General features: G+C 53.0%; 2 protein-coding genes and 1 pseudogene across 2 annotated transcripts; 1 reads left to right on the forward strand and 2 right to left on the reverse strand.

Annotated features, from left to right (window-relative positions):
* Positions 1 to 3,315: 3,315 nt before the first annotated feature.
* On the reverse strand, positions 3,316 to 7,810 carry LOC115639388 (SLAM family member 9-like). The gene is made up of 4 exons (XM_030542077.1): positions 7,591 to 7,810; positions 6,113 to 6,478; positions 4,597 to 4,863; positions 3,316 to 4,241 (listed from the first exon to the last, which is right to left on the reverse strand). Exons 1-4 carry the CDS (start codon positions 7,646 to 7,648, stop codon positions 4,105 to 4,107), a joined length of 828 nt encoding a protein of 275 aa, XP_030397937.1. The 5' UTR covers positions 7,649 to 7,810; the 3' UTR covers positions 3,316 to 4,104.
* A 17,885-nt stretch (positions 7,811 to 25,695) lies between these two features.
* Positions 25,696 to 43,384, forward strand: S100A10 (S100 calcium binding protein A10). Its single transcript, XM_030542318.1, has 3 exons — positions 25,696 to 25,803; positions 37,212 to 37,357; positions 42,929 to 43,384. Exons 2-3 carry the CDS (start codon positions 37,226 to 37,228, stop codon positions 43,088 to 43,090), a joined length of 294 nt encoding a protein of 97 aa, XP_030398178.1. The 5' UTR covers positions 25,696 to 25,803; positions 37,212 to 37,225; the 3' UTR covers positions 43,091 to 43,384.
* A 3,264-nt stretch (positions 43,385 to 46,648) lies between these two features.
* LOC115639622 lies at positions 46,649 to 70,010 on the reverse strand (annotated as a pseudogene).
* Positions 70,011 to 70,249: the final 239 nt, after the last annotated feature.

A 70,249-nucleotide genomic window follows, 5' to 3' on the forward strand; every position in this document is an offset into this window, starting at 1 on the left:
AACACGAGGTGTCATTGAGAAACGTAGAGTCAGCCAAAGAGCCTTCAGTTATTTAGTGGTTTGAGCACTGGCCTGCTAAACCCAGGGTTGTTAGTTCAATCCTTGAGGGGGCCATTTAGGGATCTGGGGCAAAAATCTGTCTGGGGATTGGCCCTGCTTTGAGCAGGGGGGTTGAACTAGATACCTCCTGAGGTCCCTTCTTACCCTGATATTCTGTTTCTAAGTGTATAACAGGGGAAGGCTGGTCATCACCATCCTGGCCTGAGTGTGCAGAGCTCACCAGTTTGTTCATGGGTTCGGTAAACTCCGAAGTCCGCACGGTGGCGGCCCTAGGTTTATAGACCCTGTTTCTGGATGTGTTAGAAGAGGCCAAACCCCTGATTTCTGTTGGGTACAGGCCAGCCGGTATATTCAGATTTCAGCTCCTTGAGTTTCTCTGCTGCTTCCATCGGTATCCAGTAGATGGCATAGGTGTCAGACAAACTTCTTTTTCCTCATAGGGTTTAATACAGGGGTCGGCAACCTTTCAGAAGTGGTGTGCCAAGTCTTTATTTATTCATTCTAATTTAAGGTTTAATACATTTTAACGTTTTTAGAAGGCCTCTTTCTGTAAGCCTATAATCTATAACTAAACTATTGTTGTATGTAAAGTAAATAAAGTTTTTAAAATGTTTACGAAGATGCATTTACAATTAAATTAAAATGCAGAGCCCCCTGGACCGGTGGCCAGGACCCGGGCAGTGTGAATGCCACTGAAAATCAGCTCCCATGCCGCCTTCGGCATGCGTACCCTGGTTTAATATTTGATTCATTTCACGGACAGTATGTCAGTATTAGCCCTGGCTGTTAATGGGAATCTCCCCGTTCTAAGCAATTTCTCTCAATATTCCAAAGTTATACTCTGACTAGGTGTTTAATCTTTGATGGCCCAGGAAAATCTTGGTGGATTTTGTTTAGCCTTTTTAAATGTTCGTATTTTTGTTCAGAAGATTTGGGTAAATGATCCCTTCTTGGAGATATTTGTCGGCCTTTACAACACACAGGCCCCTTGTCGCTGCTGGATTTGGCTGCGCCGCTGATCTAAACCATCACAGACTTATCATGGCTCTGGCCAGTGACCCCATTGGAGAATTTCTTCCTTCTTCAAGTGTCTTTGATCAGGGCAGGGGGGGGTCACTCACAGGGTTGCCTGGTCCACTGAGAGTACACAGGCGGCTGAGAGGCTAAATACATCACTGACTGGGCAGCGCTCGATTACTGTGGGAATGGGAGCCAGGTAAAGACCACAGCCAGTCAGGCCAGGGCCCAGCCCAGGCATAAAGAGGAACCGGCTTCTCTTTTATCTTCACTTTTCCCCTCTGATGCCAGCCCGGAAAGCAATGGGCCCACAGAGCCCAAGGCTCCTCGCCACCCCTGGTTATTGGTGATATCAGAGAACAGTGCATCCTGGGACAGCTGCAGTGTGAACCAGAGAGGCCCCAGGGGACTTCGGAGGGGAACAAAGGAATGATATTAAAAAAAATGAGTTAAGGTTTAAAACGGTCCCCATGCGAACCTGGCACACAAACCTGCACTCTCCTCTTTCTTTGGTGTTTATCTGGACCCCATTAGAGTATTATCTGAGCACCTCACAGCTCTTCTGTGGGGGAGGACAATGCTGTTATCCCCATTGTATGGATACAGAACAGAAGCACAGAGAGGCTAAGTGGCTTGCCCAGAGGAAGTCAGTAGCAGAGCAGAGATTTGACTGAGAGCCTGAAGAGGCCTAGGCCAACACCGGCTTCTCCTTCCTTCTTGACTAATTTCACTCCAATTTTACAGATGGGGAAGCTGAGGCACAAAGCTCTGCCAGAGGCCACTGAGCACTAGCAGAGTCAAGGCTAAAAGCCAGGTTTGCTGAGCACAGGCTGGCCCATGCAGCCTCCGTACTCAACGCTCACCTCTGCTTTGCACGTTGTATTTAACAAGCAGATTGTGCACCCTGCTTCCCTGGGTCTGCGGTGCCAAGTGTCTGCAGCAATTAACCACACGTGCCGAGAAAGCCGGCTCGGCAGCAAGACGGTCAGTCATTAATTCTGGTTCCCAGAAGCTCTTTAATGAGAAAACCTTGAGCAGCAAATCCAGACAAGACCGTCTGAAAGAGCTAGTTCAGCATTGTGCCGAACAAGCAGGCAGCAGGCCCCCCACTGCAAACACTCCCTGAGGCTGGATTTAAAAGCCCAGTCCCTGTACAGCATGTGCAGGCAGTGAAAGCTGAATAAAGAATTCATTAATGCTTACAAAGGCTGGGTCCAAGCAGCATAAAAATCTGACTTGCCCTCCAGTTTCACTTTGCTTTGCAGGTCACTGTGGGCCAGATTCACACAGGCCTTTAAAAGTCCGGTCACTCCCTACCTGCCCGGCTCTGCGTGGCTCCCGGGAAGCTGCCAGCATTTCCCTCTGGCTCCTAGGCGTAGCAGCAGCCATGCTGCTTGTGCGCAGACCACCAGTTCTGCAGCTCCCATTGGCCAGGAACCGTGCCCAATGGGAGTTGCGGGAGTGGCACCCGCTGACAGGGGCAGCACGTGGAGCCACCTGGAAGTGCCTCTGCCTAGGAGCCGGCGAGAGATGCTGGCAGCTTCCTGGGAGCTGCCTGAGGCAAACACTGCCTGGAGCCTGCACCCTGAACCCCCCTCCCAAACCCCAATCCCCTTTCTTAGCTCAGAACACACACCCCAAACACCCTCCCAGAGTCTCCACCCCCTCCCACACCCCTGCCCCAGCTCTGAGCCCCTTCCCACAGCCACACTCCTTCCCTGAGCTCACACCCTGCCCTCCTTCCCATGCCCCAACCCCCTACCCCAACCCAGAGCCCCCTCCCACACTCTCAATCCCTCGGATTCAGCTGGAGCCTCCTCCTGCATCCAAAGTCCTCATCCCCAGCCCAGCCCCAGAGCTCGAATCCCCAGCCAGAGTGCTCACCTCCTCCGGCACCCCAACCCCATACCCCAGCCAGGGCCCCTCTCCTCACATTGAGTCCCTCATTTCTGGCTCCATTATGTAGCCTGCACTCCCCAGCCCAGTGCCTCCCACACACCCCAACCCCGTGCCCCAGCCTGGAGCCCCCTCCCACACTCTGGACCCTTCGGCCCCAACCTCCAGCCCAGAAGCCCCTCCTCCACCGCAAATCCCTCATCTCCAGCCCCATCCCAGAGCCCACACGCCCAACCAGAGCCCTCACCCCCTCTCACACCCCAACTCCCTGTCCCAGCCTGGTGAAAATGAGTGGGTGAGCGAGGGTGGGGGACAGCGAGCGACAGAGGGAAGGGGGATGGAGTGAGTGTGGGCGGGGCCTCAGGAAAGGGGCAGGGCAAGGGTGTTTGATTTTCTGCAAATAGAAATTTGGCAGCCGTACGCACGGGCAGAGCTAGGTGCCCAAGGAAGGGCTTTTCAGAGCAGACCAGGAGTGAAATGCGGAGGAAAGGGGTGGGTTTCAGGGCCCAGTTTCACAGCTCCTATTGCTCTGGGCCTTCCACCCCGCAGGGACGGCTGGCACTAGGTGTCTTTCTCCAGCTGGGACCCTCAGCCATGACCCCTCGCCTGGAGATGGGGACCTGAGCCAGCTCAGCCACTTCTCAGATAAAACCACAGTGATAGCACGAGTCCCTGGTCCCCATTGCCTAGAGGTCAGGGCACTCAGCTGGGATGTGGAAGACGTGGGGTCAAATCCCTGTGCTGCCTGATTCAGAGGAGGACTTGAACCCAGATCTCCCCTGTCCCCACGGAAGGCCCTGAGCACCAGGCTGTTTGGGGGGGTGTCTCTCAGTCACTCCCATCAGAGCTGTTCCACTTTCTATACATAACTCCATGGTCACTGGGCCAGAGAGAGACTCTGATCTTGGAGACGCCCCACTGGCCCTATGCCCCAGAACAGCCGGGCGGAGGATCAGGGATTGCTACACATTTGGCCCAGTCTAGTGCAGTAGAGTCGCTGCTGCTTCTGTTTCCTGAGGGGGAGGGAAATTGAGGCTTTTGCAGATGGCGATGGAGCAGTCTTGTTCGTTAGCCGGCCCGCGTGGGAAACTCCAGGGTGTATTAACAGCCCCAGTGGAAGCTCCTCTCCTCTCAGGGCCGTGTCTGCTCCCTCGCGGCGAGGACGTGCACCGTGAGGATCCCGGCCAGCAGGGTTCCCAGCACCCCCAGCACAAGGATCCCCTTGGCGTGGCAGTAGGACAGCGCTGGGGTCTGGGGCGGGGTGGGACCTGAAGGAATAAATCAATGTTTAGGGGGTTCACACCATCTGGAAACCAAAATCCGCACCAGGTGCCAGGAGCTCCAACTCTGAAGACCCCAATGAGCTGGGATGCAAACACCCAGCTGTTCCCATTGGGCCAGAACCTCGGTGCCCCCCAGCCCCCCCAGTGCCAGACCTTCCTGCCCAGTGCCAGAGTGGGGTGTAGAAATTGGGGAGTAGACCCTTAAAAAGCCTGCGAGCCCACTGATGGTGCTCACTGTGCCCTAGAACTTAGCCCGAACAGCAGGGAGCGTAAAAGCCAGGCCCGCACGGGCTGTTCCCTGCCGCGTGCGCTCGAGGGAGAGGGATGGAGCGACCGTCACCTTCACAGGCCACCTTGGGGGAAGCGCTGGCTGAGCTGTTGCTGACGGGGTTTGTGGCCGTGCAGGTGATGGGTGAGTCCTCGTCCCCCAGTCTGTGCTGGACCAGCAGGGATTCCTCGGTGGAGAGAACGGCGCCTCCTGCTGGGCGTGTCCAGGTGTACGTGAGGTGCCTGGCCCTCTCCCCGGCGCTGCAGGTAAAGGTCACGTTGCAGGTGCTGTTCCCAGCCATCACAGGGTGGACCCTGATCTCCGGCTCTGACAGTCGCTCTGGGGCCCGGATGGGGGCGGGAAATAGAAAATAACATTGTACAGAGGCTGCCATGGTGAGAACCCACTGCACTCCATAGGCACCTACTTCCCCTCTGCCCACTAGGTGCTCGACCCTGCCCCCGGCTCAGCCCTGCCCCTGCCCTGCCCTCTAGGGCCAGCTCCAGCTTTTCTGCAGCCCCAAGGGGCAAAAAAAAAGAAAGAAAAAAAAAAAGACAACTAGCGGTGCTTCTTCGGCGGCAATTCAGCAGCAGCTCAAATAGGAAGAGAGAGACCAAGGGACCCGCCACCGAATTGCTGCCGAAGACCCGGACATGCCACCCCGATACCGGACGTGCCACCCCTTTGAACTGGCCACCCCAAACACCTGCTTCCTACGCTGATGCCTGGAGCCAGCCCTGTCGCTCTCACTCCACCCCCATTTCACTCCTTCCCCAAAGTCCCCATCCCACCCTGCCTTTTCCCACCTCAGCCCTGCCCCCTTCTCCCTCATTCCACCCCCTTCCCCCAAGTCCACACCCCTGCCCTACCTCTTCTCCACCTCCTCCTCTGAGCACGCTATGTCCCTCTTGGAGAGTCCTAAGCACCGCCAAACAGCTGTTAGGTGGCGGGGGGCAGGAAGTGCTGGGAGGGAGGGGGGAAGAGGAGGAAGTGGGAGCTTCGCTGCCGAGGGCGGGGCGCAGAGCCAGTGCCTATGCTGCAGGCTCCCCCCGCTGATGGCCTGAGACGACGGGATTGCTACATGTTTGGCCGGGTCTAGTGCAATAGAGTCACTGCTGCTCTTGTTTCCTGAGGGAAAGGGAAACTGAGGCTTTTGCAGTTGGCGATGGAGCATTCTCGTTTGTTAGCCAGCCCATGTGGGAAACTCCAGCAGGGGGGAGTGGGATTAACAGCCACAGTGGAAGCTCCCTTGCCACGAGACTTGGGCTATCAACTGTCCATCCCAATACACATCTAACCTATCTATCCATCCATCCCCACACCCACCCACCCACTCATCCATCCATCCCCCAACACACCCATCCATCCATCCTTCTCTTTTGTTTGGTTAGAGAATTCCAAGTACCGTAATACCTTGGTGCCAGTGGGAAGCCCCGGCCCACACTGAGCCCCCCGCTCCTGACACCGAATGGTCTGGTTGCATCATTAAAAGCTTCCTGTGAAGCGCTAGCAACTCATTTGAAGTCTACATTATCGCCTCCCCCTTCCTGCGCCTGCCCCCCCCACATGCACACACGCAGACACTCACTGTAGATGGACAGCGGATAACCACAGCTGTATTTATTGTGTCCGATTAGATTTTTCTCTGCTTCGTATTTGCCCTCATCTGTCATCGTCAGGTTGCTGATCTCCAGCGAATAGGTCCGGCCATAGAGTCTCACTCGCCCTCTGTATCGCTCATCCTCCACAACGAGACGGGGCAGGCCTCCGAGCCCTCCCGGCGTGACGACAGCAAGAGGCACCGTTGTGCCTGAGGCTGCGTCCTGACGAGGGCTGGGTGCAGACCAGGTGATGCTCTTGAACATCATCCCGGAATCAAGCGGAAGGACGACTGATTCTCCCAGAATCCCATTCACCCGTTTGGGAGAACAAAATGAGGTAGCAGGACTTGTGTCTGACAACACAGAATAAAAGGGTCCAGGAAACAGACCGAGCCCAGCCACCCCTGCCCCTGCACTGCAACTCCCTCCAGTCACGGAGTGTGAATTACAAAAGCCCTTTGCTAGCACCAAACTGGCTTGAGCCCCTGGGCCTCTTATGCCCATCCGTGAATTCTCGGGCCTGTCTTAGACAGGAGGTCAGACTAGATGATCCCAAGGGTCTCTTCTGGCCTTGGAATCCCTGACTCAAGCCACATGGCATGCTGTAGGTAGGAGAGAAATACAGTCCTGTCCCTTTAAAATTTCTCCTCTCCTGGGGGTGGGTGGGGAAATTTCCTTTCACACTGGAACTCACTGTGACCCAATGGCATTCATCATGCAGGACTGGAGGAATTTTTAAAGGGTCGGTGATAAATTAGCTCCAAGTGGGGAAACTGAGGCACAGGGTGGTGCAGTAACCTGCACAGGGTCACTGGCAGAGTCGGGAACAGGAGGGGAGGGTTCTGGGGCCATGAAGGCAGACTGCAGATTTCATCCCCTGACCATCTGTTCCTTGCTGTCCCTGCTGCTTCTGCTGGGGTGGGGGTGGGGGGGTTGTAAAGGGAGAGAACCCAGCTCTCCTGTTGGCCAGTTCTGGGCTCTCACTGCTGGGCCCTTCTGCCGCTCCCTGGAGGTTGTTGTCTTGTTTAACAATGTGGCTGTGACCCCCCAAACCTCAGTTCTTTTCATGGAGGCAGCAGCCCCAGTGAGTACCCCAGGGTGGCTGAGGGTCACTGCCTGGCAAACCACCCTCCTGGGAACAAACATCCCACAGGGCGAAGGAGAGAACCTCCAGCGGGGACGGCACGGGGGGGAGCGGCGAAGAGGCCAGCCAGGAATGGAGGCCAAGAGTTGGCACCACGTCTCTCCGACATTCCCTCTGCCTGGGCAACACGTGGGTCAGGGATGCAGGATCAGGCCCTCACGTTGGCTGGGCTCAGACTGCACTGGATCCCTGGGGGCAGAGAGACCCCCCAGCCCGCCCCAGCTCCTGGGCCTGGCCCTTCGGCTGCTCTCATCCCCTCCGAAGATTCACTCTTTCATTTCCAGCCCCCCGCTGGGGTGGATAAAGCCCCGCGTAACTTACCCCTGGGCTGGGAAAGCAGCAGGAGGAAAAGGAGGAAGGCCTGGGGAGCTCCTGCCATCCTGGCGGGCTGCAGAACAAGGAGCAGTCAGTGCCCGTGGAGTGATTGGTCAGAGACTGGGACGGTCGGGGCTGCCGGGTCTGTGTGCCAGGGAGATTCTGGGGTCACCCCACTGAACAGCAAGGGCTCTGTGAGGCTAAACCCAGCGTCAGCAGCTTTGAAGCTTCCTTTTCACCAGCCGATCTACCCTGCGGCAGGCACAGGATGAGATAACCCCCCCATCTCCATCTCCCCTGCCCTTCCCCCTCCCGGTCGCTCACACAAAGGCTCAGCCCAACTCTGACACCCCCAAGCCATGGGGCACCCTTGGAGACAGTGACAGGGAAGCAGGATGCCTCTGGGGAGATGCAGTCTAAGTCATCCTTTCCTAACCCCTTCCCAGGTACACCTTGCTGGGATGATCCAGGGCTTCCTGCAGGGAGGCAAGTGGGGCAATTTGCCCTAGGCCTCAAGCCCTGCAGGGGCCCCCATGAGAGTTTTTCGGGGCCCCTGGAGCAGGGTCCTTCACTCGCTCCGGGGGCCCTGGAAAACTCTCGCGGGGCCTAGGCCCCTGGAGCGTCTTCCGCTCCGGGTCTTTGGTGGCAATTCGGTGGCAGGGAGGTCCTTTTGCCTCGGGACCTGCGGCCGAAGTGCCAGGTCCTGGAGCAGAAGGACCCTCCGCCACCGAATTATCGCCGAAGTGGGGGCCTCCCGCTGCCGAAGACCCCAGGCCCCCTGAATTCTCTGGGCAGCCCTGGGATGATCGATCATGTGCATTGCAGCAGTGCCCGGGAGCCCGAATCACTGAGCAGGGCCTCGCTGTGCTGGGGGCTGTCCAAATTCCTCTCCCTGGCTGGTGTTTACACTCCAGATCGGCAGGCAGTTCTTGTGCTTCCTCTTGAATGAGAGCCTGATGCTGCTGGGGGTTGGGGAGTGAGACCTGGGGACCCCTCACACCAGGAGACCAACCTACATGTGTGAGAGCAACTCCCAACCTCACCCAGTGATGTGGATGGCACAGGGCAGGGGTCATGCTGCCAGCCAGGGACCTGATCCCACCCAGGGGAGGGGTTTAGCTGCCCCCCACTCTCTCCACAGGGCAGATCCAGATTCTGCAGAAGCTGCATTTCCACCTATCCTGTTTAAGGCTGTGAGGCGGGTTGAGTTCTTTCCCGCCTGGAACTGGACCTTCTGTAATTGCATTGGCTACTCTGCAGGGTTTGCCCGGCTCTCTCTGCTACAGTTCTCCACCCTTCCCACTACTCTTTACGGAGCAAGCTCCAGTTAGTCAATATCACCTGGGTGGAAGGTGGGGTCCAGGATTAAGGGACAGTCCCAGGCTGGGGCCTGCTCTACACCCCTTTTCTGTCCTGGTTTAAAGATGTCAGCTAGAGGGGTGATTTTTTCAAACAGATCTCGTTACACCGGTACAACCCCTAGCGTGGACACAGTTAGACCGAGATGAAGGGGCTTTATTCCCACATGGCTCATTCCCCTTCCCATATGGGAATAGCTATAGCAGGATAACCACTGTCATACCCATATGCCTCCACTCTAGGGGATTTGCACGGCTTGGCCTTCCCCGGGAGAGTGACAGCGGCCAGGTCTGGCTCACAGCTGCGCTCACGTGGGGCAGCTAGGTTCTGGCACTGATAAGTCATCTCAGCCCAGGAACTGACACAGCAAGATACAGGAAAGGAGATAAGTGACTCTAGATAGACAGCACCTGATGCTGTATCCCCTCTGCAGCCTGGGGTGTAGCAGTGGCAAAAGGAATTGATCCCCTGCAGATTCTCCAGCAATTGACACACACCGGCCAGGGTCCTCACCGGCTGGGGCCTTTCCAATTGCTCCATCCACACTCAGTTTGGTGGGTGGCTCCGGCTTTTAATTCTGATCTTGGTGTTCTCCCCAGCGCTGCAGTTTCATGTGGTGTTTGGGTCACAGCGTGACTAGATAATCTCTGGCTCTGACAGCTGCTCAGAGTGTGGGGGATGCAACACACAGATACAGAGACATGGATGTAAAAGGAAATGTCCACAGATTCTCACATCCTGAGACTGTCCGGGTGTCTGAGATGGGATATTAATCTAGACACAAAACTTTGTTCAGGAGGACTCACAGCTCACCCGCTGTGAAACCCTGTAGTTAGTGAAAACCCCCAAGGAGCCATTATAGAGACAGAGACAATTTAGAGTTCTGGTGAAACTTACAAAAAACTCCAAAGCTTGAAAGTCTGGAAATTCCCAGTTAAGCCCCAAATGCCCTTAACTCTGCCCTTCTCACCCTTCCATCTTCCCTTCCTTGCAGGTAGAGTATCAGAAATGTGCTCCAGAGCCCATATAGTTGTTCACACAGCTATGAGTTGCTCTGCCCCCACACTGACCCCTGCTGTTTCCATAGAATCATGTGATGACTTGGTCTGGGCCTGGTAAGTTTGTACAAGGAGATTTTCATAGATTCAGATTGTAAGGCCAGAAGGGACCGTTAGCTCATCTAATGTGACCTCCTGTATAACACAGGCCATGAAAGTGATGTGCCAACTCCGGATCTAATGGTCCTTGGAGAACTAGCTGGCACATGGGACTATGAGGCCTGCCAAATGCAGAGAATTGTGAAAGACATCAGCCCAATTAAGGAAAACTGAGCTAAACCCAAATTCTCTTAGGGCTAGTCTACACTACAGAGGTTTTGCTGCTATAGCTGTACAGGTAAAGTCTCCTAGTGGACACGTACTATCTACCTGCTAAAGGCGTTAATTTGGCAGTACAGTTAAATGACGTAAGCTGTATCAGCACGGGCGTAAGCTGTGTCTACACTGGCAGAGCATTTCAGTGTGATTTTTTTCATTTTCCAAACCACCCTAGTTATGTCGGAAAAATTTTGTAGCCTAGACCTGGCCTTAACCCTGCCATAGGAAATAGAGCCACACCACCCTATCAAAAGCCTTTTCAGCATCTGAGTCTGTTGACAGGTGACCTGAGAGCTCATTAGTCTAACAGGATGGCTTGCTGGAGTAAAAGTATGTATGTGTGTTAGGATGACCAGACAGCAAGTGTGAAAAATCAGGACAGGGGATGAGGGGGTAATAGGAGCCTATATAAGAAAAAGACCCCAAAATTGGGACTGTCCCTATAAAATTGGGACATCTGGTCATCCTAACGTGTGCCACTATCTTCAGGATCAGGGCCATAGAATGGTTTTAGACCAGTGTAACTCTATAGGCTTCCACAGAGTCACTCCTGATTTACACCAGTATGAGGGAGAGGAGACTTAAATAGACCCTGTCATAAATATACAGCTAAGGGTAGCATAAAATCCCTCCTTACCTGTAAAGGGTTAAAAAGCTCAAATAACCGGTTGGCATCTGACCAGAAGAACCAATGGGAAAAGAAGATACTTTCAAATCGAGGGGTGTGGAGGTTGTTTTGTGCTGTCTGTGTGTTCTCCCCAAAGACAGAGGAAAAGACCAAGCAAGTAATCCAGCTCCCACTAAAATAATACATCTAATATTACAAAAATAGTAAGTATAGCAAGGAAATGCGTTAGAGTATCTTTTGTTTTAGCCTGTGAATTTTCCCTGTGCTAAGAGGGAGGTTTATCCCTGTTTTTGTAACTTTCAAATTTTGGTGGAGGGGAACTCCTCTGTGTTTTGAATCTTTTTGTTACCCTGTAAAGTTATCTTCCATCCTGATTTTACAGAGGTGATTCTTTTTTCTTTTTTTTAAATACATTCTTCTTTTAAGAACCTGATTAATTTTTCATTGTTCTTAAGATCCAAGGGTTTGGGTCTGTGTTCACCTGTACCAACTGGTGAGGATATTATTCTCAAGCCTTCGCCAGGAAAGAGGGTGTAGGGTTTGGAGGAATATGGTCCTTTCCCTAATTCTTTGTTTAAATTACTTGGTGGTGGCAGCGTACTGTTCAAGGACAAGGTAAAATTTGTGCTTTGGGAAAGTTTTCACCCTAAGCTGGTAAAAATAAGCTTAGGGGTTCTTTCATGTGGGTCCCCACATGTGTACCCCGGAGTTCAGAGTGGGAAAGGAATCCTGACAGACCCCTGTAAGGTGCGTGAGTCATTTACATTTTTCCCTCCAATGTGCCTTACTTTGCATGTGTTGATGCTGAATTTCCTTTGCCCTTGTGTTGCCTGTTCAGACCTGCTGGACCGTATGCTGCAGGCCCTGCACTGCTAGTGGGGATTCTACAACTGCAGTGTTAGGGTGGGGCTGTGCTTTGGAGCTGGAAGATCTGGGCTCTAGCCCTGCCATCTGTGGGTGGAGAGAGCCAGGAAGGCCTGGATGGTTCCAGCTTGTTGCTGGGCTATTATCCCACAGCGGATTTACCAGGACGGAGCCCATGAATCCCACCACACAGAACCCGGGCAATTTCCAGAGAACTCAGCACCTGGAGAGATGAGGACGTGCAGGAGAGAAGCTTTTTCCAGCATGCTGGCTAGAGAGGGTTTAAAGAGAACAGGAGGAAAGGGGAGGGCTGTTCCCTGGAGGAACAGCTCCGCTTCCTGAGACACAGCAGAGAGATGGGGCGTTTAAGACACAGGGCCTGATGCTAACTGCAATGAGGGTACAAAAACCCAGGACATCTGGGACGATGCTGAGCCCACAAAACTGGCCAGCTGGCCATGTCTACTGAGCACCTGGGCAGATACCTCAGAAAAGGGATGACCCTGGGAGAGCCCAGACAGGGGGCCTCCCTATCGCAGGCGCTGGTGTCAATCCAGAGCCACCCTCTGGGTTTAGTGGAGTGACTCCAGATTGAAACCAGTGTTTCTGTGAGCAGCAGCTCAGCTATTGTCCTTCACACATGATGTTCAATCCTCCTGACCATAGTACTCCCAGCTCTGGACTGTCCCCAAACTCTGCTGACCTCTCTCAATCTGTTGGATTAAAGTAATAATTAATACATTTATGTTCTGGGAAAATGGGAGAACGAATGGCCCAGAACAGACCCCTGATTTTGGCCTGACCATCAGAAAGAAATACACCCCTCAGCCTGCTGAGTTTGTGCTAACTGAAATATACCTGTCAGTGGACAAGGTCTGTGTTAATTGTAGAACCACACCCCGAGACAAAGTCCGTTCTAAAGTGACAAGATTACTGTAACAGGGCAGGACTCACCCCTGCAGCGCCTCCTGCTTGGTCCTAGGAATTAGCTGTTTCCAGCTCTGGAGCACCCTCTGCAGGCCAATGTCCCACTTGCCCCTGTGTCCCTCCCGGACCTGGTGCCCTTTTACCTGGGGTGCTGCCTCTCCAGGCAATACCCCACAGATCTAGGTCTCCCCTCCCCGGGGAACCCCCACCCTCTATCCCCACCTTGCCTCAGCCTATGGGCTACTGCCAGTCACCATCCAGCTCCCTTTCACTGGGGCCGACTGCCATCTGTATGAGCTAGTCATCATAGGCAAAGGAGGTTTGTACCTGCTGCCTTTCCCTGCAACCCAGTAGCTCCAGGGGCCTTGTACAAGGCCCTGCAGCCTGGGGAGTTGCTGGCCTGGAGCTCCCCAGCTCCTCTGGCCTTTCCCCAGTCCCACTTCAGTCGAGTACCCTCTAGATCCATCTTGCTCCTCAGCTAGAGGGAGCCTGCCTGCTCCTGGCCCACTGCCCTCTTATAAGGCCCTTCCCAATCAGCCCAGCTTTCAGAGCTGCAGCCCTCCCCAGGGCTGCTTGTACCTTTCCAGGGCCGGAGCGGGGTGAACACCCTGCTACAATTACCATTAAAGTAAAGACAGCTGTTCTTACAACTGTTTTCCCTGAGCTCAGGGAAAAGATTGGTTAACCCCCTACTCTTGTTTGTTTTCTTTTCCTATGGAACGAGTGGTATGAACAGGTTGATTGGAGCCTGTCATGCCCCTGTGATTTGAGAAGGGTTATGTTAAAGAAGGAATAGATAAAAAAATATACATGTGAGGGGGAAAATGCTAAGTGAAATAGAGTGTGATTGTGGCTGTATGTTTGGAAGGGTAATCAAAGGTTGAGGTGCTAGCCTTAGAATCGTAATAAATGACACCCCATCTGGAGGAAGAAAAACAACTACCCTCCGACAGGACCATTTGGCTGAAGAAAGCGCTGGGCGATAATCCAGAGGACTTACCAGAATCCCCCAAGGACTTACTCTGCTCCCCCAAGGAGCTGCACCTTTCAGAGCTGCAGCCCTCCCCAGGGCTACCCTCCAACAGGACCATTTGGCTGAAGAAAGCGCTGGGCGATAATCCAGAGGACTTACCAGAATCCTCCAAGGACTTACTCTGCTCCCCCAAGGACAGGGGGAGCAGAGAACCAAAGAGCAAGATACCAAAAAACCGCCATTGCTGTGCCATCTGCGTGATTTGACTATAACTTCAAAGGTGAGACCGGCATGACGAGGCCAGCCCCATAGACTTGTATGAGGATGGATCCCTACAAAGACAGGCCCTGAAGACTGAGGACTTTGGGTCTGGTTCTGCAACCAACTTCCAGGAGCATCAGATGCGCATCTGACAAAGCCCGGCTCCACCCTCGTGTCCAGGCTGCCCGGCCAGTGACTTGGCACGAGCAGCTCCTAGGCTGGTAATTATAATAACAACCTTGCAGAACTTGAATGTGTGTGTGAATGGAACGTTATAGCTATAGCTGATTGCTTGCTCAGATTCTTCCTGTATTCACAATAAACACAGCGTATTGCCTTATCCCCTGAACAAGATCCTGCTGGTTTTTATTTTCTAAGTATAACAAATCCTGCCTGCAGCAGCTGCTGCTATCCCAGTCCAGGGCCTTCATTCAGATCTCCTATTGGAACCTGTTAGCACCCCACACCCACAACGCCCAAGTGTAAGGGACGACCCAGGGTGTTGGGGAAGGGAGCCTTCCAGCCCTGTACAGCTCTGGAGGTGGACGAGTTGACCATCTTTCCAGAACTGCACAGCAGATGGTGCAAAGAGGCAAAAAGCAACTAGCCTGTGTCAGTACAACACCCCAGGAGAGGTGACTGCGTGGCTGATGATCAGATTACCCAGCGCTGTTCTTTTTCCTTTTTGTGGTTAAGTTTTGAGCAGAGTTTGCTTTTCAATACAAACATCATGATACCAAACGGAAACAAACGCCATGAACGTTAGAAACATGGTGACAAAGTTCCTCCTCTACCTTGGTGGGTCCTACTCTTATTGGCAGATTTGCTCACCTCAGTGATCTTCTCCTCTGGTGGAACCCACAGTCTGGGTCAACTCCTCCTGTATCTGATAAGAAGTTGGGAGGTTTGGGGGGAACCCGGGCCCGCCCTCTACTCCAGGTTCCAGCCCAGGGCCCTGTGGATTGCAGCTGTCTAGAGTGCCTCCTGTAACAGCTGCATGACAGTTACAACTCCCTGGGCTACTTCCCCATGGCCTCCTCCAAACACCTTCTTTATCCTCACCACAGGACCTTCCTCCTGTGTCTGATAACGCTTGTACTCCTCAGTCCTCCAGCAGTACAGCCTCTCCCTCTCCCTCTCCCTCTCCCTCTCAGCTCCTTGCACCTCTTGCTCCCAGCTCCTCACATGCCCACCACAAACTGGAGTGAGCTTCTTTTTAAACCCAGGTGCCCTGATTAGCCTGCCTTGATTGGCTGCAGGTGTTCTAATCAGCCTGTCTGCCTTAATTGGTTCTAGCAGGTTCCTGATTACCCTAGTGCAGCCCCTGCTCTGGTCACTCAGGGAACAGAAAACTACTCATCCAGTGACCAGTATATTTGCCCTCTACCAGACTCCTGTACCCCACTGGTCTGAGTCTGTCACAACGTGTAACGCTCGCCTGTAACACCGCGTAGCGTTAACATACACATGCAAAAACCATTCTAACCTCGTTAATATCAAACGATACAGTGAAATAGATCCACACTTTACAGCTAACCGGGGAGGAGACAACCCAGACAAGGCCACATCTAGCTTTTCTAAAGCGCTTTTCATGTGCAGATCTCAAAGCGCTTTCCTTACATAGGAGGCTGTTCCCCATTTTACAGATGGGGAAACTGAGCCCTAGGGCAGGGATGTGACTTGTCCAACGTCACGCCGCAGGCCAGTGGCAAACCCAGGTTTTCTGAGTCCACTTGCTCAATCCATTAGGCAACACTGCCTTTCTCTGGGTTTCCAGCTAGAGCAGGCCTGCTCCATGTTCACCCCTAGTTAAGCAGTGGGTGTGCTGTGGCAGCTGCTTGTCACACTTATCTTGCTGTTACCCCCACTTTGTCTCTTGTCTTAGCCCTAGATCAATGAGTCTCCAGTTTCTCCATTTGGGGATCCCACCTGGGAGCCCTCTCCAACTTGGCATTACAGGAAGGGCAAGTAGGTCATGACCCCCCTGGCACCGGTGTGTGAGCCCCCTGGAGGGTTCAAACCCCTGACTTCGATTGTAGGTGCTTTGAGGCAGGGACTGTGTGTGTGTCCAGCACCCGGCACAAGGGGCTGTGGTCAGGATCTCGAGGTCTTACCACAATTCCAGACCTGCTGAGTGCCATGCAGCCCACGCGGCACTCCTGCATTGTGCTGCTCTGAGGTGTGTCATTGCAGATTGGGCAGGGGGGCAACTTTAACCAGGGGCTACTTAGGCACTTGAAAACTCCATTTTTTTGACAGGAGCCCTGTATTTAATTCCTTTAGAAAAGAAAGAAAATGGAATCAATATTAGACCCACTCAGCTCTGATAACAAGTTCTGACGTCTTGTGACAAGTTACTTAAGGGACCCTGGTAAGGTTTAAAATTTTAATGTATATTCTGACTTTATTACTAACTCTGTGGAGAGAGGCCCCGTCAGGACGCCTGGGTTCTATCCTAGCTCTGGGAGGAGAGCGGGGTCTAGTGGGTGATAGCAAGGAGCAACTATATCTGGGTTCTATATAATAACATCAGAACGGCCACACTGGGTCAGACCAAAGGTCCATCCAGCCCAGTGTCCTGTCTTCCAACAGTGGCCAAGGCCAGGTGCCCCAGAGGGAACGAACAGAACAGGTAATCATCATGTGATCCATCCCCTGTTGCTCATTCCCAGCTTCTGGCAAACAGAGGCAAGGGACATGCAGAATTCTATAACATGTTGGCGGGTGATTTTCAAGCTCCATCCACTCCTTGTAACACTGAGACTGACACACAAAACTAAGGACCCCTCCAACCCCTAATGCGGTACGTAATTTCTGGAAGGCCCTTTACCCAGGCTAACAGCCTGGCTCTTTGTCGATGGATAGTGAGTTGATCACGTGCAACGGTTTCTGAGCCTGCCGCAACCTCTGGGCTAATGTGCCTGGCCATTTAGCCAGCACTTAATTTGTACTGAAAGAGGTGCCGAGGCTCAAGCAATGTCATAACTGATGTGGCAAGCCCAGAGGTGCCAGGGCTATGAACTGCCAAGCCCAGAGGTGCCAGGGCTATGAACTGCCAAGCCCAGAGGTGCCTGGGCTTGGCCCAGGCACAGATTTAAGCCCTGCCTTTAGCTACAGACAGCCAGGCTGGGTCCCTGCAGATGGCCCGAGCAGCGGTGTCATTACACTCGGCTGCACTGGCTCTAACCACTGGTTGGTGCGCTGGTCTCAGACCCTGGTCACCTCCCATTGCAGCCCTAGGCACAAACAGCTGTATCCCCCAGAGGAGAACAGCAGGTTTTCTTCTGGCTGCTCTGGGAACTGACGTAAGAGCAGCTTGGGCTGCAGAGTCTGAGTGGGGCTGTAGTGTCTGGGCTGAAGGCTGATGAGCCATTCAGGGGAGGAGGGACTAATGTGAGACCCCTGGAATAATGATTGGAGGGGGGTTTACGCTGCCAAATGTTGGAGGGGACTTTGGATGCTGAGTTGACAGGAGTTTAGCGCTGTGTATGGGGGGTTTGTAGTTGATTAGTGGGAGCTGTCCCTTAACAGCAGCGGCTGGCGGGCTGAGAGTGGGTTTGAGACTGTGTGCAGTGCAGGACAGTGGGTGTTTCCCTGGGGGCAGAGTGGCGGGGCCTGGCTTGGGTGAGAACCTCCCACTGGCCTGGCCGTGCTCATGTGGACCGGCTGCCTGGGGCATTGCTCAGGCACGGCAGGGCTGGCACTGCAGGTCCCTGGTTTGGATCGAGCCCAGCACGGCGGGGACCGATCGCTGCCCCTGACTGAGATGACTGTGGTGGCTCTCTGCTCCAGCCCCCATGTCACAAACTCCACGGGCCGACAGCACGGAGGCTGAGAACAGCCTGGGCTATGGGGACTGAGCCTCCCCAGCACCCCTAGAACAAGGTCCCCTCAGATCAGGGCGGGGGGAGCTGACCTGATAGATACACTGAGAGCTCCATCCCCAATGCTGTCTTCCCCTGCCACAAAACCTGCCCACACAGCTTAAGCCGGAGTGATATGCAAATTAGCCTGTGGAATAATTTGCATTCAGACATCACCCCTGGAGCAGCGCAAAGCTCAACGGGAGGCGATGCCCTTCAGGGAACATAGAGACCCACCTGCCCACTCGGGCGCCGTGGTGTTAATAACTGTAATTAGCATCGTTAGCTAATTAGGTGCAGCTGATGTCCTGCCATGATCAGAAAGGAGGATGTGCCACCAAGCCAGGCCCATCCCCCACACCCAGGGAGATGATGGTGCAAAGGGAGCCAGCAGCTCTGAACAAGGTGACCAGACAGCAAGTGTGAAAAATCGGGATGGGGGTGGGGGGTAATAGGAGCCTATATAAGAAAAAGACCCAAAAATCAGGACTGTCCCTATAAAATCGGGACATCTGGTCACCCTAGCTCTGAACCAGGAACCAGCTCTGGGAACCAGGCTTTGCATATTAAATACTTTGGCCCAGACCCTCAAAGGTATTTAGGTGCCTACCTCATGGGAGTCAGGTGCCTAAATACCTTTGAGGATCTGGTCTGTGGCCCCAAACCAGGGGTAGGCTGGCAAGATGCAGCTGTTTACTCCAGGCTGCCGGCTGGCCCACAGTCTGCAGGTCACGCTGTGCCTGCTCTGGGAACTGATGTAAGAGCCAGGGAACAGGGCTCAGCAGCGGAGTGGCTGGATCCCTCCCATGCATCCTCCATCCGGGACCCTGCCCCGGCGGGAGAGGATCCTTTTCAGCACCCCCCAGGGCACCAGTGCAGCCTCAGCACCACAGAGGCCAGCATGCGAGAGGCAAAGACGGAGTCCGGTGCTGTCCATGCGCTGGGAACGGTTCTGAACCTCCCTCCATGGCCCTCAGCTTCTAAGAGCTGCTGGGTGGGGTGACAGAACCCTCTGCCCATCAACCCTTGGGGAAGCCTGGGGGAAATGCCCCAATTTGCTTCTGCCCCTCGATGCCACTGGGATACACTTGGGCAAAGCAGCAGGTCAGGGATGCAAAGCACAGACCCGGTCTCGGGGGGGGAGGAACCGTCCTGTGAAAAGCAAAACAAGCCGCCCCAACAAGGGGAAACAGGAAACACCTGCAGCAAGCGATCAGAGCAAAGTATTGACAGAGGGGGGAAACGACACAGTGTGGAAAAAGAAAGTCCTTCCCTGGTGGGCACGTGAGCAGGGCTGGGAGCCGGGCTGAGCTTCCAGCATATTGCGCAGTTCAAGAATTATTGTTAGTTATGGTTACAGCCCCTAGAAGTGAGCAGGGCTCTGAAAAGGACAGACAGACAGAGTGACGCTGGCAGGCTGGGCAGCAGCTCGTGCCCAAGTCCCCACGGCCCAGCTGAACGCTGACAAATACCCAGCTAGAATCAGTCTGGCTGAGCTGGGTTAGTATTGTTAAACTAGCGATGGGGATTATAAGAACTTCTTCAGCGGTTAGACATTATTGAATGCTTGTGAGTTGCTGCCTGCATTAATCTCACCTATAACATCCGTATCCCCTATTGTTAGGTAATATCTGCGTGGTTGTATTATGAGCCTCTGTGACTATGTAAATCCCTGGACAGGAGAGAGAATGTGAGGTGCTGATCGGCAACAGAAGGTGTTACCCCCTCCCCAACGAGAAAAGGTCAGTCCACAGCTGCTGGACTATTGCGGGACATCCGGACTGATTAGGCCTCAGCTGGAGCACCGTGTCCAGGTCTGGGCTCCACATTTCCTGAAAGATGTGGACAAATCGGAGAGAGTCCAGAGAAGAGCAACAAATGAAGGTCTAGAAAACATGACCCAGGAGGTTTGTTTAGTTTGGAGAAGAGAGGACTGAGAGGGGACATGAGAACAGTTTCCAAGTACATAAAAGTTTGTTACAAGGAGGAGGGAGAAAAAATATTCTCCTTAACCTCTGAGGACAGGACAAGAAGCAACAGGCTTAAATTGCAGTAAGGGCGGTTTAGGTTGGACATTAGGAAAAACTTCCTAACTGTCTGGGTGGTTAAGCATTGGAATAAATTGCCTAGGGAGGTTGTGGAATCTCTGTCATTGGAGATTTTAAAGAGCAGGTTAGACAAACACCTGTCAGGGATGGTCTAGATAATTAGTCCTGCTGTGAGTGCAGGGCACTGAACTAGATGACCTCGAGGTCCCTTCCAGTCCTACCATTCTTTGATTCAAGAGGACAAAAGACTTTGTTTTCTTCTCTCCCCCATCCCCACTCCCATGAAGATGAGTCATGCAAGTGGATTCCTCCCATCAGCTGAGTTTGCAGCTCAGAGCACATGGCAGGAGGAAGATAAAAACCCCAAAGAAAAGGAATGAGGGATCTCTGTGCTGCTTGGACTCTGAGAGGGGCAAAGTGTTTCTAGGCGTAAGTGAGAGATTCCCCAATTGCTTGGTCTGGGTTAGCTCTTAAGGACATATAGAGTTTGCTTACTATAGAAGCTTCTGTTACCTTTTGAAGCTTAAGATTGTAACTCATTGTGTATGTTTACCTGCTTTAATCTTGTAATAAACACACTGGTTTCCTTTTCCTTTTTAATAAATCTTCATATAGTTTATTCTAGGATTGGCTACAAGTGTTGTCTTTGGTGTGAGATCTCAGGTGAGAGAGACAAGATGACCTGAAGAAGAGGTCTGTGTCAGTTCGAAAGCTTGTCCCTTCCAGCTCAAAAGTCTCTCTCCACCAGAAGCTGACCCAGGAAAAGCTATTACCTTCCCCACTTTGTCTCTTTAGTACGGCATTATGGTAGTCTTTAATTATATGATCACAGATTATTTCCCTGACTTTGTTCTCGGAAATGACTGAACCATTTTAGTTAAAACTTTCCAGCAGAATTCAGCCAGAGGCAGACTCTCATCACAGGAAGTTTCAGCACAAACAGTTAAAGTTTGGCAAAGTTACAAGCAACTGAAAATATGGTCTTCCAATGGGGCAACTTTGTGCAGTCCTGCCCGCCCCCCAGCGTAAATCAGAGCAGCTTCGGGTTGGCTCTAACTTATGCTCTGGTCCCAACGTGCCCTGGGGAGCAGAGAGCAGTCACCGTGCAGTGTGCTCTGGTCAAGCCCCTGATCTGCTCCCACGGGCCCTGGGGAGCACAGAGCAGCCACGGTGCAGTGTAGTCTGGCCATGCCCCTGATCTGCCCCCACAGCCACAGTGCAGGGTGCTCTGGCCACACCCCTGATCCGCCCTCACGGACCCTGGGGGGCAGAGAGCAGCCACAGTGCAGTGTGCTCTGGCCACGCCCCTGATCCGCCCCCACGGACCTTGGGGGGCAGAGTCCAGCCATAGTGCAGGGTGCTCTGGCCACGCCCCTGATCCACCCCCATGGACCCTGGGGGGCAGAGAGCAGCCACGGTGCCGTGTGGGTTCAGGGCCCTGTGCAGAGGGGACTCTCGGGGGCCATTTCCAGCCACTCTAAGGCCCCTTACACTGCCACAGTGGCATAAACGAGGCCTCGGTGCCAGTGAGCATCGCCTCAGGCCCGTAAGATTCTAATCCGGGGCTGATTCTGAGGGTCCCAAAGCTTGGGGGTTGGGCCTCAGGGTTTGGCCCAGACACACTTGGGCACTGAAGGTTCCCTGTGGAACAAGCCTGACCCATTTCTCCCAGGCCTGGGCAGCGGGTGCTGAAACCACCCATTGCGACTGGCAATCAGGGGAAGGCTTAGCATGAAGACACGAAATTCTGCCAAGCAAGGACTCTACCCACAGGGAAATCATTTCCCAGCCTCGGTGGGGCTGAGCCCTCCCAGCCCAGCCTGGCAGGGAAGTCCCAGCTCAGCTCCTGGGGGAGGATGGGCTCTCTGGCTGGTTCTTAGCTCAGGCAGAGCTCAGCTGTCCCGAGGGTCCTTTATGCCCAGCAGGGAAGCGGCTGGGCTGGCAGTAGCCTGGTGCAAAGAGATGCCCTTGTTTCTCTGCTGCGGCAGGTGAGCCTCGTGACATCTCCTGAGCCGTACGGGAAGCTACCACATTGGTGTCCTAGCTGAAAGGACCATGGGCCTTGCCCTCTGTGACAGCTATGTCAACCCACCGCCACACCCTGGGCCCTGTGTGAGCTCCCCAAGATCTCCTCAGGATGTGCAGGACAGCTCAGGCTCATCACTGCAGTGCCAGAGCCAGCTGAGAAGGGCAGAGGGGTTTCCCAGTGAGAACGGGCTACCCAGAGATGAGAGAGGATGGCCCACACTGGCCCTGAGCTGCAGAAAGTGGCAGCAATATGGGCCAAAACAGCCCCTGAGAGCCTCCCCTGTGCTGAGGCCTCCCCAGCCAGGGTGGGGCCCTGTTCCCAGCCCCTAGCATGGGGGGGGTGAATTGGGGGAGTGCCCAGCGCACCCTGCACTCTACCTATCCTCTGCTCCCATGGATCCAGAGAGGCTGGGTACAACAGCCTGCAGGTAGCCCCAGCTCAGACCCAGTGGGAAGCCCAAAGGTGACTATCTAGATTGCAAACTCTTTGGGGCAGGGAGCATCTCTTTGTTCTGTGTATGCACAGCACCTAGCACCATGGGGTCCTGGTCCACCACTGGGGCTCCCAGGCAGTACTGCAGACATGTGATCATAAGAATTAAAGCCACTTTAACCCCTCGTGCGCCCTGGCCTTCCCCAAGCACAGGGGTGGGGCATGTGGGGACCAGGACCCCAACAATCATTTCATTGTCATTGCTATGTGCTCAGCGACTGCTGGAGATCATTGCTCAGAGGGCCTAGACTCCAGAGCAGCTCTGGCTACACCCATTGCCGGCTTCCTCCCTCCACTGCGCTGCCATTAAAAGCAACTGCCGCATTTTTCCCACAGCTGCCCTGCGGAGTGAAGAGCTTCAAGAACTAGACGACAACCTGGGACTTCAAGCTGAGACGCCTCCAATTAAAACTCTGGTGAGGTAGCAGGGGCTGCACGTCTTCAGGTCCCCAGTGCAAATCCAGCTTTGCCTGGCAGGGACTCAGAGCTGCTTGGTGCACCCCCAGGGAGACGAGTTCAGGGGGAACCAGCCCAGCTCGCCCAGGGCTTAGTGACGATGTCACAGTCAAGTGCCAATCACAGCTGAGGTGCATCGGCAACTGCAGCTCAGGACTGAGTGGGGCATGAAGATCCAAACAGCCGGCTGCACGAGATGGAGCCTGTCTGAGGACCGGGGCCAGGGGCGCAGGAGGGGAGTTTACCCGGGCACTGCCCTCACTGTATGTGTTCGGGCAATAAATAGATCCGGAGCGGCAGGGCCGTCGTTCCAACAGCAAATTCGCAACAGGGGCTTGGAAGTGCCAGGCCCTGAAATGGCCGCGCCCAGGGCAGGACTGGGAGCAGCTGGGGCGGGAGTGATTATCGTAGGCCAAGAATAACACCTCGAAGCAGCAGCCCTGCCCGGCCCAAGCAATGACGGAGAGCAAAGGGGAGGAGGAAGGATGGGGACCGGATGTTCTGATAACCAGGGAATGGGGCCAGCTCGGTACCTAGGTTAAAGGGAGAGGGTGTGTATGGGCTAGATGGGCCAGGCAGGACAGCTGCTCTGAGGTGTTATTCTTGGCCCTGCCCCATGCTGCTCCCAGCCCTGCCCTGGGTGTGGGCTGTTCAGGTCCTGGTGCTTCTTTCTTTCTTTCCCTCCCCAAACACCTCATCTACCTACCTATCTAGCCCCGTACACCCTCCTTTTCTCTTTAACCTAGCTACCCAACTGGCCCCATTGCACGGGGTTTCAGAACATCCCGTCCTGATCCTTCCCCTTCGCTCTCAATAATTCCTTGGGCCAGGCAGGATAGACAGATAGATAGACAGAGTGAATGGGGATGGCTGGACAGACAGACAGGAGCTGGGGATGGCTGGACAGACAGACGGGAGCTGAGGATGGGTGTGGCTGGACAGACAGACGGAGCTGGGGACGGGGGTGGCTGGACAGACAGACAGACGGAGCTGGAGACGGGGGTGGCTGGACAGACAGACAGACGGAGCTGGGGACGGGGGTGGCTGGACAGACAGAGGGAGCCGGGGGCGGGGATGGCTGGACAGACAGACAGACAGAGCTGGGGATGGGTGTGGCTGGACAGACAGAGGGAGCCGGGGGCGGGGGCGGGGGTGGCTGGACAGACAGACAGACAGAGCTGGGGATGGGTGTGGCTGGACAGACAGAGGGAGCCGGGGGCGGGGGCGGGGGTGGCTGGACAGACAGACAGAGAGGAGCTGGGGATGGGTGTGGCTGGACAGACAGAGGGAGCCGGGGGCGGGGGCGGGGGTGGCTGGACAGACAGACAGACAGAGCTGGGGATGGGTGTGGCTGGACAGACAGAGGGAGCCGGGGGCGGGGTGGCTGGACAGAGAGGAGCTGGGGACGGGGGTGGCTGGACAGACAGACAGGAGCGGGTCCAGGGACAGACAGACACAAGCACGGCAGGCAGGCAGACAGACAGGAGCTGGGGATGGCTGGACAGAGAGACGGAGCTGGGGATGGGTGTGGCTGGACAGACAGACAGGAGCTGGGGATGGGGATGGCTGGACAGACAGACGGAGCTGGGGACGGGGGTGGCTGGACAGACAGACAGAGGAGCTGGGGATGGGGATGGCTGGACAGATAGACGGAGCTGGGGACGGGGGTGGCTGGACAGACAGACAGAGGAGCTGGGGATGGGTGTGGCTGGACAGATAGATGGAGCTGGGGACGGGGGTGGCTGGACAGACAGACGGAAGCTGGGGATGGGGATGGCTGGACAGATAGACAGGCAGAGCTGGGGATGGGGATGGCTGGACAGACAGAGGGAGCTGGGGACGGGGGTGGCTGGACAGACAGACAGACGGAGCTGGGGACGGGGGTGGCTGGACAGAGAGGAGCTGGGGACGGGGATGGCTGGACAGACAGAGGGAGCTGGGGACGGGGGTGGCTGGACAGAGAGGAGCTGGGGATGGGGATGACTGGACAGACAGACAGAGCTGGGGTGGGGATGGCTGGACAGACAGACAGACAGAGCTGGGGATGGGGATGGCTGGACAAACAGACGCGAGCTGGGGACGGGGGTGGCTGGACAGATAGATGGAGCTGGGGATGTCTGGACAGACAGATGGGAGCTGGGGACAGGGGTGGCTGGACAGACAGACAGAGGAGCTGGGGATGGGTGTGGCTGGACAGATAGATGGAGCTGGGGACGGGGGTGGCTGGACAGACAGAAGGGAGCTGGGGATGGGGATGGCTGGACAGACAGACAGGAGCTGGGGATGGGGGTGGGGGTGGCTGGACAGACAGAGGGAGCTGGGGACGGGGGTGGCTGGACAGACAGACAGACGGAGCTGGGGACGGGGGTGGCTGGACAGAGAGGAGCTGGGGATGGGGATGGCTGGACAGACAGACGGAGCTGGGGACGGGGGTGGCTGGACAGAGGGAGCCGGGGGCGGGGGTGGCTGGACAGACAGACAGGAGCGGGTCCAGGGACAGACAGACACAAGCACGGCAGGCAGGCTGCCTCCGGCGGTTTGCCTGCGGAGGGTCCGCTGGTCCCACGCCCGGCACCACGAAGCCGCGGGACCAGGCGAGCGCGGAAGGCCCCACGCTGGACCGCAAGGCTGGTGGGTCTCTCTCCGCAGCAGGCGCTGGGCCAGGACCAGCTGTTCCCTCGCCCACCTGGTCTCTCCAAGCCCGGCCGGCCGCGGCGGGGCAGGCAGGCGGGCCCGGAGCGCGGTGCCAAAGGCAGAGGGCACCAGCGAGCCGAGCTCGGGGCTGCGGGTGACTCCGCCCGGGCCGGACTCAGGTTTCCCCCCCGCCTCCCCCCGGGTCTCCTCCCTCCCCGGCATAGTCTAGGGCCGGCGGCTCCAGCCCCACCCACACTCGCTGAGCCTCGGTCCCCGCACGGCTGCTCCGCTCCTGCGCTCCCAGCCAAGGTGAGTCGGGATCCCCCAGCCCCTCCTGCAGGGCACTGACCGGGGGGAGCTCCGACCTGTGCCACTCCTCAGCCTGGGGGGCTCTGAGCTGCCATCCTGCCCCCAGCCCCTCCTGCAGGGCACTGACCGGGGGCGGGGGGGAGCTCCGACCTGTGCCACTCCTCAGCCTGGGGGGCTCTGAGCTGCCATCCTGCCCCCAGCCCCTCCTGCAGGGCACTGACCGGAGGGGGAGCTCCGACCTGCGCCACCCCTCAGCCTGGGGGGCTCTGAGCTGCCATCCTGCCCCCAGCCCCTCCTGCAGGGTACTGACCGGGGGGGGGGGAGCTCCGACCTGTGCCACTCCTCAGCCTGGGGGGCTCTGAGCTGCCATCCTGCCCCCAGCCCCTCCTGCAGGGCACTGACCGGGGGGGGGGGAGCTCCGACCTGTGCCACTCCTCAGCCTGGGGGGCTCTGAGCTGCCATCCTGCCCCCAGCCCCTCCTGCAGGGCACTGACCGGGGGGGGGGAGCTCCGACCTGTGCCACTCCTCAGCCTGGGGGGCTCTGAGCTGCCATCCTGTCCCCAGGGGGCACTGACCCGAGGGGTAAAGCCCCCATTGGTGGACACATCCCAGCGTGAGGGGCTCTGGGCTGCCTTTTTCCCCCCCAGTCCAGACGCCTCAGCTGGATGGGGGAGGAGGAGATGCCCCAGCTCTGTCCCCCCACCCCCAGCCAGGAGTCTGAACGGCTGGGGTACCCCAGAGCCTGCTGCTCACAGGAATTGGGGGAGGCTGCAGAAGATGGATTTATGGGGGGGAGCCCTAGTCCTGTTGCTCCTGGGGATGGGGGGAGCGTAATCCCAGCCCGGGTGCCCCAGTCCAGCCCCACTGGCTGTGGAGGTGGCTCCATGCTGTGGTCGCACTCAGAGCTCTAGCTGCTGCTGCTGCTGGCCAGGAGCCCAGTGCACCCTGGGCAGGGACAGGCCCTGCAGACCAGCAGCCTGGGCATCACTAACTCGGCTGGGGGGGGCAGTCGCTGCTCGGGGGCGAGAGGGTCGGTCTGTCTGATGTGGGCGCACAGCTATGGAGGACAGGCTTCTTACTCGTATCTGCTGGTGCCACTTGCCCCCCGACACGGAAAGGGCTCTGGGACGTGGCCCCTTCCTGGGGTCCCACTCAGGTGTGAATGTTGCCGTGGGATGGAGTGAAATCTGCACTGGGACGGGATTCTGGGAGCTGCCACGGGACCCCAACTTTCTTTGGGAGACTCAGATGGTTTAAAAATAATGCGTCTCTTGGGACTCTGTCCTTGTGCCGAAGAGCCAGGCTTGTCGGTTTGTTACGCTCCCCTGTGCATGTGTTGTGTGGGGTGGAGTCTCTCCAGCCCCCTCTTCTTTTCGTGCTCCCCTCTGCCCCAGAGATCTTGGGTGTGTCTAACCAATGGCAAAGTGCCAGGGTAGCTTTGCTCTTCATACCACTTGGACCACGCCCCCTTTGCTAGTGCTCAGGATGGCGCAGAACCCAGGACGGGGGGAGCCCTGCTGCACTCAGGGGGGTCACCCCGAAGGGGGAACGTGCCCGGTGTGTGCGTGAGCATAGGTGCTGAACAGTCCCGTTCACTTCAGCCGCCTGTCTGGGCCAGGCCTTCGCGCGCTCATTGACTTCAAGATCAGAAGGGACCATCATGATCTGGTCTGGTCTGACTTCCTGCACATGGCAGGCCACAGAACCTCTGACAGTCAGGGCTACCCCAGGGGGATGGGGGGAAGTGGGGCAATTTGCCCTGGGCCCTGCAGGGGCCCCCACAAGAATATAGTATTCTATAGTATTGCAACTTTTTTTATGGAAGGGGCCCCCAAAATTGCTTTGCCCCAGGCCCCCGTTATTCCCTGCTGGTAACTCACTGCCTGGGTTGTGCCGTGTCTGTAGCAGGGGGGAGGGATAGCTCAGTGGTTTAAGCACTGGTCTGCTAAACCCAGGGTTGTGAGTTCAGTCCTTGAGGGGGCCATTTAGGGATCTGGGGCAAAAATCTGTCTGGGGGATTGGTCCTGCTTTCACATGGGGTTGGACAGAACCTCCTGAGGTCCCTTCCAACCCTGACATTCTATGAGCATCCCATGATCTGGGAAGCCTGGGTGTGGCCTCTGCTTTCAGACACTAGGCAGCTAGGAAGCAAGGGGACAGGCCCTTTCTGAGCTTTACAAGGGGATACAACCAGCTTGAATGCTTTCAATGGCTGCTGTAGGGCCAAGGGAGGGCCCATGAGAGCCAGATTGGTGCTTCCGCAAGGTACCCACATGCAATGCTTGCTATACAGATGCAAGCAAGATAGATGGAGAAGGGAGAGAGGTGGTTACATGCAGGGATGTATAATCACAGCATCGAAAGCCAGCCAGTTTTTACCACTGGTTTTGAGGACACGCTGTTCTTTTCCAAGCACCACTGCGCTGCTCACACACTCCAAGGATCCAGGCTTTCAACTGGAGTTGCTTTTCTTGCTGGGAGCATGAGTTGATTATAGATACCAAAGTCACTTCTCCTTTTGAACTAGAACAGATCTTTAAGAAAATAAAACACGCCCAATCTTGAGATAAAAATGGCCGGTGATGGAGAATCCACCCTGATGCCTGGTCAGTTGTTCCAATGGTTCATTGTACTCACTTGTTAAAAATTTATGCCTTATTTCAAATATTTGTTTGCTGCCCCCCTGCTTGCTGCCCTCTCTCTGCACAGTGCCAGTTTCCTTCTCGGGGCTGGGCCTGGGCTCTCCCAAAGCAAACCCCAGGCTCCACTGGGGTTGCCCTGCACCAGGAGATGCCGTTTGCCCCCAGATGCTCCCCTGGTTCATCCCAGTGGAACTGAGTCACACCCATTTTGCACCAGTGTGTGACACAGGGCAGGCTCCCATCTCTAAGAACCCAGACTTTGTCACTGGGCATGTCCCAGGCAGGGAGGGACGGACAGCTGGGTCCGTAACTTGACTGAATAATCCTTTGGGAAGAAGGGTCCCTCTCCCTACACTCGCAGTCTGGCTTCCAGTCTAGTGCCTGCTTCAGGAAGGCTCCTTTCAATAGGATCTCTCTGATCAGCTCTTCAGAACCTGCCCTTGGGCTGGAGGATGCATCATGGCAGGACCTTAGAGGTGGTGCTGTTCTCAGACTGAGAATGGTGCACACCCTGCCAGTCTAGCCGACAGAACAATGTGGCGGAGCTGGCATGAGCCCCAGTTAACGATCCAGGAACAGAGGTCCTTTGAGGAGACTTGCATTCCAGCCCCCCTTCTTTCCTGGATCTGGAGGGATGAGCCTGCGACTCCGTTCCCGGGGTTTTTTCCAACTGAAGTTCAAACGTGGAGCTGATGGGAAACGCGTCTCAGTTCTGGCCAATTTTCCAGGCAAGCAGCCCCAAGCACAATGGGCACAGCTGCCAAGCCTGGCTGGGCTTCCTGTTTTTTCCATAGAGGTTTTCAGACATTAGCTGCAAATCTGAGGGCAAAGCAGCCTGAAGCAAACAGAGCTAAGGAGGGTCAGGGGCCAGATCCTCAGCTGGTGCCAGCTGGCACCACTGCATTGACTTCAGTGGCACTATACTGATTTACACCAGCTGGGGATCTGACCCATTCACTTATGTGAAGCGATGCTGATTCACACCAGCTGGGGAGCTGGCCCACTGGTTTCAGTGGTGCTACAGGACAGCCTTCAGGCCTGGCAAGGAGCGGGCTGCTGAGACAGACGCTGCTCCGGAAGGGAATACAAAAACTGCTCCACTCAGCGGCAGCCCTGCTGTGTTTGGATAGTTCAGTCCGAATGCCGTGTGCTTATTTATCATGTTGCATCCGAAGACTGCACAGAAGAGGCAGCATTTCACAGATGGGGAAACTGAGGCACAGAGCCTCACACCATGGTCGCACAGGCGGAGTCAGAAATAGAACCCAGAGTCCTGGCCCCAAGCCATGTGGGGTAACCAGTAATTCCCATTCCAGAGCCAGGAATAGAACCCAGAAGGCCTGTCTCTGCACTTCTCTAACCACTCCCATCTGGAAAGAGAACCCAGGAGTTCTGGCACTCAGTCCCCTGCTTGAATTACTAGGCCATACCGCTCTTATTAGGCAGCCTTGTGTCCACTCTTGACATTTTATGGCCAGTTTCACAATATTTGCTGTTTTACTCAAAGCCCCAGTTTGTGGAGCCATGGCCCAGATCCTCAAAGGTATTTAGGCACCTAACTCCATTGATTGGTTGATTTCAGGATCTGGGCCCATAAGAACCTGAGCTTTCTTTCTTTCCTTTTTTTATTTTTTAAAGATAGTTTCAGGCCTTTTTGGTTGTGGAGTAAAACTTGCAAATGCTCAGAAACCAGGGGGCAAAGAGGACCACAAATTTATTATTTTTTTAAAAAAATCTCATAATCTGGAAGCCAATCTCGTGATGTTTCAGAAGCTCAACTCATGATCTTTTGGCGGCTGGGGTTGACGATCCTGCTTTGTGGTTCATCTTCAGTGCAGGACATTTGTCTGCCTTACGGTTAAATAGCCACATGGTCTAGAAAGGACTCCTGGTGAGCCACAGACTCCCCAAATCTGCCTGCAGAACATCTGATAAACACGAGGGCGAATCCGGAGTGACGCGGCTAACAAACGATAACGTTCCCCTACTGATGATCGGTGACGTGCGCCCCTGAGCTGCCCCGCGGCTGCCACCCACAAAAGACACGCTCCTTCACGAGGCAACGATGGGGGACCACCACCACTGTGCAGTGAGCCAGCACCTGCCCCGGGGGCAGCCACGGAATTGAAGTGGCACATAGTCCTTGTGCTCTAGCTTCCCTGCGACTGAAAACATCAGTCCCCATAGAAGGAAATTCACTCCGCGGGTCCTAACCACATTCCTTGATTAGTAAAGACAAAACGAGTGTGTTAGCGCCTTGGAGCCACTGAGAGATCGTCTCAGCAAAATCATTACAAAGGCAACCACATTTCAAAAATACAGTCCCAGGAGGGTGTGGCTGCATTTCTCTGGCTTTTAAAAAAAATTGATGAATGAGTTTTTCCATCATCAGGTTGGGAGTCAGGATTCCTGGGCTCTAATCCAGCTCTGGGAGGGGCGTGGGGTCTAGTGATCAGGGCTGGGGAAGGATGGGAAGTCAGGACTCCGGGGTTCTCGTCCCAGCTCTGCAATTCACTCCCCATGTGACCTTGGGCAAGTCACAAAGACTGACATTTTCAGAAACTTCAGGATGCCTCATTTTGGGGATTCCCAACTCTAGATGCAGAGAGAGACCTAATTTCCAAGGGGGTTCAGCACGGGCAGTGCCCCTTGATCCAGAAACTATTGTGGGTGCTCAGCATCTCCGCAATTGACGCCTTAGGGGCTAAAACTGAGTGCCCAGCAACTAAAGCAACTCTGAGTTAGAGCCTCTGCTTTGAAAAACGTGGGCCTCCCCCCTCTGGGCCTAGGTCACGTGGGCTAATGACACTAACCACCCTCTGCAAAGTGCTTTGAGATCTGCAGATGCAAACCCTATAGAAGAGCTCAGTGGTGTTATCATCCGTGCTTCCCAAATGATATTCAACCAAAATGGTGGTGGTGGAAGATTCTTCTTTTTCTTCCAGTGATTTGCAACAGACTATCTAGGGACTGTCTCTTTGCTCTGTGTTGTACAGCAGCTACCCTGGCTGGGCCCTTGCCAACAACTGGGCTCCTAGGTGCTACTGGAATACAAATGGATCATCATGGTGCAACTCACAAGAACGAGACATTTTGCTATCGTGCTTATCTGGCCCCCATGACTGTAGTATCCGAGCATCTCCCAATCTTTGGTGTATTTAGCCTCACAGCGCCCATTTTACAGATGGGAAACTGAGGCAATGAGCAGTTCAGTGACCTACCCAGGAAACCTGTGGTGAGGCAGGGACTTGAACCCAGGGCTTTCAAGTGCCAGGCTAGCGTCCAACCGAGAATGGGTGGGAAGGGGTCTCCGTGAAGAGTTTTGTCCCTTGCGTTCCCCTCCCCATCCCCAGGCTGATTGGGTGTCACCCTGCGAAGTTCCTCTGCTATCTGTCCCCACCTCACTCCAAGCTGTGGTGGCTGTTTGAGGCAGCAGAGAACCCACCAGCCCAGGACAGGTGATCCTGCTCTTGGATGGAGATGGAACAACCTGAGTCATTTCCCAGAGGCTCCTCTGGCCGTTTTTCAGCAGGGCTGGAAAATACTAGCTCAGTCCAGGCAGAGGAAGGGAGGATGCCCTGGGATGGGGATGGGTGGGGTGTGGTGACCTGCACTGCTCCAACAAGGACTGAAGATTCACGGGGGAGGAAAACCTGGCCAGAAACAACAGAGTCCTGTTTATCACACACCAGGATTATTTTTCCATCCTGCCCTGGGTTTATTTTTCCATCCAGCCCCGTCAGCAAACAGACCCTGCCTGCATGGGGCCCCAGCAAACTCCCATTCTGGGTCGGGGCTGGAGCTTCAGATGCTGTTTCATTGTATTTGCTCAGATGCTCTCATTATAGGCTCTGCCCTGCCCAGGGTTGGACAAGCAGGGGACAGACTGGAACACCGGCTGGGCTGCTTCCCTCCTGTCTTGCTGTTGGTTGCCCACCCGTTGCACAGCTGGAGTTGGGGAGTTATCCCCTTGCTACGGGCACTTCACTTCCCACCCCAGGCTCTATTCCGCAGGCCGGCGTGAGCACCACATCCTTGGGAAATAGACCAGGGAGAACAATATGGCCTGAGGCAGTAGATGAGTCGGGGCCTTCACTGGAGATGGGTCTGCGTCAGAACCTCACTCCACCCTTCTCCTCCAATTTCAGAGTCGGATCACTTCCAAGTGCCTTGTTTGATTGGCCACCATACCAGGCTCTCCACAGCTAGAAGCATGAAGTGGAACAGCCCGACCTAAAGCTCTCTAGCTGGGCGTGTAACACACTCACCCCTTGCACAGATCAGGCACTGATGGGCCCCTCTCACACCCACTCCGCGGTGGGTCGTGTCGAGACAGCAGGGATAACACAGGAACAGTGGAGAACGGCAGGTTGGTCCCCACGCCAGATGGTGGCCATGTGGTCAGATGAGCCGAGCTCAGCGGCTGGGATCTTGTCACAACAGCCTGTGCGATTCTGTAGCCGCCACGCTTGACCCCAAAGGGGAAACCCAGCCTGAACTCCAGCCTGAACTCCAACCCAACCTCCTCAGCCCATTTCTGGCCTGACACTGCAGTTCACCTATATAGGGGGTCAAGGACCCAATCGCTTTGATTTCAGAGCCTGCCCGATCCCCTCTGCCCACACTCCAGGGTTTGACTCTTTCTGTCAAGGCTGAATGGCGAGACGACTTCACAGAAAGGCTGTGGTAACGGTGGAGATGGAGGAGAAGTGGCTGTTGCTCACTCCCATCTCCTCCCCGAAGCTCCTCACGAGGAGTCTGCATGAGGCAAAGTGGCCTGGGGGGGCTGAGATGGCAGCCCCCAAAAGACAATGTCGGCTCTTAGGCGCGTCCTGTTGGCCAGTTTTTGTGCCCTGATCTTCCAGTGATGGCAGGGCCCTGCTAATCCACACCAAGGGGAGAGGAGACGGGGGGAGAACTGCCGAATGCTGTGGACAATGGCATGACCAGAGTAGCAGATGGACACCAGGTAAGAGTCACCCCATAGGAAGGAGCAAGTGTTCGCCATGAGTCGGGCTGTCAACTCATGCATCTGCCTTTGCAGTGGAACAGCAAAGAACTGGGACGTGGGGACCATGTCTTCCAAAAGGGGCCAAAATGGCAGTCCCTGGAGAGGAGGAAAAACGGCAGCCGTGAGCGTGGTGAGATTTTTGGCGGCTGTCCTAAAAAAAGAAAAGCTGTGGCCAGGCTGAGGACCTCTTTGGTGCAGCTCCAAAGCTATCGCAACACCCAGGTGGGAAAATGACTGCCTGGCAAAGGAACGCGGCCTGGGCAGAGCAGATGGCATGCTCCGTGCCCTGGCTGCTGGCTCTCTCCTGCTGTACCCTGGGGGAAGCCGGGAATGTATCCCCCAACACTGAGCACTGGGGCCTCATTTGGAACCAAGGTCCCTCAGACTTCAGAGTCTTCCAAAGAAATCGCTGATCACCGGACGGGAGCAGGCCGGGTGCCAGGCCAGTACCCTGCACAGACCCCTTTGCGTGTCTCAGTGCTCTGGGATGACTGCCATTCACTCCTTATCCCTTCCAAGGGCCTCAGCGGCTCAGATCAGTGGGTGGCATAGGGAGGGGATGTGCATGCGGAGGAGTTGCTGTGCACTAGTGGAATTGCTCGTACCTCACGTTTGCTGGCACACTGATGTACTAAGCATCCGTGGGGCTCCTTTCCCTAGGGTCCCTGAGGGAGGGCAGCAGCTGTTAACACCCCTGGGTGTATGTAGCCCAGAATACAGAGTCTGTCCCCTCCCTTTGCATTCCTGCCGTGTTCTCCTCTGGTGCTTTGGGCGTGGGGAGGAACACACACTCGGTGAGAACATCTGCAGACGGGGCAGCCCATCTGGTTGACGTGGGGGTGATGATTTTGCTCTATGGGAGGAGTTCTTGGCCAAAGTCCCTTGGCTCCCGAGAGGAGGAAGCTGCCGCTCAGCTTGCAGCAATCCGCTGACTGCTCTGGAATGGGTTCCCTTGAGCAAACTTTTTAACCCTTACACTGTCAGCGGCACCTTTATGCTAGCAAATTCTCCGTTGTGCTGTCCATCCCATGGCGTTGAGGGTTGGCCTCACCCGTTACCCCAGCATATCAAGTGCCCCCCATCACTGTCCTACCAAGATGCCCCACCCACACACGCTCAGGGGACCCCCTCTGGAGGTGGGTTCTCTGCTGAGACAGGAGGACACATCATAAGGATACTCTCTGTGCCGGGAACGTTTGGCCCCTAAGAAAGGGACAGAGACCCAGCAAACACGTTGCATGTGAGACACACCCAGCAGCAGTGATATGTTATCACTGATGTATTTGCACCAGATGACTAGGGAAAGAGAGACTCCATGTCCCATTTACACTTCCTCAAGCCAGCTGGTTCCCTCTGTCTGTCGTCTTTCATCTGTCTATACTTTTTAAAGGAAGGAGCACCCAAGGCATGTTACCATGTACGCCATCAAGATAATCACTCCAACGAGGCTATATTCTTGTAAACACCAAAAAGGGATCCCGGCGGAAAAGCTGCTTTCACCCACGGCAAAGATGGCTTGAGAAGGACATTTTTAAAGAGCTTTGTAAGCGATTACTCTTCCCCCACCCCCGGAGGCCCTACTCATGGGATTGCAGCATTCGCTACATGCCTCTATTCTCACTTCTCTTCACTACCCGGCAGTGTATGAGGCGGTTGGATTTGGCAATGGATCAAAGTCTCCCGTTCCCAGTGGGGGCAGAGAAAGGAATCTTCCCTTGAAAGACTTTGCTTTGACAATTCATAAAAAAAGCCACAGCGTTTAACAACCAGCCTTGCTTTTCCTACTGCCTCTGGTCAAGTCTTTCCATTGAGTTCGCCCCCAAAGGCTGTATTTCCTCTCCAGTCATCTGCTGCTCTGTATGGCTGTGCAGTGCAAGGGCAGCCAGTTTGGGGACCCAGCAAGGCATGCTCTTGGCTGGGCTGAGTTGTCACAGAACACAGATGCTGCTAGGCAGGGCCAATGGGTATTTTAAGACCTATCAGGTTTCTCCTCAGCCGGGACATGCATCTCAGTTATACTCCCACTCCACTAATTGCATCCTGCTCACCCCAAATTACCCTGAGAAATAGGAAGCGCCTTCCCTTCCTGTCCCAAACCGCTGTGAACACATAATCATAGATGCTAGAGGTGTTGGGGGGGAGCCCTCTTATATCACCCACTCCCTCCCCTCTCAGGGGGATTGATCGCTGGGGGGACATTCTCTAATGTCTTGCTGCATAGCATTACCATGAGTTGATAAACAGCTGCCATGTTCTGCCCCAGAGGTGACTGCATTTTAGTGGTGGAAGAAGTGTTCCTGGAATATACAGGCTGGAAATCTGCCCTAGGATACGTGCGCTGGGCAGCTTTTGGCTCATAATTTGTTTAGTAGTTTGCAGAGATTGTTGAGCTCCTAAGGCTCTTGCTATGAAAGGCATAAGGTAAGAAAATCAGCTGCTAGCCGTGCCTTTTGCTTTAATATTAAGCTTGTCTCAGGCGGGTTTCACAGGGATTTATATTTTGATCAATTAACTGTGGCTCAAAGCACAAGTTATTGACCTTGGTGTAGGAATAAGGGGGTAAAATTCCATGTCCTGGTCCTGTGTTAGGTCGGATTAAATTATCATAATGGACCCTTCTGGCTCCGAAATCTAGGAATCTCTCCGCAGTACATTACGAGTCAGTCTCTAACCCATTTCTCACCAGTGTTTTAATCCAAGGTTTCCCTTGAAAATACCTAAACACCTCAAAAATTTCAGTGCATCAGGTAACCTGGACAGAAATACTTGAGAGACGTATTAGTTTCCCTAGTGCTGGAACATGCAAGAGAAATCACAGAGATTGTCCAGTCGCTCCCCCTTTTTCTAATTTAAACCAAACTCTCCATGCTGCCTCCATCCAAAGCACATTTGTGTCCCATAAACTGTATTGTGAGTTAGGAAAGTGTAGTTATCCTGGCACATTTTGTTCTCCTTTTGATGTGCTAGAATGTCCTGCCTTTGGGTGAGACACTGCATTGTATCAGTTTGATCGGGGGTTAACTGCTGAGGCGGGAAGGGATTTATTGTGCAATGAAATCCTTCGCTCTAGTGGCACAAGCCAGCGATTGTGATCATTGGGCTGAGCAGAGCTAAACTGGGCTCCACTGGGAAAGGAGTCCAGAGGTTTGGAGGCTGATCCGACCTTTATCCCATCTCTCCTGGCCTCTCCAGCGTCTGCCTGGCAGTTCTCCACCCTCTCTAAAAACTAGGCAGATGTCGGAACACAACAACATTGGCAACAGGTTTTTAAACCCGTGGAAAGTTTCCATTCGGGTCTGAGCGCTCAGAACCCACAGTGGTGGCTGCCTGCGAGAGTAAGAACCTAACTAGCTAGTAGGTTTGGCAGATATCTTAGAATTCAAGCTAGAAATGAGGCACAAGTTTTTAATCGTAAGGGAGCAAACTACTGAGGGGAATGGTGGATTCTCCATGTCTTGATGTCTTCTGATCCAGCCTGAAGGCCGTTCTGGAAGATGCGTTAGTCAAACACGTTACTGGGCTTGATACAAGGGTAAAAGAGTAACGCTCTGTGGCCTGCAATACACAGGAAGTGAGAACAGAGGATCTAATGGGGACCCTTCTGGCTTTGAAATCTATGAATCCAAATGGCAAAGCCCAAATCCCTCATAGTAATTAGCATGGGGGGTTTTGCTCGTGGGGATAAAACCAAGTGCAGCGACTGAGACAAAACAAAGCTAACCGCTGTCTGTGCTATTTCTCCCCTCTTTCTCAAGAGACCCACGCAAAGATGCCGTCTCAGATGGAACATGCCATGGAGACGCTGATGTTCACCTTTCACAAATACGCCGGCGACAAGAACTACCTGACGAAAGAAGATCTCCGGGTGCTGATGGACAAGGAGTTCCCTGGGTTTTTGGATGTGAGTCGGAAATGCCAATAAGCCCATTTGCTGATTAATCCCTTCTGTCACAGTCCATTGACTTGGCTAGTCCTACTGGCTGGTGATTTGGGGTGGGGTGGGGGAGCGCTCATCTCTCCAGGCCAGGACTGAGCAGTGATGCTCCAGTGTGGTGCTAGGGGCCGCTGTGCGGCTGGAAGCGCCTTCAGACGCAAAATCAAGGTCACAACCGTTTTATACTTGAGCAGGGTTTTACAAATGAGGTTCAGATGTTCAGATACCACGTCAGAGAAGTCAGACAGAGCAGGGAGGACAGGGCAAATGGACTAGATGGGACAGGACAGACAAGGGTTGAAAACGAAAGAACCTAGAGCGAGGGGAGGGGAGGGGCCAGGATGAACAAGGAGGAGCTGTCTCTGGGCTGAGATTTGCTGTTTTCCCCAGGGCAACTCCACCTCGAGTCCCTGTGGGTTGCACTGGAGAAATTGGCCCTCCAGCTTCTAGCCCCAAGATGGTCTCACTCTTGTCTCTTGAAAAGGCCTGATCATATTGAAGCCAGTGGCCAGGTTCCCCTGGCTTTGGATTGGCCCCGGCGTTGAGTTTGAAAACTCCCAGCTGCGGCACGGAGAGGCAAGTGGCCCCTTCAGCTCCTCCCAGCCCCTGTGGCATTCATGCACCGCAGATGCTAGGACTCACAACTGCCCCTCCAGCAGAGGAGGCTCTGCAGGGGCAGGGTCACTGCTGCACTCAATTCCCTGCCATTTATCAGCTTGCAGCTGACACAGACGATGGGGAGAGGCTCTGGGCAGCGTGTTCCCTTCCTGATAAATGATGCATCATCCAAGACAATAGCATTTTGGTGACAGCCTGCTATGTGCCATGCTATTAATAACTCTGCTGCCTGGTGCACTGCGTTCTCCCTGCTCCTTGGCTGTTATGGTTTGGTGCAAAGCAAGAAGAAGGCTGGAGGACAGACACATGAGAATGACAGATGTGCAAAGCTCCCCCCTTCTGCCCCCTGATAAATCTCTTGAGCACCCAGCTGCGATCCTGTAACTGAGGAATGACATCACGTCTGAGCAGTGACAGGAGTCGCCTCTCAGGAGGTGCAATACAGCTTGAATCATGTGGAGCAGTTAAGTGACATGCCCAGGGTCAGACAATTAGTCAGCGGCAGAATTGGGAATATGACCCCGGAGTACAGCTCCCAAGTCCCCACTCTAACCACTAGGCAACACTCCCTCCCAGGGCTAGGCATAGTACCCAGGAGTCCTGGCTGCATGAAAAATATGTTAAGTACCAACTTTGTGTTCACAAAGAGGATCTCAGGCAGCAATGTGGCATGGAAAGGGCATAGCCTGGGAAGGCACGGAGACGCGTTTCTGGGTAACTCGTGCCACGTTGAAGAGGGGACTGGGTGCTATCACTGTCCCTGCAGACATGTCTTTTCTCAGGGAAAGCCAGGCCAGGAAGGACTGGACTACCATGGTGTGATACAGGGCAGGATTGCGGTGCATCAGCAGGTGGACCTCTGGGTCAGGAAAAAGGGGCAGTGGCAGAACTGTGTGTGTATGGAGCCCAGGGCTGGAATAGCAGGGGGCTGCGGGTTGGGATTGAGGGGCAGCAGCAGAGCGGTGGGGGTTCAGAGCTCAAAGCTGGAGTAGCGGCGCAGACAGCACCTCGCTGTCAAGGCGGCTGGGCAGAACCAGCAGGCATAGCTCCCGCCTGGTGCCAATTACCGCAGGTAGATCACTGCTGCCATAAGAACCAGATCACCTCGTGCTTCAGAGCAGGAAAGCATCACGAAGTCCTCGTAGATAACTCTCTCCCCACCAGCGTCTCCTGTGCCTCCAGCGTTCACACAGGCCAGGTTATTATGCAAGCTGGCACGGATGGCACAGCCTGATATAATCAGAGACCGGTATTTAATGCTCCAGCCCCAGGGCATCCATTCCACTGCATGGGTGCACATTGAGATTGTCGGCCATTAACCAGTGTGCTGTAGGCCTCCCATTACCCCCTGCCCCAGGGATACAATCACCTCCATGGCAGGGCCTCACCTGCAGCTGGCTAAGCGCAGTGGCACAGTGGCATTGCTCCTGCTAACCCCACAGCTGGATTTGGCCCATCACCTGTAACTCATCTAGGCTGGGTTTTCAGCGGCACCTAAATCCCATGGACTTTCAAGGACAGCTGTGTGCCTAACTCCCTTCAAAGCCCCAGCCTTGCTTTTACCACCGCGACACGGGGCGTTTCTGATCCCAGTGACACCGGCGTAGATCCAGAGTGGCTGCAGGGACAGGACTGAGGTTGCTGTAGGGGATGTATTCTGATCTCAGGTACCCCGGTGTAATTCTGGAGTGATGCCCTTGAGGTCCCAGTTGACACCAATATTCGGGAGAGCTGAACCTGTTCTCGGTCCTCTCACTTAATTCAGTGCTCGGCTCCTTGCTGATGCACATCAGTCCTGGCCCGCATCACACCCTGTCAGTCAAGGTGTGTGGGGTGGAGAGCAGAGCTAAGAGGTCTTGTTCTGGAGTGGCAATAGCCTGGAGAAGCTGGTGCACATAAACTGCGGCTTATCACACGCTTCCAGGCTCACGGCTCATTTCCTCAGTCTGTAAAGCAAACACTGCGGTTGCTTGCAGATGGTGTGCCATGCGCAGAGCTCAGGCATTGCTTTGTTAGGTTTGGAGTGTGGCCTGGATGCACAGAGGTCTTTGTTGCTTGCTTGCTTGCTGTGCAAGCCATGGGGCAAAAGGTTCCTCCCAGCTGCGTCCTCCAGACCCCTTGTGCTTGGACTCAGAGGGTCCAGGCCTCTGTACAGAATGGAGTTTCACTGCCAGAGCACAGAAATTGATGTCCTTCAGGATCACATCCAGAATGTCTCATTAGAAGAGATCCTAGAAACCAGAGCAAAAAGCCCTTGTCCCCAGCCCTGGGTGCACACACTCCTTGCAATGCATGCGCCAGCTTTAAATGTCTCCTTCCTCTGCCTGGGCGACCATCACATTGCAAAATCCAACAGATCCTGCATGAAACAGTGCCTGCCATTCATTTGAAGTGCTGCATGCCTACATCGCAGCTAGCATTCACAGTACATTGGAGCAGTGCCACTGCGGATATACCATCCCCATCCCCCAATTGAAAGACAAAATACACAGGAATGGCTCTATAAAGACGCTGGACATCTGAGGAGTGGCGACTAGGGCTCAGAACTCCTGGCTTCTTTTCCCTTCTCTAGGAAAGGAATGTTTGGACAGGGGTTAGAGCAGGGGGCTTGGCATGAGGACTCCTGGGGTCTAGTTCCAGCTCTGCCTCTGGCTCACACTATGACCCTGTCCAAGTCGCTTAACTGCCCTGTCATTCAGTTTCCCACTCGTGAAGTTCACCTGCCTCCCAGAGACGTGTAGTGAGACACGGTGAAAGGTTGCGATGCGCCCTGAGAGCCTTTAGCAGCCCAGAAGTGTAAAGTGGTGCTATTGATTTCCCTGGAAACTTTCTTCAAGACTCATTTTAAAGACTCAAACGCTGAGCACTGCCCCTGTCCCTGCCTGAGATCTGAACCCTCAAGAGCACGCTGCAGAGCTATTCGTATTTGTGACCTGTCACAGACCAGGACCCCATTGCGCTGGGCGCGACAGGGGATGCTTTTGGGTGGTAGAACTGAGAATAATGAGAGGACATTAAGAAAAAGGAAACGTAAGTGAAACGGCAGGAGAAATTTCCAGACACTGAACCAGATCCTCAGTTGGTGTAAATCCACCTAGATCCATTGACTTTAACAGAGCGACACTGATTGACGTCAACTGAGAGTCTGGCCCAGTGAGAGCTGCCTAGGAGCTGATCTGTCTAAACCCTTGTGGTTCAGGCCATGACCTAACCTCTAAGTGATGGGGTTAGGAGGGGATTTTCCCTGGGAGCAGGTTATCCCATCATCAGTTCAGGTTCTCTTGCATCTGTCTCTGAAGCAACTGGTGCTGGAGACAAAATATTGGGCCCGATCTGCTCTGCTCCGGCAAGCCTCATGTTCCCACAGGAAGTAGTGAAAGCTGCATGACTTTGGTCATTTCAAAGCAGTAGGAAATGTACCATTGGGACCAGTCGTGGGTGGGGAAGGGAATAAATGATCTAATAGGTGCTTGATCACATGCCTAATGGAAACAGGCAGCTGTGGGTTCCAAACCTCCCCTGGGCAAGGAGCCCGCAGAAACCACAGCTTCATCAGTGTGTTGTGCACACAGCCCGCAGAGGGCTGGGCCCATCGGTGTCCTTAGCTCCGGCTGGGTGGTGAAAGGAGAAGCATTTTCGAAAGCTAGTTTACATTCGCTGCTCAGCGTTTGTATCCTGCTCAGGACGGGAGTGTTCCTGACGTGTGTTACGCAAGGAGGAGACTCACCCCAGCACAGGGCCTGAAATCCACACGTGCATCTCATGAGCTCTCTGTACGGGGCAGGGGAGGAGAGGAGTTTTGCCTCTAGTCACCATGGATATAAGCTAGTCAGTTTCGGGGCAATGCACTGGCCTGTCTGAATGAGGAACACTGCAGGGGGTGGAGGGAAAAGGAGTTTGAAACTACATTAAAAGATCGTTGTTAGTTATTACTGGGGCTTGGCGCTGTTCAATGCACCAATACGGAGACTGCCCATGACCCAAGGAACTTGCACGGTCTTAGAGGCCAACCCTCCAAGCTGATTCATGAAGGCAGCTCCTCCCACCCACTCGGACTGGAGCCTGAAAGACAGGCACAGGGGAACTAGGATGTATGGGGAACATCAGAGCAGGGAGAAAGTGGAAGGACTGGGCAGCATGTGTCTTTTAAAGAGCGGCCCAGATGCCACAATAATGGGCACTATACAAAGCCCCACACAGATAAGCTATGGAAACACTGAGATGGATGGAGGGATGAACAGATAGCTGAAGGGATAAGGAGCCCCTGGGATGGATGGATGGATATGGAGCCAGTGAGATGGAGGGATGAACAGATAGCTGAAGGGATAAGGAGCCCCTGGGATGGACAGAGGGATGGATATGGAGCCAGTGGGATGGAGGGATGAACAGATAGCTGAAGGGATAAGGAGCCCCTGGGATGGACAGAGGGATGGATATGGAGCCAGTGGGATGGAGGGATGAACAGATAGCTGAAGGGATAAGGAGCCCCTGAGATGGACAGAGGGATGGATATGGAGCCAGTGGGATGGAGGGATGAACAGATAGCTGAAGGGATAAGGAGCCCCTGAGATGGACAGAGGGTTGGATATGGAGCCAGAGGGATGGAGGGATGAACAGATAGCTGAAGGGATAAGGAGCCCCTGAGATGGACAGAGGGTTGGATATAGAGCCAGTGGGATGGAGGGATGAACAGATAGCTGAAGGGATAAGGAGCCCCTGAGATGGACAGAGGGATGGATATGGAGCCAGTGGGATGAAGGGATGAACAGATAAATGAAGATCTATGGAGCCACCAGCATGGATCAACACACAGACAGGCTCCCACACTCTTGCTACAAAGCAGCTTCAGCCAGGAGCAAATTCAGCTCCATTAGCTCACAGCCCCCTCTGCTTTTCCTTTCATGTCTTTTCCCTTCCCAGAACCAGAAAGACCCCATGGCCGTGGATAAAATCATGAAGGACCTAGACCAGTGCCGGGATGGCAGAGTCGGCTTCCAGAGTTTCTTCTCGCTAGTGGCTGGACTGACCATCGCGTGCAACGACTACTTTGTGGTGCACATGAAGCAGAAGGGGAGAAAATGAAGAGGTGACCGGAGACACCCCCCGCCTAACTCCTAAACCCCGAGCCATATAAAGTGGGCCACGTCGCAGCCTGGATCTGAGCTCCCAGCTGGCCATTGACACCAATGGAAAGTTGGGCGCGTGGGTCAAGGACACAATGTGATCCTCCGAATGTGCAAACAGACTCCCGAGTCGCCATGTAACAGGCAAGAGAGAGCCTGCTATCCCCGCCCCAGAGCAGCTTATGGTTTTTAGAGTGTATCCATGCCTTGCCCTACAATAAAGAATCCCTCCCTTTGTTTTTTTAAATCCTAACGGTGTATAGTTTTTTTTTTCCTCTGCACTAGCCTTGTCTGATCAGCGTCACTTTAGAGGGAGGTTCTGAAGGGTGCAGGAGGCACAATAAATCCGAGATGATGGAGCTTGCAAACTTCCAGAGCTGGTGCACACAGCGTTCTGGAGATACACATAAAGCGAGCACAGGGGCACTGGAGCTTTGAGACACTGCAGGTCATGGGGGCAACTTGCCAGGAGTGGGAGGGGCTTGCCTAATTTGCATATATTTGCATGGCTTTAAATAAAAAAGTAAGAGCACTTTTTAAAGAGCATGCAAAAAAGTATATGCAGCATACTCTGCTCGCTGCCCTAATCCAGTCGCCAAGAAGTCCATGCAATGTCCCCTCCCTCACGCCCTCCCAAACACGCCGTGTGCGCTCCCAGAAAAACCCGCTGACGTCCACGCCAAGTCCCCGATTTGCACCAGCGAGGTGGGATTTGCACTGGCTGAGTCCAGGCGCGTTCGAAGTGCCCCAGCCCCATCGTTTCAAGCTGAGACAAATACAGCTTCCGATTTGGAAATCTGGGTGTGCAGAAGAGCAACGCTCCCTGGCCCACAGCGGAGCCTGCACTTAGCTTGAGACAATGGGGCCGATGCATTGTCTCTTTTTGTTTTGGCATGATCCAGGTGAACCACGAGCCAGATCTAGAGCCTCCCAACCCTCGGCCCCAATTCAAGAGAGATCTCTGCCATGAGCAGAACAGATGTGGAAACAGCGCTGGGATTTCAGACCAAGCGAATGGCCAAGTGCTGGCTCAGAAACCCAGTGCAAAGGGCATGACTGTGGAAAGAGGCAACTGCTTCCTACCACGCACTATTGTCTGAGTGCGGCACACGGAGCCTGGTGCCCCTCTTGTATCTTTAATGGCGAGAGGCGCTCTGGCCCTTGCCTGCCAATCGATTTTGACAAAGCCTAAGCCACTGAGGCCAGGACAGGATTTTCCAGCAGGTTCGTTCGTGTGACTGCTCCTCGGTACGCGGCTTCCATGCAGCAGAACAACTCTAAGACAGCCCTAGGTCTGTCAGTTGTGGTCGGACATATTCCTGGAGGTTTCATCACATGACATAATCTCGAATGAAAGATTAATCTTTAATTCCTGGAGACCCCAGAGCAATCCTGGAAGGCTGGCAACCCTAGACAGCCCTGAGCATCCAAGCTAAATAAGCAAGGCTCAGCGCAAATTACCATGCAGCAGGAAAGGCAGCTGGGCGTATATCAGCCCCTAACATTCACATAGCCCTTATCCCAGGCCCTAACTGACACCTCCTTTGCTTCCTCTACTGACATGGAATTTCTGTGCATCCCTCCATATGCGGCCAGTGCTGCTTGGGGAGCAGATTCCAAGCCAGCCAGGATATTGCTGGACGCATTCTTCACATTTGCCTGCCAGATCGCTGGCTCTGGTCACCCAGGAAAACACAGCTGCAGGAATCCGTTACGGGGCTGACTCATCACAAAGCAGCAGCTGAACTGGAACCTGGCACCAGAGTGGGGATTGGGCCCGAGGGGAGCTGGGAGTCAGGATTCCTGGGTTTAATTCCCGGATCGAGGAGGGGAATGGAGTCCAGTGGTCAGAGTAGGGTGTCAGGACTCCCAGGAGGGAAATGGGGTGTTAAATCAATGAGGGTCAGAGTCAGGACTCCTGGGTTCAATTCCTGGCTCAGGGAGGGGAATGGAGTCTAGTGGTTAGCGGTGGGGGGGGGGCTGGTATTATGCCAGAAGACTCCTTTGAATAGCCTCTTGAGCTGCAGGAAGGCACCCCACCCCTCCCCAGCTCTCCTTTTCACACCCTTGTCCCTCACTCCCTCTCAGCCTTGCAGGTGATTCCTGCGGGGCGGGGGGGGGTGGCAAGGAGGCAGCAACAACAGGCTTTTCCTGCTCTAGGACTGGATCCCACCTCTCCCTGCCCTGCTGTTTGTTTTTTCTCCCCACGCAGCTATTTTCAGGCAGAGGGAGGTGTCCCGTAACCCATGAATTTTCCTAGGGATTTTCAGCCGGGCCTGCCTGCTCTGACTAGGGTCACTCACTGCAGCCGCCTCAGAGGGAAGGTGCCGCTCGCTTGTCTTCACTGGCAGCGGGGATCCAGGCAGTCAGCACAGCCCCCAGAGAACCGGTGTCCAGGGCAGTGCCCTCCAGCCCCCCTTGCTCTAACCAGTAGCCCACACTCACATTTAGAGCCTGGAATAGAACCCAGGAGTCCTGGCTCAAAGCTCCCTTCCCGAGCCACTAGACCCCACTCCCTTCCCAGAGCCTGGAATTCCCAGCCTCCCTGCTCTAACCCCTAGACACGTCTTCCTCCATCACAGGCATAGGAGTGCCAGAGAACTGCTGCAGCTCCAGGTGAAGACAAATACCAGGAGCTCAAGAGGATATGAGTGTTTGGGTGGGGCTTCTCTAGAGTCTCCCACAGGAGTGGGTGTGGGATGTTAACCGTTTACTTACACAATCACATTCTAATGACTTCCTCAGCCCCTATTTCAGCTCAGGGCGTGTGGGTTTCACTTCCCCACCTCTGGATGTGCTGTAAAGAAGCCCAGCGCCCTGCAAGTGCTGAAGATCTAGCCCTGGCGCCACCTCCTCTTGCTCTCCCTGTTTCTGGGGGTGTCACAACCATCTCCCAGCATGGGAGGCTGCTGCATTCTTGCTCAGCCTGGAGCCCTGAGGGCTTCATTCCTCGCCCACTCCTTGGCTCAGGCAAAGCAGGCTGGGGAGGGGAACAGGACCGTGCATTTCATGGGCTCTGTGCCAGTGGGATTCCCCAGTGTCCCGCATGGCAGTGCTGTCTTGGAAAGATACAGAATAAGAGAATAGCCCTTCCCACCCACCAGCAGACAGCCCAGCAGGCTGAAGGTCTCTGGCTCCAAACCCATCCCTACAGCTGCTACCCCCACAGCTCAAAGCTTGCACGGAGAAGGCTTGAGCAGCTGATTTGTGCCCCCCACCCCCGCTTCAACAGCTCCCCCCCACAGTAGACTGGCCAGAGTGCAGCCCTGCCCCTCCAGCCGGTCTCCATTCCACCAACATGCCAGCACAAAGGGGCAGCAGGGCTTTTATAATGATGACTATCTCCAGAACACACACAACAGAGGGAGCGGGCAGGTGAGCTTCCAAAACACACTGCCCCCAACTTCCAATCCAGAGGGGGTGCGAGGGGAGCTTGTTCTCTATATGCTTTAGCCTCAAGGATGCCAGCAAAGAGAGGCCAGTTAGTTTTTTTTGTTTGTTTGTTTGTTTGTTTTTCCAGTATACAGAGCTTTATTTGCAGTAAGACAGTGAAATACAGAATAAGTTTTTCAGTCAGTTTGTCTCAAGGGTCATGGCCCGCATAGAACTTGGACAGAAAGTCCTTGGGTCGTGGGGTTTCTGTCTCATGGAAAAACCTCATGATGTGTGTCCGCTGGTTCCATACACGAGTAGTTTCCTGTAGTTCCATTTTCCCCTTTATAACCAGTATGTCAATCACTCTGGGATCTGTGACATGGGCATTCTTCATGAACATCTCCTGCACCTTATCACGCCCCTGTTTCACTGAGATGTCCAACTGGTATAGATGTACGGCATTGGGCACCTCCCGGTACCAGGCGTGGTAGAGCTCCCGCACCTGCCGCTTCACCTCGCCCAGGTCCCGGCTGAAGATTGTCTTCACCACCGCGCCCGCCGCCTTCGCCACCTTCCCCGCCCTGGCGCTAGTGAGTTTTCCTCTTGCTCACTAGGCACTGGACAGAGACCTACCAAACTCATTGCACGCAGAGGCCAGATGCCTGTGGGTTTGTCTATACTGCAGTGACAGGCAGCTCATGCAGATATATCCGAGCTGGTGAGCTCAGGTTATGGGAGCAGGAACCCTGGGTAATAACTCAGGGGCCTACCCCGCACTGAAGCATGTGCTGCTGCAGCTTCACTGCTCCAGGGCCTGAGCTAGCTAGATTAAAGCCAGCTCGGGGACGTCGACATGCATTAGCCGCTGTGATTGTCAGATGCTCCAGGCTGGGTCCGATCTGAACCAGCAAGCGGGCCAGCTCAGCACCTTGCTCCCTAGAACTAACCAGCCTGCTTACATGGCCAGCTGTTAGAATGGGCTCTTTATACAATAGGGAGGCGCTGCTGAGGGGGAAGGCAGCCCCTGCCAAATATGTATCCGAAGCACATTCCTTTGCTAGCTCAGGACTGGAGCGTGCTGCCTCTTTGTCCTGCCCTAGGAGGATTCAGTGCCAGGGAACAGCAAACCTCACACAATGGAGGCATTAATCACGCAGGGTAATAAAGCCCTTGGGGCCTGGCTTTCCAAAGGGCTCGGTCCGTGGGGTGCCCGGTGCTTGGGAATCTGGAACAATCTGGAGAACCGATTCCCTGCTGCTCCACTGAAGCCATGTGGGGCTGGAAGCACTCGGTATGTCAGAGATCAGGCCTTTGGACCATGTGACTCGCACGTGACCCGCAGCTGAATAAATCGCCCCCACCCCAGGGCCGGCTCCAGCTTTTTTGCCACCCCAAGCGGAGAAGGAAAAAAAAACCCAAAAAACCTCAATTGAGCTGCCACCGAAGTGCCGCTGAAGAGGAAGAGAGGGAGTGAAGGACCTGCCGCCGAAGACCCGGACGTGCCACCCCAATAACGGCAGGAGTGCCGCCCCTTTCTATAGCTGCCCCAGGCACCTGCTTCCTTCGCTGGTGCCTGGAACCGGCCCTGCCCCACCCAGACCCTCAGCTCATGCCCAGAAATCCCATTCACGCGTGTGGTGCAAGGAAGGGGTGAAAGCCAGACCTGCAGCTCACTCCTTAGACTGCATTTCACTGCAGTGTCTCCCAGCAAAGCCGAACACTGGCAGACTCCAGAGCGCAGTCAGCAGTCCCCTCCAAGACGGCTAAATTCAAGCAGTCTAAGGAACCAGAGAGACTTATAGGGTCTGAATCCAGCAGCCTCAACACCGAATCCCCGTGATGTTTGCTCCAGCCAAACCTTCTCCTTTACCCCGAAGGGACACCAGGCACACCCTCTGCAGGACCAGCACCCGGAGGCTGGGCTGTACCAGGCAATCAGTGAAAGAGGAAGAAAAGAGGCCACGAGATTCTGCAATAACTTCACACACAGCCAGGCTACTGGTGTGACTGTCCTGTGACCAAGGCAGTAACAAGCAGGGAGGAGTGAGCACCAGGCTGCCATTCTGCCCCCCCGCAGGGCCGCCGAGGGGGTGGGGGGCAAGAGGGGCAATTTGCCCCAGGCCCCGGGCTCTGCAGGGGCCCCCACGAGAGTTTTTCGGGGCCCCTGGAGCGGGGTCCCTCACTTGCTCTGGGGGGCCCGGAAAACTCTTGCGGGGCCGGGCCCCGGAGCTTCTTCCGCTCCCAGTCTTCGCCGGCGGGGGGGTCCTTCCGCTCCAGGGCAGAAGGACCCCCCGCCAGTGAATTACCGCCAAAGCGGGACCTGCTGCCGAAGTGCAACCCGGTCTTCGGCGGTAATTCGGCGGCGGGGGGCCCTTCCATTCTGGGACCCAGTGCCGAAGTGCCCCGAAGACCCGCGGCGGGGGCCCCCCGCCGCCGAACAGGGCCAGCTCTAGACATTTCGCCGTGCAGGGGGCGCCCTGCCGCTTGCTGGTCCCGTGGCTCCGGTGGACCTCCGGCAGGAACGCCTGCGGATGCTCCACTGGAGCCGCGGGACCAGCAGACCCTCCGCAGGAACGCCTGCAGGAGGTCCACCGGAGCCACCTGCCGCCGACGGCCCCAGGAATCCTCTGGGCGGCCCTGCCCCCCAGTGCAATCTGAGTTGCAAGAGCCCTGTCCTGGTTCTGACTAGGAGGCCCTTCCACCCAGATTTACATTCAGAAGCTGAAAGGAATGCACCGTGCCTGTCCTAGAGCCACACCTCCCTGGGCTGTGCTGCACTGTCCGGAGTGGTTCTGCCAACCAATGTTCACTCTCGCTTTTCCCATGCGCATGTGGAAGGAATTCTGTTATGTGCACCAATATGGAGGTGGGGTGGTGGGGCCAAGGGCTTCAGTGTGTGGGAACGGGCTCCAGGGCTGTGTGCGCGCATGGGGGGAGGGACAGGCACAGGGAGTGGGAGGCGATAATGTGGACTTCAAATCAGTTGCCGGCTTCACAGGAATCATTTGATGATGCAACCAGACCATTCGGTGTCAGGAGCGGGGGGCTCAGGATGGGTCGGGGCTTCCCACTGGCACCAAAGTATTATGGTACTTGGAACTCTCTAAAGAAACAAAAGAGATAGATAGATAGATAGATAGATAGATAGATAGATAGATAGATAGATAGATAGATAGATAGATAGATAGATAGATGCGTATTGGGATGGACAGTTGATAGCCCAAGTCTAGGGTTTGGGCTTGGGCTCACAGCTTAAAGAAAATAAACAAAAGGCCATGGGGGAAAGGCGAGAGAGATAGAAGAGACAGAGAAGAACAGGGTAGGGGAGACACAAAGGGAAAGATGCAACCTATTCACAGGGTCCTGCCATAAACACAATGACTACAAACATGGTTCCTGCCAACCCTGAATCTGTCCCTTGGGAAGAGTTGGGGGCAACTAAACCCCTCCCCTGGACGGGATCCGGCCCCTGGTTGGAAGCATAGGGTGACCAGATGTCCTGATACGGGGCATTGTCTTACATAGGCAACATTACCCCACCTTAAAAAAGAAGTGTCCTGGCTTTTCAAATTTGCTATCTGAGTGCTACTGGCACCCCAGACTGGCAGCGGACTGAGCCACTCAGCCCGCCGCTGGCCCGCTCAGCCTGCTGCCGGCTGAGTAAATGGAGCCTCAGACCGGCAGCGGGCTGAGCAGGACCAGCGTTTGGACCCCAGACCGGCAGCGGGCTGAGCAGGGTTGGTGGCTGGAACCCCAGACAACGATCCCAGGGAAGGATCACACTAATTTGATAAGATCTGCATTTTAATTTTATTTTAAATGAAGCTTGTTAAATATTTTAAAAACCTTATTTACTTTAAACACAACTGTTAAGATAAGTTCCTGTCTGCATCCTAAAACTTGCCCATACCGGTATTGCCCTGGCCTCTTCTTTTGTCATTCAGCGTTAAACGCATTCTAAACTATATGCATTTCCTTACCTTTTGGGGGCGAAGCCAGACTTTTAGGCACCTGCTCCCCTACTTGGTGTAAACTTTGCTTGTACCAATCAGAAACGAACACACACAGTTTTTGGGCCTCGTCCCCTATGACACTTCTGTTAGGTAATAAAGCAAGTCCTCACTCACCTCTCCAACACCCAAGGTCGTGCGGAGTTGGAATTTGGGCCCACAATTCTGTCAGAGACCAGACACCAAATGCGTTGATCAACGGGCTCACACTACCCCAAAAGCTTTAGAATAAGTGTGGCCCCTTTATTAGGGGTGAGCATCAATATTTATACACAGAAGTAAACAAAGTGATTAATAAAAGATAATGGTCATGCATAATCAATCAAGATTTTACAGGAAGAGCAAGTTTAACAAGTAAATGCATAGAGATAAAGGCTAATGGCTACTTGAGGAAGGGGGTGTCATGAGTAGTTTGCAGGTCAGTGCTTTGTTCAAAAAAAGGTTCAGAAAGGATTATGCAGAGACGGCCAGTCTGGGTGTTTTTTGGCTCCAAAGTTCACCAAAAGTTTAGACCCAACATTCCTCCATTTGTAGCTTTGAGATAACTATTAATCAAAAAGCTACACCCTATTTCAAGATCTCAAGGGCCGCTTGGCAATTTCAGCCTGGGCCAATTCGAAGAGAGTAAGGCTTTTAGTTGAAGTGGGAAAAGAATAAACTGACTTACATGAGTTTATGAGGGAGGGGACACACTGAATACAGCAACACAGTATTATAAGGACTACCATGGCCCCAACAACACCCACCAAGAGGTTTTTAACCCACTCAAATCCGGGCAGCCAATTCCATAAGGCTCCCCACCAATCATAAGGTGGCTGGCCAGAGGAGTAGTTTTTAGCCATTTCCCTTAGGTGTTTGGTACGTTGAAAAGTGTCAGAGTAGGTGTCATTTACAAAAACACAGCATTCTTCATTTATGAGGGCGCAAGTTCCTCCCTGGGCTGCTAACATCATATCTAAAGCCATTCTGTTTTGCAAAGCCAACTGGCGCAGCTGGGACATTTCCCCGGCCTGGTTCTCAAATAGGGTTGCAGTTTCATTGGTCAAAGATTCTAATAGTCCCTGTAGACGGATGATAGCACCCTTCAAGCTAGTGTGACCAGCCCACCGCTGCCAGGACAAACCATCACGGAGATTAATATTTCTGTCAGTTTCACGGATGTTACGAACGTGGGGAAAATGAGGGGGAGTGAGGGAGATCCGAGAAGGCGGTGCTAGCCATGCCAAATAACATGACCCTGCCCAATCAGGGGAGAGAAAATAATAAGCCTTGGGCCCGCACACCCAGTATGTTCCATATAATGCGTTTTGGGTATTCCATTTCTCAAAGTAGGAGGTAACCCACCACCCGTTGTACCACTGTTCCCCTGGTAACGCAGAGGGGTCGTTGTGTGAACTGCAGAGGCACAATTTGGTAGTGTTGTCCTCAAAGGGCAGTGTAGTACTGCTTGAGCAGTTGTAGAAGGCAATTGGGTATCCTTTAACAATTAGTTGGACACCTTCGAGATCTGAGCAGGGCTTTTTAAAAACTGACTCTGAAAACCTGCCCCTCCATGAAAAAGTTGAAAAGGTTGGATCGGGGTGAGGGATCCACATATGGGATAAGTGGGATGCGCAAGGCTTGAAGCCAAGATTTTTACTAAAGGCGGTGCCATTAAAATATATGTTGCATTTACTTGTTCCCACAAAAGTTGACCCTTTTTCTTTAACAAAACACAGTGATCCTGTTTGATTGGTTACCCTGAGATATTTGTTAATTGGCACTTCTGTTTTGTCCCATGTAAGATTGGGTTGGACTGGATCTTTTATTCTAGTCGGTGGCATCCAAGTCATATTAGCAGTGGTTAGGGGAATGGGTGTGAAGGGGAGTCCCTGTGCTGCATTTACTGGAAATTGAGTACATACCCAGCAATCACTTCTATTTCCTAAAATACGAGTTTTAACCTCGTGGGAATATCTAATAAAAGCATTATCTTCATAAGCAGAAAATAAACTGAAAAAGCATAAAAAACATACAGTTGTCAGAATAAAGGGTCCTCTCATTTTTTTCGAGTTAATTTAAGTCTAATGTCTGAGAGAGGTAAGCTGGTCCACTGGTCGAAGGCAGTGTCCTCAGTGGTGACAAGAGCTGCTGGTCCGTCACTGTGGTCCACTACGGCTGGCTTGACGTGGGAGTGGTGGATCCAAGATTTGCGTCCTTCCAGGAACACTGCAGTCTGGGTTGTCAAAAGAACCTGGTGGGGTCCAGTAAACCTTGGCTGGAGGGTGTCGTCACGAACGAACTTTTTGGCCCAGACGAAGTCCCCTGGTTGGAACGGGTGGATTTGTTCCTCCAGCGGCACGGTCTGGGAAAACTGCGAGGCTTTCCAAAGGGTACGGAGGCGAGCCTGTAGGGAGAGAAACTGACACGCAGTCATATGATCCCCTCCCAATAGTGAAACATCAGCACGTGGTAGCGCCCCGCCTTTGAAAGGGGGGTGTCCATAGAGCAATTCAAAGGGGGATAATCCCAATGCGCGGGTTGGGCGAGTACGAAGGTGAAACAGGACCAAGGGAAGTACCTGAGGCCACTTTAATCCTGTTTCCTGACAGTATTTAGCCAATGTAAACTTAAGTTCCCTATTCATACGCTCAACTTTCCCGCTAGACTGGGGGTGGTAGGGTGTATGAAAGGAGTGTGAAATGCCCAGTCCTTGTTCTAAATGGCCAAGGACATGACCAGTAAAGTGAGGTCCGCGATCTGAGTCGAGCACAAGAGGGATGCCAAAACGGGGTACAATATCTCTAAGGAGAATCTTCGCCACTGTGGCAGCAGTACAATTAGCAGTAGGAAAAGCTTCGACCCAGGAAGTCAGAGGGCAAACCAAAACAAGGAGGTGCTTTTTCCCAAAAGCCTTTGGCATATCTACAAAATCAATTTGAAGATGTTGAAATGGAGCAGCAGGCGGAGGTCTTCCACCCTTAATTTTGTTAAGAGGTGGAGCAGGTCCATTACGCTGACATGTGCTGCATGCTTTCACTATTGATAGGCAATAGGGTTGAATGCCTGGAGCATACCAAAAGCGAGCGATAGTGTCCACGAGGGCGTGCGTGCCGTAGTGACCCCCTTTATCATGGTGCCAGCGAACTGCCACAGGGTATGTGGAGCGAGGGAGGCAGGCTCGGCCATCTGGCATAAGCCAGGTCCCTTTGACCAGAGTGGCCCCGAGGCTTTCCCATGATTTTAGTTCAGCAGCGGGTACTGGTACGGGGTGCGGTGGAGTAAAGGAGGAGGTTGCAATAGCCAATGTGGGCATGGCTAAAGGTAAGGTGGCAGCCTTCTTGGCGGAGGCGTCAGCCAGGGCATTCCCACGGGTAACGGGGCTGCTATCTTTAGTATGGGCCCGGCAGTGAACTACAGCCAGGACAGAGGGTTTTTGGAGGGCGTCCAAAAGCTTGTGGATGAGGGGGAGGTGCTGAATGGGTTTACCGGCAGCTGTCTGGAAACCTCGAAACTTCCAGAGGTGGATATGACAATGCACAACTCCAAAAGCATATTTGCTATCAGTAAAAATGGTAACGGTCTTACCAGCGGCCAACTGGCAAGCTCGGGCCAGGGCATAGAGTTCAGCGGCTTGGGCTCCCCAGTTGCCTGGCAGTGAGGCGGCCTCTTGAATGTCCCATTCAGAGGTGACAGCATAACCAGTGAAACGCTTGCCATCAACATAGAAGGAGCTTCCGTCCGAGAAGAGGATGCAATCGGGGTTGTCCAGTGGCACGTCAAACAGGTTGTCTCTTATCTGTAAGATGCTGTAAACTACTTCCACACAGTCGTGCTGGTCCTGGGGGACTGGCAGGTCAGGAAGCAAGGTAGCTGGATTAAGGGGTCCACACCTTTCAAAAATTAGGTTAGTGTCTTCTAAGAGTTCGGCCTCTAGCTGTTGCTGACGATGGGCCGAAAAGACTTGGGTTGTGCCCCTACGCAGAAGGGCTGACAAGGCATGAGAGGTCCAAACCGTGGTAAAATGACCCAGGGTTAGGCTCTTTGCCTTTGTGATCAGCAGGGCAGCTGCTGCCAGAGTCCGGGTGCAGGATGGGGTTCCCTGAGCGACAGGGTCGATTTGCTGAGAGTAAAAAGCAAGCGGGAAATGGTGGGGCCCGCTCAGCTGGGTAAGGACACCACTAGCAATTCCGCCCCTCTCGTGGACAAAAAGGTGAAAGGGTTTGCTGTAATTGGGGGGGCGGAGAGACATGGAGGAGGCCACACTGTCCTTGAGTAACTGAAAGGCTTGAATAGTGTCCGGGGACCACTGCAAAGGGTCAGGAGCAAGGTTAGCAGTGAGTCGGTGGAGCGGTTTGCTTAACTCCCCGCAGGACGGCAACCAGGGGCGACAGAAGCCAATTAATCCTAAGAAACCTCGAAGTTGTTTCTTGGTGTTCGGTAGAGGGCAGTTTTGAATAGTCTTTATGCGGGCTGGGTCCATCTGTCTTCCTTCTGGGGTTAACAGGAAGCCCAGATATCGGACCTTCTGTGAGTCCCACTGAATCTTTTTAGGGTCTACCTTGTGGCCTCTGGTGTGTAGGTATAATAAAAGTGCCTTACCATCGATGCGGAGGGCAGCTTCTTCGCGATTACCTAATAGGATGTCATCTACGTATAGGACCAATGTGGATCCCTGTGGACTGGTGAAACCTTCCAAGTCGTGGCGGAGGCACTGGCTGAAAATCGTGGGGCTGTCTCTGTAGCCTTGAGGAAGTCGTTGCCAGACATAACTTTGTCCCTCCCAGGTGAAACCAAAGAGATACTGAGAGTCTGGGTGCACAGGAATGCTGAAAAAAGCTGATTTTAAGTCAATAACAGTGAACCACTCAGCATCCCAGGGGATTTGGCTGATGATAGTAGCTGGGTCAGGAACTACTGCATGAAGAGGGACCACATACTGATTAACAACTCGTAGATCCTGTACAAAGCGCCAACGAACAGGGTCTCCATCCTTTTTAGGAGGCTTTTTGACAGGCAGTATAGGGGTGTTACAGGGAGTGCGCTGAGGGCGGACTAGCTTTTGTGCAATGAATCCCTCAATAATGGGGCGGATGCCCTCCCGGGCTTCCAGCGACAGGGGGTATTGAGGGACTGACGGGGGGGTTAAGGAAGGCTTTACCTGAATCCTTACGGGCTCTGCCGAAAGGAGCAGGCCAACATCAGTGTCAGAAATTCCCCACAGGGTTGAAGGCAAGTCAGTGAGGTCAGGGGAGAGAGAGAGAGGTGTTTCCCAATTACCCTGAGTAGGGGCCGAATCTCCTAACACTGTCATCAATAATCCTACCCCTTCAGGAGTGCAGGTTAAAGTAGCCTCAAGCTTACAGAGTAAATCCCGGCACATCAAAGGGATCGGACAAGCTGGGGAAAAAAGAAAACGGTGAGAAAAACATTTATCAGCATAAATAACATTCAAAGGCAAAGTGAGTCCCAGAGACTGTGGGTTGCCCTCCACCCCAGTCGCAGTTTTAACCTCAGAGGATAGCCAGGGAGAGGGGGCATGATTTAAAAGAGAGAAAGTAGCCCCAGTATCAATGAGGAAAGAGACAGGCAGTCCCTGGACTGAAAGGGTTAAACGAGGCTCTTTGCTGGGAGGGCAGAAAGTGAGAAAGGAGCCGGCTAAAGACATTAAGGAAATAAGACCATCACATTGTTTGCCTTCGCCCCCGGGGTACCGTCATTGAGGAGGCTGAGTTTGCTGCGGCTGCTGCTGTTTCCCGTAGTTGATCCAGGCCTGGGGGATGGGCTGAGCTGGTGGTGCAGGGGTGTATTCCTCACTTGTATAAGCATCTGCGGATGCAACCAGACCCTCTGGGCGTCCCCAGGGGCATTCACGTTTAAAGTGACCAGGCTGTCCGCACTGAAAACAATTTCCTGATGGCTGGGGTCGCCAGGACCCTCTTCCCCGGGCACCCTGGAATCCCCTGCCACGGCCACGGCCTTTGCCTCGAACACCACCGTGAAAAGCTAAAGCCATCAGCTTATATTCTTCCTTTTTCTCTTTCTTTTTACTACTTTCCCTTTCTTTCTCCCAGGCAAAATCAGCTACTTCCAACACTGAAGTGACTGACTCACCTCCCCAACCAGGGCGAAACTTTAAGAAGTAATCCCTTACAGGGGGCACCGACTGATTCACAAAAAATGAAATAAGAGTAGGGTGGTCTGCTTCTCTCTCAGGATCCATCTGAGTGAACATTCGGGCCCCCTCCAATAGCCTCGACCAGAACTTTCTGGGCGGCTCATCAGATTCCTGCCGAATCTGCATGAACTTAGCCTGATTAGGCGAGCGGCAAGCCATTTCCTTGAGTCTCTCTAACAATCGCTCTCTATCTGTTCGCAGCTGAGTCAGCCTTAGCTGAGTCCAGTCTAGGGGATTCCAGCCAGCGGCCAGATCCCGCCTATCCATCCAAGTAAGATTAGCTGCATTGCTATCTCCCCATGTCCTTTCTGCCATCCACAATCTACTACGTTCTTCTCCGGTCAAAACTCTACTTAACAACTGATCCACATCCGTATAAGTAGGATTATAACTTAAAAACAATCTTTCTAGAAGTTCTATGATCTTTCGGGGATTTTCCCCAAAAGACCCTGACAACTGTCCCCACTCTTTCAAATCCCATTCTAGCCATCCTTTATATTCCACAATACTAGCATGTTGCAATCGTCCATCATTGCCCATATAAGGTTGATCGTGCACCTGTAAAGGCATCTCTATAACCATACTTTTATTATTCGCAAGAGATTTGACGGAGACATCCTCTGGGCTATCCTCGGGGGGGGGCATGCACCCTGCTGTACCTGCTTGGACCTAAGCCTAGTAACTACTCCTCCCGAGGTTTGCCCCTCCAATTCCTCCTCATCCTTCTGCACAAATTCCAATCTGGGATCCTGCAGATTCCCCTCTGCTACAAGGAGAGAGCTCCCCTGCGGAGGAATAGGGGCAGGTGCAGAGGGGACCAGCTGACGAGTCAAAACACGCCGTGGTCTACACCCTTCATCGAAATAACCTGGAGGGGGTTCACTCTCGGGAGAGTACCTGACTGCCATAATTTTTAAAGATTTCCACAGCTCTGCTGCTGTGTCCCAACAAAACCAGTAACATAACTGTCCCGGATGGTCTTTTTCGATCTGGCTCTTTACTCCTCTTAAGGCAGCCTGTTCGAAAGAGCCATACGAAGGCCACCTCATCTCCGAGTCGGCCAATACCGCGGTATACCCAGTCCAATTCCTTACACATAGTGTGTACAACTTCTTCCTAGACATTCCTGTCTGTACTGGGAGTTTCCCTTCGTTCCATAACTTATTTACAATCCCCAACGGACTCTCAAGAGGCACGCTAGTCCCTTGACCCATGGTGTCTGACAGGAGCCCTCCAACTGGCGTTTACCCTGCTGTCCAATACACGACCCCTCAATATTGAATTGGCTAGGAGAAATCTCCTGTGGCGCCTTGCCAATTCATATATGAGTGGTCTGACCACTGGACAGAGGTACCGCACCAGAAGGAATCCCGGACGAGCCCCCAAATTGTTAGGTAATAAAGCAAGTCCTCACTCACCTCTCCAACACCCAAGGTCGTGCGGAGTTGGAATTTGGGCCCACAATTCTGTCAGAGACCAGACACCAAATGCGTTGATCAACGGGCTCACACTACCCCAAAAGCTTTAGAATAAGTGTGGCCCCTTTATTAGGGGTGAGCATCAATATTTATACACAGAAGTAAACAAAGTGATTAATAAAAGATAATGGTCATGCATAATCAATCAAGATTTTACAGGAAGAGCAAGTTTAACAAGTAAATGCATAGAGATAAAGGCTAATGGCTACTTGAGGAAGGGGGTGTCATGAGTAGTTTGCAGGTCAGTGCTTTGTTCAAAAAAAGGTTCAGAAAGGATTATGCAGAGACGGCCAGTCTGGGTGTTTTTTGGCTCCAAAGTTCACCAAAAGTTTAGACCCAACACTTCTATGATGTCATAGTGGGTATTTTAGGCTGGTCTGCCATGTGCAGGCAGAAGAGGAGAAAGAAAAACGAATCCTGTGTACCTTGTGCACACCCGTAACCGAGCCTGATCACCTCGACCCCTCTCTCAGCTCACGTGTTTTAAACAGAGTTTCTACGTTTGCTGGTCGTTATGAGTTGGTTTGTATTCGTAAGTATTGGTTATTACTAAATGCTGCATCTGTGTTTATAAATATTGTTTACTGCATCTTTGTTTATAAATATTGTTTGATAGTAAATACTTTAGCCATTGTATGTTTTAAGTTCCATTAACCCTATTTGCTAATCATACGCTGCTCCCCTACCCCTTGTAACTATCCCCAATAAAACTTTAAATTAATTAATTTTAGTTGTGTGCGTGCCTGCAGTTTGCATCGTGACCCATACCCTCCTTGCATCCCTTACCTATACAGTCCATTGCCACGTGCAGCCTGGTAAATAACAGGTCTGCATTTTTCTTTTGCCCCTAAAAGTAGGTGGCAATCTACAACAACAACAGTTTATTTATATAATATAGACAGAGAGAGAGACAGAGAGAGAGAGACCTTCTACAAATGTTAAGGCACGGGAAACCTTAAATTACAGTGAATTTGGCACACTACTTCTGAAAGGTTGCCGACTCCTGGGCTAATGCATCTGGGGCCTGATTTGCAGAGGTGCAGGTCATGTACACTCTGGCTTCTGCTGTGGGTGCTTAGCACATTTCAAATCTGGCTCATACACACGGATGCTGCATCATGGTTCCCCGCTCTCTGCAACTCCATCTACCTGGCTTGTTGTGTTTTGTCACCCACTTTCAGTTTATAACACTGCAACAGAGACCCTGGCACAGGGCATTGCCTGGGCATTAATAAACAGCTGGCATTCCTCAGGGGCACCTTCCAATGATCCCCATAGCTAACTACCCTGATCATCTGCTGTTATTGCACTCACAGTGGGTCCAAACAGTGTGGCTGGAAGCAGTCCCTCTTATCTCAGCCCTGAGGAATTTTATCAGCTAACTTTCCTGAAACCGGGGGTGGGGGTGGGATGTGGAAAAAAACTCCAAAAAATACCCAAAGTACTTAGCAACCTGAGACACAGTCTGCCTGGAAAGACAACACCTTAGAGAGGGGCAGGTGAAGACAACTATTTTTCTTCATCACCACCAATATTCATAAGCTCTAACTGCCTGTTTCTTTTCTGCACCAGTTCACCCTGGACCTGAACTCTGAGGCAAACTCCACTGGAAACATGAAGGTGCCACCAGCGGGTCAATCTCTCTGGAAACGACACCAACGCCAGGGGGAAGGCCTGGGCAGCGGCAGCTGTTGCTATTGTTTGTAGGGAAGGTTTAACCTTCTGTCCTGATGGGCTTGAACTGATAGGATTGTCCTCCCCACAGCCTTTCCTTGACAGCGGCCCTGTCACCTGGCTGGTTGGTCATAGAAGACGACAGCTGTTCTCCACCTTCCAGCTCACCCAGCTGCAGACTGAGTCCACAGTCAGACCTTAGCTGGAGGGGAAAGAGCAGGCAAATGGGAGGTTACCAAGTCTCCGGTGAGCTCGAGCCGCTGGCTCCAAGCCTTTAAAACGATAAGAGAAGCTGCCTTCGCAGCAAGCACGTGGGTGTAAGAAATGCTGTGCCTTGGGCAGACTGGCAGCTGCATGCACGTGCCCACTGCATGGACAGGCTGGTGCCTTTGAGCTATTCACTGGGACTAGGGGAACAGGTAAAGATAAAGGTCAAGAATCTCTGCCATAAATGCATGTGTGTATGGCGGTGGTCCTGGTGTGGGGCATGTCCCCATAGCGGGGCACAGAGGAATGTTGGGGGGGAGGTGTCAGGGCCCGGGCCAGCCCCCACAGGGGGAATGGGGAGGGAGCGCCATCCAACCCCACTCCAATCCTAGCTCTGCTCTGGCTCTGCCACTAGCCTTGGGCCCCTGGCCACGGCTGCCAGCCCCCACCACAGACCAGCTGCAACTCTGCTCCCAGCACCAGGCCCCACCCCAGCACTGGCCTCTGGCTGTGGCCTCAACCCTGCCCCCAGCCTCGGCTCTGCTCTCAGTCCCAGCCTCAGCCCCCTTGCCCCTGTCCCCATACCTCTCCAGAGCTGTGGCCCCACTCCCAGCCCCTGGGGTGTGCAGACAGAAGTAAGGAGGGGGACGAGGACAACCCTGAAAAGTATGGTGACCACTGGTGTAAGTGATGGGGAGAATGAGTGTGTTTTCATGCGAGACAGGATAAGAGAGAGGCAACGGCTGTGGTGCATCCTAGAGAACGGATATACTGGGTGTGTGTGGCAGAGAGAATGGAGTGCGTGTGTGTAGGTGTGTCTCTGCACAGATCTTTGTAGCAAGAGGCAGCTGGTGCATGCTGGGACACAGGAAACGCATCACTTCCTTATGCTGCACACTGCCTGCTGCCTGACAAACCCACTCAGCCCTTTCCAGAGCCATACTGATCCCAGTCGCTTCACACTAACAGCCCCTACTTCCCAGCCATCCATAAAGGTGCAGGCCAGAGGGGGAGATAACGGGGGGAAACAATGGCAGAGGCAGCAGCTCCTGCAAACCACCTTGGTCCACATAGCAAAGATCATCACGACCCAAGAGCAAATCAGGATATGTCGACACTGATTCCGATGGCCTGTAAAGTACATACGCTGCACGCCCCCTCGCCTGGTACAAATAGCAATGTAGACAGGGAAGCACTGCTTAAGTACATAAAGACATGTCTGAACCCATTGGCTATGTACCCTACACAGCTCTCTCTACGCCCAAGCAGCACCTCCCCATCAGTGTCCTTGCTGCTGGAGCCTGTCCCCGCTGCAGGGAAAGGCTCTGGACTTGGGGAAAGGCTCTGGCAGAGGGAGGCAGCGGGGAAAGACTCCTGGCAGCTCCCTGCAGCTGGAGCCTTTCCCCGCAGCCTCCTCACTGCCAGAGCTTTTCACTGCTGTGCATAGCTACAGCGTGGTGCAGACACAGCTGGCTTTTCACTGCGGCATGTAGCTGCATATACCCTACAACAGGGGTGGGCAGACTACAGCCCGCGGGCCATATCTGGCCCATGGGACCATCCTGCCCAGCCCCTGAGCTCCTGGCCTGGGAGGCTAGCCCTGGCCCCTCCCCTGCTGTCCCCCCGCATCCTCAGCTCGCTCGCTCGCTCTGCAGCTGGCACAGTGCTCCAGGTGGCAGGGCTGTGAGCTCCCGGGGCAGCGCAGCTGCAGAGCCGGCCTGACCCGGTGCTCTGAGCTGCGTGGTGGCGGCAGCAGTGGTGGTGTGGCCTGGCTCCAGCTGAGCGGTTCGGCTGCAGTGCCGCCAGCCACCGGTGCTCCTGGCAGCATGGTAAGGGGGCAGGGAGCAGGGGGAGTTGGATAGAGGGCAGGAGAGTTCGGGGGGGTGATCAGGGGGCGGAAGTGTGGATGGTGGTGGTGGTGAACCAGGGGGTTGAATGGGAGCAGGGGTCTTCGGGGGGGCAGTCAGGAGGGGGGGGGGGTTGGATGGGGCGGCAGAGGTTCCAGGTGCAGTTAGGGGACAGGGAGAAGGGGTGGTTGGATAGGGCAGGGGACCCAAAGGTGCTGTCAGGGAACAGGGTGGGTTGGATGAGGCAGGAGTCCCAGGAGGGTTGGGGGGGGGGCAGATAGGAGGTGGGGGCTGGGCCACGACCCCCTCCCCTAACCGGCCCTCCATACAATTTATGAAACCCGATGCGGCCCTCGAGCCAAAAAGTTTGTCCGCCCCTGCCCTACAAGCTGCTGCCAGTGGTGTGCAGTGTGGACATGCCATCTCACAGCTGATCGGGGGCAGCATTTCGAGGACGGGACCTTCCGTCTCACAGCTGATCCTTGACCAGTCTCCATCCTGCACCCACTGGGTAAACAGAGGATCCCTGGGGTTGTCTGCTGGTGCCTCAGCAATGCTAGGCTGCCCAGACTCTCCTAGTACTTTTCAATAGCTCTGTGCCCTTGAGTCTGGGAAATTCAGCTCCCAACCTGCCATAAACAGTCCAGAAGCTGGGAATGGGCAACAGGGGATAGATACCTTGATGATTCCCTGTTCTGTTCATTCCTGCTGGAGCACTTGGTTTCGGCCACTGTCGGTAGAAAGGACACTGAGCTAGATGGACCTTTGGTCTAACCCAGTCTGGCCATTCTTATGTCCAACCAATACGGCATCTCATATACCTGCAGGGACCACGTCCCCGGGGTAAGGTTTTACACACATGCACACTCCACTACACTCGTTCACGCTGGGTACCTCTGGGATTCTCTCTGATAGAGAGTTTGCTTACTGAAGATGAAACACAACCTATCCCTTCTGAGTACAGAACCCAGGCGTCCTGACCCCCAGTCGTTTGCTCTAACCACAGAACCCCACACGCAGTTCCAGAGCAAGGCACAGAACCCAGGAGTTCTAAGGCCCAGTGCCCTGCTCCAACCTCTAGACCACATTCCCTTCCCAGCGCTGGGAACAGAACCCCGCAGCCACAACTCTCCTTGTTCTAACACAGTGGGTTTCAACCCCTAGCCCAACCAGCACACAGCTGCGGCCCACGTGACATCCTCAGAGCCATACAGGCAGCATATATAGTGTGTGGATTTGGCCCACATAACACAGAGAGCTGCGTATGAAGCCCACAATGGTAAATAGGTTGAGAACCACTGCTCTAACAGCATTGCCTCTGCTTTTAATAGTAACACTTTGCATTCATATGGCACTTCAGGTCAAAGGAGCTCAAAGCACCCTCATAAGGGTGTGGCGACTTCCAGCTACATCGCAAATACCACAGGAATAATCTTTCTTCCCTTATTTCTGTATGCAGTCCCAAATGAAACCAGGATCCCTGTGAGAAAATTAAAACAAGATACTAAAAAAGTTTCCCAATTTTTTAATTGAATCTTGAAAAAAAATTAGGGCTGCCCAGAGGATTCAGGGGGCCTGGGGTAAAGCAATTTCGGGGGCCTCTTTCATTTAAAAAAGTTGCAAAACTATAGAATATTATATTCTCGTGGGGGCCCCTGCGGGGCCTGGGGCAAATTGCTTCATTTGCCCTCTCCCCTCCCCCAGGCAGACCTTAAAAAAATTAGGGAAGTGGGTCTGGTTGAAGATTTGGGGGAAGAAAGCTGGGATGGTTCTTTTATGATCCAAACCTCCGCCCATCCCTGCTCTTGACTGGGGTAAATGGGTGATTAGGAGTACCACTGTCCTCCTGGGCCTTGATGCGGGTTGTCGTGGGAGCCCTATACTACGCAAGGATTTAGGCAATAAACATCCTGTGTTTATTTCTCCTGACTCATTGATTTGTGCTTGCTTGAATCAAGCTGGGAGCCTTTCATATCTCAAATATTCCTTAGTTCCTGGTTGAGTTGGTACAGAATAAGCTCTTCTCTGTGTAATTGAAAACAGTGGCTAACAAACCACGCCGCACACACACTCCAGAAACTCCCCTCACTATTATGATTCACCCACCATCTCCATTCCAAGTGTTTTGCCAAAATATTTGACGTTACTGCAGCAACGGGGCTGAAAATCCCGAGGCCGGGGCTTGGTGTGGTGGAAGCTTTCTGGCAGTGTTTCACTGGCTGGATCTCATTTTGAACTGTGAATCACTTTGCATGGAGGAAGTGACTCCCCCGTGTGTGGCATTTACCGAGCCAGGCACCAGGGTGATAGCAAATAAAGCGCACTCGCCTCCTGCCAGCATCTTGTAAAGAGTGGAACTGCTTGGAAGGTAATGCAGAAAATAGTTCTCTCTCTTTAAACCCGGGTGACATTTCTTACTGGGTTCAGAGGCAAACACATTTTTCCAGATATTAACAAGGATATTGCAGCTCTCTCTGATGATGCACAGGACAAAGGTCTCTTTCAGAAAGACAGATGTTCACGGTGCATTATCTCAATTGAAAATATACTTGAGATTACACAGGAAGTCAGTAACAAAGCTAGAAATAGAACCCAGGAGTCCTGGTTTGTTGTTCATCTATTTTAACCACAACTTTTTGGGTGTGTTTCTAGCCTCTGCACATTATTATTATTATCTGAGTCATGGCAGTGTTTAGCATTGTGCGAGATGCTGTTCAAACCCATAACCAAAAGGTGGTCCCTGCCCCAAAAAGATTGCAATCTTAGACAAGATGAGACACAACATGTGGATACAACAAACCGTTGTGAGGAGAGCACAAGGCAAGGATGAGCTGATTGACTACATGATAAGTAGCAATGACAGCAGACCAGCTGACTACCAGTTGGGACAAGAGGGTCTGCAGGATTCCGAGCATTTTTGCAAATCTTGCCACTTCGTTTAAGTGCCTAAATGAGAGCAGAGCTCACTGGAAAATCTGGTCTCAATTGTGAAGGCTTTTGAAAGTCAAGCTTGAAGTGACTTATTCACTAACCAGGGGTCAAGGGGTTTTGCTTGTGTGGTCTAGGGTGCCAGAAAATAAAACACCGTGCACTTCCTGGCAAGATCAGCTTTCTCAACCAGCTACATGCACCACTCAGGCTGGCCTTGTGGCTGAACTACAAGATGAGGAATCAAGGGATTCAGGTTAAATTGCCAACTATACCAGCAAGATGCAAAGCAGCTGAGAATCCAGCCCTGCAAATTAACTGGATTTATTTTGCCTGAGCATGCGCCAAGGAATCCCACGGAGCCAGCAGGATACATCTTAAACGTATTTGAATAAAATACAGGCCTTTGAAATAATTTATTTTACATTGGATTTGACTTATTGGTCTTGTTTTGCAATATTTGTCAAAAAAGGAAAGTTGTGAGAGAGGCCAGGAGCCTGGGGGGAAATTTGCCAGCTCCACAGGTGAGCTACTCTGGCTGAGATGGGTGTAGTGTGTGTGCATCTGTAATGTGGGCTACTAGCTGAGGCGTGTGTGTTTGTGTGTAAACTATGGTCTACTCGCTGTGGTATGTACCGTACCTGTGTGATCTGGGCTACAAAATGAAGTTTGTGTGTCTGTATATAATAGGGGCTACAAGATTATGATTTGTGTGCGTGTGGAATACAAACTGAGGTTTGCATGTGTATGTTGGGTGGGCTACTGGATGAGTTTTGTGTGTGTGCATGTGTTGCTAGCATAGTCATCATACTGTTACTGGGTAATAAACCACTCTCTGTCGTTTGCTGAACAACTGTAACCTGGTTACTGATTGCATTTGGTTGAAAAGCAAAGCAAAAAAAATCTTTCCAATGAATAAGCCCCTGATTCATTTCTGCCAAACAATAAACCACAAAGGGCTGCAGAGATGAAATCATGGCTCCATGCAGACAGCCAAGCACTGAAGGAGGAGGGGAATTGGGTTTGCTCCAGAAGAGTGGGTGGGGTTTTGTCAGCCCTGCAGAACTGGGTTCTCTCTGTGATTCCCTCCAGCGTTGTTAGCATGCAGGAAATGTGGCCAGATGGACTTTGACATAGTGGGCCAAATCCATCCCTAGGGTAAACCAGTGGAGTTGAGTCAGTGATTAATCTGATCCAGAGAAAAGCCTTTGGCTAGGGTTGAAATAATTCTACAGCCTCTGCCTTCTCTTCCTCTTAAAGGGTGGAGGCAGGCTGGGGGCCAAGCAGGGGAGTCCAAAGGTGGATCCTGAGAAGATACCTCTCATGGGCCAATGCCAAGATTGGCCTCCCTAGCTCTGGGAGTTGAATTCCAGCCCTGAGTAAGGTGTGTACTCTGAAAACAAATGATCTAGGAGGCATGTTCCACTCAAGTAGTTTCATGTTCAACCTTTGGCGCAAACTCCCTTTCCAAGAGAATCCAGTCTATTCATACTCCCACACTACCCTACTGATTTTGCTGTAGCCCAGTGCCGCACTGGCAGATTAAACAAGGTGTACACTGAAAATTCCAAGCACATTCCTAGATGAAACAGGCAACACCCTCTACCAAAATGCCAGAGATTTGCTAGGGAATCATACCCTCTATTTTGGTATCCCATCTCTGCAAATGGCCAATCCTTTTTGCTACTGAAGAAGGCCACCCTCCCGCCGCATACCCCTCAGGGTCTTTGTGATTAATTGTACAGTGTTATCTCTGACAGGGCCCAGGGAAATTTCTTTCCTACTCCCTCCAGACAGAGATCAGTTTGTAGTTCTCTGCAGCACAGGATTATATTCAATAATTTAGGGCCTGACCCTGCTGCCCTGGAAGCCAATGGGAGTTTTGCAATTGACATCCATGGGAGATTTACCAGGCCCTTGTCCTGGGTAGCATTAGCTGCAAATGCAGTTAGCATGACAAATTTTTATTAGTAGTCCATGTATCCAGGGCGGTATTAAAGCACCAAATGCAATGAGCATTCATGTTCACTAAATGTATTGCTTCCAATTTCAATTCCCTGTCCCAAGGGAGCATGGCCTAGCCCTAGTGATTAAGGCACAGAACAGGCAGTCAGAAGAACTGGCATCTATTTCTGGCTCTGTAGCTCCTTGTGATAGGGGAATTATCTTTTTTATGTGGCAATCAGTAAAACTATCCTTCTCTTTGCTCTGCTTCACTTAAACGTCTTTCAGGGAGAGTAGCATATGAGGGAAAGAAGGTTTAAGGACGAGTGCATAGTGAGGAGGCAACACCATTTACAGGCTGCAGAGGAAACTGCTCGTATACCTAGTAATGGCCAGCTAGGAAGGCACTGCAATAAATTCTCTGCAAGGTTCACTGGAATTGACAACTTTTTTCTTGTTCACAGAACTGCAAGTAAATGCCAACAGCAGGGTTTTTAATTATTCATCACTGCTGCAATACTGTCTATGTCTGCGGTATTCGGTCATATTTTTAAGCAATAGACAGAGTATATTCTTGCCATCAGCAGAGGTAATGTTAACAGATCTCCTGCCAGAATCTGGGTATGCACAATGTCTAGTCAAACTGTCTCCGTTTACTGGAATGCTGCTGCAGTCTTTTCAGAAACCAAGACGTGTTTTGTCCTGGGACTCCCTCTTGTGTTAAAAAGGCTTAATAACCAGAGAGACTCCCAGCTCCTCATAGACTCATAGACTCATAGACTCTAGGACTGGAAGGGACCTCGAGAGGTCATCGAGTCCAGTCCCCTGCCCTCATGGCAGGACCAAATACTGTCTAGACCATCCCTGATAGACATTTATCTAACCTACTCTTAAATATCTCCAGCGATGGAGATTCCACAACTTCCCTAGGCAATCTATTCCAGTGTTTAACTACCCTGACAGTTAGGAACTTTTTCCTAATGTCCAACCTAAATCTCCCTTGCTGCAGTTTAAGCCCATTGTTTCTTGTTCTATCATTAGAGGCTAAGGTGAACAAGTTTTCTCCCTCCTCCTGATGACACCCTTTTAGATACCTGAAAACTGCTATCAGGTCCCCTCTCAGTCTTCTCTTTTCCAAACTAAACAAACCCAATTCCTTCAGCCTTCCTTCATAGGTCATGTTCTCAAGACCTTTAATCATTCTTGTTGCTCTTCTCTGGACCCTCTCCAATTTCTCCACATCTTTCTTGAAATGCGGTGCCCAGAACTGGACACAATACTCCAGTTGAGGCCTAACCAGCGCAGAGTAAAGCGGAAGAATGACTTCTCGTGTCTTGTTTACAACACACCTGTTTATGCATCCCAGAATCACGTTTGCTTTTTTTGCAACAGTATCACACTGTTGACTCATATTAAGCTTGTGGTCCACTATGACCCCTAGATCTCTTTCTGCCATACTCCTTCCTAGACAGTCTCTTCCCATTCTGTATGTGTGAAACTGATTGTTCCTTCCTAAGTGGAGCACTTTGCATTTATCTTTATTGAACTTCATCCTGTTTACCTCAGACCATTTCTCCAACTTGTCCAGATCATTTTGAATTTTGACCCTGTCCTCCAAAGCAGTTGCAATCCCTCCCAGTTTGGTATCATCCGCAAACTTAATAAGCGTACTTTCTATGCCAACATCTAAATCGTTGATGAAGATATTGAACAGAACCGGCCCCAAAACAGACCCCTGCGGAACCCCACTTGTTATACCTTTCCAGCAGGATTGGGAGCCATTAACAACTACTCTCTGAGTACGGTTATCCAGCCAGTTATGCACCCACCTTATAGTAGCCCCATCTAAATTGTACTTTCCTAGCTTATCTATAAGAATATCATGCGAGACCGTATCAAATGCCTTACTAAAGTCTAGGTATATCACATCCACCGCTTCTCCCTTATCCACAAGGCTCGTTATCCTATCAAAGAACGCTATCAGATTGGTTTGACACGATTTGTTCTTTACAAATCCATGCTGGCTATTCCCTATTAACTTACCACCTTCCAAGTGTTTGCAGATGATGCCTTTGATTACCTGCTCCATTATCTTCCCTGGCACAGAAGTTAAACTAACAGGTCTGTAGTTTCCTGGGTTGTTTTTATTTCCCTTTTTATAGATGGGCACTATATTTGCCCCCTTCCAGTCTTCTGGAATCTCCCCCGTCTCCCATGATTTCCCAAAGATAATAGCTAGAGGCTCAGATACCTCTTCTATTAACTCCTTGAGTATTCTAGGATGCATTTCATCAGGCCCTGGTGACTTGCAGGCATCTAACTTTTCTAAGTGATTTTTTACTTGCTCTTTCGTTATTTTCTCTTCTAAACCTACCCTCTTCTCGTAAGCATTCACTATACTAGACATTCCTTCAGACTTCTCAGTGAAGACCGAAACAAAGAAGTCATTAAGCATCTCTGCCATTTCCAAGTCTCCCGTTACTGTTCCCCCCTCCTCATTGAGCAGTGGGCCTACCCTGTCCTTAGTCTTCCTCTTGCTTCTAATGTATTGATAAAAAGTCTTCTTGTTTCCCTTTATTCCCATAGCTAGTTTGAGCTCATTTTGTGCCTTTGCTTGTCTAATCTTGCCTCTGCATTCCTGTGTTATTTGCCTATATTCATCCTTCGTGATCTGACCTAGTTTCCATTTTTTATATGACGCCTTTTTATTTTGTAGGTCACGCAAGATCTCAAGGGTAAGCCAAGGTGGTCTTTTGCCACATTTGCTATCTTTCCTAACCATCGGAATAACTTGCTTTTGGGCCCTTTTGGGCCCTCCTCTGTATTTCTACAGCAATTCTCCTCCTGAAGCACTTTATAAGGTTAAATCGCTGTGAGATAAGATTCAGGGAACATTTTGCCTATTACTGAGGTGCTTCTTGAGTAGAACATGCCAGCTGTCCAACAGCACAAAGCAGTATCACATTGATGCACCAAAAAAAGAGCTGTATGTTGTGGAGCATCATTCTGAGCTGTTAGACACCGAGTTCCACCCTAGAGGTGGCTGCAGTTCAGGGCCATCAATTTGCCTGATGGGGAAATCTTAAATTGGACTCAATATCAGTCAAATTCAGAGACCCATATGTTATATTTAGTGCAAGTTTCTCCCCCCGCCTTTTTTTGCATTGACTTTAAGGCAGTTTTAAAAATCCCTGATTCTTGTGAAAGAGGCTATTGATAGTGTCCATTTCAAGGGGGTTTCTTACCTTTCAGAATCCATCTCGCACGAAGTCATGGGGAGACCATTTCACAGCAGTTACGGGATGGTAAAATCGTCCTGCCAAGCAGTCTTCTGTGATGTGGCACTGGGTAAGAAGTCAGTGCGGATGGGTACAATTTTAAAACCTCACCCTTCCATTTTCTTTTTATTTTGTCCATTTAAATTAGTCAGAGTAATTACCAGAGCCCACATTCCCCCAGACATTTATAAAGCTGAATCTTCTTCTGGGAAATATTGGC

The sequence above is a fragment of the Gopherus evgoodei genome, chromosome 24 (assembly GCF_007399415.2).
Source record: "Gopherus evgoodei ecotype Sinaloan lineage chromosome 24, rGopEvg1_v1.p, whole genome shotgun sequence".
Classification (NCBI taxonomy): domain Eukaryota; kingdom Metazoa; phylum Chordata; order Testudines; family Testudinidae; genus Gopherus; species Gopherus evgoodei.

What these genes read in the sequence shown, in the direction of transcription:
- LOC115639388 (XM_030542077.1), bottom strand. Translation starts at nt 7,648, where the DNA reads ATGGCAGGAGCTCCCCAGGCCTTCCTCCTTTTCCTCCTGCTGCTTTCC. An exon ending in GCTGCTTTCCCAGCCCAGGG is followed by an intron (nt 6,479 to 7,590) that starts GTAAGTTACGCG and finishes CTGTGTTGTCAG; the next exon opens with ACACAAGTCCTGCTACCTCA. An exon ending in CCCCAAGGTGGCCTGTGAAG is followed by an intron (nt 4,242 to 4,596) that starts GTGACGGTCGCT and finishes TTATTCCTTCAG; the next exon opens with GTCCCACCCCGCCCCAGACC.
- S100A10 (XM_030542318.1), top strand. Translation starts at nt 37,226, where the DNA reads ATGCCGTCTCAGATGGAACATGCCATGGAGACGCTGATGTTCACCTTT. An exon ending in AGTTCCCTGGGTTTTTGGAT is followed by an intron (nt 37,358 to 42,928) that starts GTGAGTCGGAAA and finishes TTCCCTTCCCAG; the next exon opens with AACCAGAAAGACCCCATGGC.